General features: G+C 43.7%; 2 protein-coding genes across 20 annotated transcripts; both read right to left on the bottom strand.

The window, feature by feature from the left end:
* Nucleotides 1–15783: 15783 nt before the first annotated feature.
* On the bottom strand, nt 15784–49758 carry LOC109903360 (nuclear transcription factor Y subunit gamma). Of its 17 annotated transcripts, none has more exons than XM_031788934.1 (11): nt 49314–49376; nt 26453–26556; nt 26232–26303; nt 24490–24603; nt 22661–22756; nt 21203–21391; nt 18965–19036; nt 18202–18351; nt 17836–17946; nt 17483–17536; nt 15784–17401 (listed from the first exon to the last, which is right to left on the bottom strand). In XM_031788934.1, the coding sequence occupies exons 2-11, from the start codon at nt 26549–26551 to the stop codon at nt 17279–17281; spliced, it is 1080 nt and encodes a 359-aa protein (XP_031644794.1). In that variant the 5' UTR covers nt 26552–26556; nt 49314–49376; the 3' UTR covers nt 15784–17278. The 17 variants fall into 17 exon arrangements, with proteins under 17 accessions (XP_031644794.1, XP_020355593.1, XP_020355592.1 ...); XM_020500004.2 differs by lacking the exon at nt 49314–49376 and adding an exon at nt 48733–48898 and having other exon boundaries at nt 26232–26300; XM_020500003.2 differs by lacking the exon at nt 49314–49376 and adding an exon at nt 48733–48843.
* An 11660-nt stretch (nt 49759–61418) lies between these two features.
* LOC109903363 (regulation of nuclear pre-mRNA domain-containing protein 1A) lies at nt 61419–71332 on the bottom strand. 3 transcript variants are annotated; one of them, XM_020500012.2, is made up of 7 exons: nt 70916–71326; nt 68403–68532; nt 68187–68293; nt 67825–67919; nt 67388–67514; nt 64452–64627; nt 61419–62022 (listed from the first exon to the last, which is right to left on the bottom strand). In XM_020500012.2, exons 1-7 carry the CDS (start codon nt 71064–71066, stop codon nt 61867–61869), a joined length of 942 nt encoding a protein of 313 aa, XP_020355601.1. In that variant the 5' UTR covers nt 71067–71326; the 3' UTR covers nt 61419–61866. The 3 variants fall into 3 exon arrangements, with proteins under 3 accessions (XP_020355601.1, XP_020355603.1, XP_020355602.1); XM_020500014.2 differs by lacking the exon at nt 61419–62022 and adding an exon at nt 63709–63813 and having other exon boundaries at nt 70916–71332; XM_020500013.2 differs by lacking the exon at nt 61419–62022 and adding an exon at nt 63709–63826 and having other exon boundaries at nt 70916–71329.
* Between the last annotated feature and the right edge of the window lie 757 nt (nt 71333–72089).

The following is a 72089-nucleotide window of genomic DNA, read 5'->3' as shown; positions in this document are numbered from 1 at the left end:
TCCCACCATGTAATGTGTCAAAGGGGACAGGTGACACCATGTAAGGTAAGGTGTCAAAGGGGACCGGTGACACCATGTAAGGTAAGGTGTCAAAGGGGACACCATGTAAGGTGTCAACGGGGACAGGTAAACCATGTAAGGTAAAGTGTCAAAGGGGACAGGTGACACCATGTAAGGTGTCAAAGGGGACAGGTGACTATATAATGCAAGTTGTCAAAGGGGACAGGTAACACCATGTCAGGTAAGGTGTCAAATGAGACAGGTGACACCATGTAAGGTAAGTTGTCAAAGGGGACAGGTGACACCATGTAAGGTAAGTTGTCAAAGGGGACAGGTGACACCATCCAAGGTAAGGTGTCAAAGGGGACAGGTGACACCATGTAATGTGTCAAAGGGGACAGGTTACACCATGTAAGGTATCAAAGGGGAGAGGTGACACCATGTAAGGTATCAAAGGGGACAGGTGACACCATGTAATGTGTCAAAGGGGACAGGTTACACCATGTAAGGTAAGGTATCAAAGGGGACAGGTGCCACCATGTAAGGTAAGGTGCCAAAGGGGACAGGTGTCACCATGTAATGTGTCAACGGGGACAGGTGACTATATAATGTAAGTTGTCAAAGGGGACAGGTGACACCATGTAAGGTATCAAAGGGTACAGGTGTCACCATGTAATGTGTCAAAGGGGACAGGTCCCACCATGTAAGGTAAAGGGGCCAAAAGGGGACAGGTGTCACCATGTAATGTGTCAACGGGGACAGGTGACTCCATGAAATGTATCAAATGGGACAGGTGTCACCATGTAAGATGGTGTCAAAGGGGACAGGTGACACCATGTAAGGTGTCAAAGGGGACTGGTGTCACCATGTAATGTGTCAAAGGGGACAGGTCCCACCATGTAATGTGTCAAAGGGGACAGGTGACACCATGTAATGTAAGGTGTCAAAGGGGACAGGTGACACCATGTAAGGTTTCAAAGGGGACAGGTAACACCATGTAATGTGTCAAAGGGGACCGGTGACACCATGTAAGGTAAGGTGTCAAAGGGGACAGGTGTCACCATGTAAGGTAAGGTGTCAAAGGGGACAGGTGACACCATGTAATGTGTCAAAGGGGACAGGTGGACACCATGTAATGTAAGGTGTCAAAGGGGACAGGTCCCACCATGTAATGTGTCAAAGGGGACAGGTGACACCATGTAAGGTAAGGTGTCAAAGGGGACCGGTGACACCATGTAAGGTAAGGTGTCAAAGGGGACACCATGTAAGGTGTCAAAATGGACAGGTGTCACCATGTAAGGTAAGGTGTCAAAGGGGACAGGTGACACCATGTAATGTGTCAATGGGGACAGGTGACTATATAATGTAAGTTGTCAAAGGGGACAGGTAAACCATGTAAGGTAAAGTGTCAAAGGGGACAGGTGACACCATGTAAGGTGTCAAAGGGGACAGGTGACTATAATGCAAGTTGTCAAAGGGGACATGTGACTATATAATGCAAGTTGTCAAATGGGACAGGTAACACCATGTCAGGTAAGGTGTCAAATGAGACCGGTGACACCATGTAAGGTAAGTTGTCAAAGGGGACAGGTGACACCATGTAAGGTAAGGTGTCAAAGGGGACAGGTGACACCATGTAATGTGTCAAAGGGGACAGGTTACACCATGTAAGGTATCAAAGGGGACAGGTGACACCATGTAATGTGTCAAAGGGGACAGGTTACACCATGTAAGGTAAGGTATCAAAGGGGACAGGTGACACCATGTAACGTAAGGTGTCAAAGGGGACAGGTGTCACCATGTAATGTGTCAATGGGGACAGGTGACTATATAATGTAAGTTGTCAAAGGGGACAGGTGACACCATGTAAGGTATCAAAGGGGACAGGTGTCACCATGTAATGTGTCAAAGGGGACAGGTCCCACCATCTAAGGTAAAGGGGCCAAAAGGGGACAGGTGTCACCATGTAATGTGTCAACGGGGACAGGTGACTCCATGAAATGTATCAAATGGGACAGGTGTCACCATGTAAGATGGTGTCAAAGGGGACAGGTGGCACCATGTAAGGTAAGGTGTCAAAGGGGACAGGTGGAACCATGAAATGTAAGGTGTCAAAGGGGACAGGTAAACCATGTAAGGTAAGGTGTCAAAGGGGACAGGTGACACCATGTAAGGTAAGGTGTCAAAGGGGACAGGTGACACCATGTAATGTAAGGTGTCAAAGGGGACAGGTGAACACCATGTAATGTAAGGTGTCAAAGGGGACAGGTGTCACCATGTAATGTGTCAAAGGGGACAGGTCCCACCATGTAATGTGTCAAAGGGGACAGGTAACACCATGTAATGTAAGGTGTCAAAGTGGACAGGTGACACCATGTAAGGTATCAAAGGGGACAGGTGCACGATGTAATGTAAGGTATCAAAGGGGACAGGTGACACCATGTAAGGTTTCAAAGGGGACAGGTGACACCATGTAATGTGTCAAAGAGGACCGGTGACACCATGTAAGGTAAGGTGTCAAAGGGGACACCATGTAAGGTGTCAAAGGGGATAGGTGTCACCATGTAAGGTAAGGTGTCAAAGGGGACAGGTGTCACCATGTAATGTGTCAAAGGGGACAGGTGACACCATGTAAGGTAAGGTGTCAAAGGGGACCGGTGACACCATGTAAGGTAAGGTGTCAAAGGGGACACCATGTAAGGTGTCAAAGTGGACAGGTGTCACCATGTAAGGTAAGGTGTCAAAGGGGACAGGTGACACCATGTAATGTGTCAACGGGGACAGGTAAACCATGTAAGGTAAAGTGTCAAAGGGGACAGGTGACACCATGTAAGGTGTCAAAGGGGACAGGTGACTATATAATGCAAGTTGTCAAAGGGGACAGGTAACACCATGTCAGGTAAGGTGTCAAATGAGACAGGTGACACCATGTAAGGTAAGTTGTCAAAGGGGACAGGTGACACCATGTAATGTGTCAAAGGGGACAGGTTACACCATGTAAGGTATCAAAGGGGAGAGGTGACACCATGTAATGTAAGGTGTCAAAGTGGACAGGTGACACCATGTAAGGTATCAAAGGGGACAGGTGACACCATGTAATGTAAGGTATCAAAGGGGACAGGTGACACCATGTAATGTGTCAAAGGGGACAGGTGACACCATGTAAGGTAAGGTGTCAAAGGGGACACCATGTAAGGTGTCAAAGGGGACAGGTGACACCATGTAATGTGTCAAAGGGGACAGGTGACACCATGTAATGTGTCAAAGGGGACAGGTGACACCATGTAAGGTAAGGTGTCAAAGGGGACAGGTGTCACCATGTAATGTGTCAAAGGGGACAGGTCCCACCCTGTAATGTGTCAAAGGGGACAGGTGACACCATGTAAGGTAAGGTGTCAAAGGGGACCGGTGACACCATGTAAGGTAAGGTGTCAAAGGGGACACCATGTAAGGTGTCAAAGTGGACAGGTGTCACCTTTGTAAGGTAAGGTGTCAAAGGGGACAGGTGACACCATGTAAGGTGTCAAAGGGGACAGGTTACTATATAATGCAAGTTGTCAAAGGGGACAGGTAACACCATGTCAGGTAAGGTGTCAAATGAGACAGGTGACACCATGTAAGGTAAGTTGTCAAAGGGGACAGGTGACACCATGTAAGGTAAGGTGTCAAAGGGGACAGGTGACACCATGTAATGTGTCAAAGGGGACAGGTTACACCATGTAAGGTATCAAAGGGGAGAGGTGACACCATGTAAGGTATCAAAGGGGACAGGTGACTCCATGAAATGTATCAAATGGGACAGGTGTCACCATGTAAGATGGTGTCAAAGGGGACAGGTCACACCATGTAAGGTGTCAAAAGGGGACAGGTGGCACCATGTAAGGTAAGGTGTCAAATGAGACAGGTGACACCATGTAAGGTAAGGTATCAAAGGGGACAGGTGCCACCATGTAAGGTAAGGTGCCAAAGGGGACAGGTGTCACCATGTAATGTGTCAACGGGGACAGGTGACTATATAATGTAAGTTGTCAAAGGGGACAGGTGACACCATGTAAGGTATCAAAGGGGACAGGTGTCACCATGTAATGTGTCAACGGGGACAGGTGACTATATAATGTAAGTTGTCAAAGGGGACAGGTGACACCATGTAAGGTATCAAAGGGGACAGGTCCCACCATGTAAGGTAAAGGGGCCAAAAGGGCACAGGTGTCACCATGTAATGTGTCAACGGGGACAGGTGACTCCATGAAATTTATCAAATGGGACAGGTGTCACCATGTAAGATGGTGTCAAAGGGGACAGGTGACACCATGTAAGGTGTCAAAGGGGACAGGTGTCACCATGTAATGTGTCAAAGGGGACAGGTCCCACCATGTAATGTGTCAAAGGGGACAGGTGACACCATGTAAGGTTTCAAAGGGGACAGGTAACACTATGTAATGTGTCAAAGGGGACCGGTGACACCATGTAAGGTAAGGTGTCAAAGGGGACAGGTGTCACCATGTAAGGTAAGGTGTCAAAGGGGACAGGTGACACCATGTAATGTGTCAAAGGGGACAGGTGGACACCATGTAATGTAAGGTGTCAAAGGGGACAGGTCCCACCATGTAATGTGTCAAAGGGGACAGGTGACACCATGTAAGGTAAGGTGTCAAAGGGGACCGGTGACACCATGTAAGGTAAGGTGTCAAAGGGGACACCATGTAAGGTGTCAAAATGGACAGGTGTCACCATGTAAGGTGTCAAAGGGGACAGGTGACACCATGTAAGGTGTCAAAGGGGACAGGTGACTATAATGCAAGTTGTCAAAGGGGACATGTGCCTATATAATGCAAGTTGTCAAATGGGACAGGTAACACCATGTCAGGTAAGGTGTCAAATGAGACAGGTGACACCATGTAAGGTAAGTTGTCAAAGGGGACAGGTAAACCATGTAAGGTAAAGTGTCAAAGGGGACAGGTGACACCATGTAAGGTGTCAAAGGGGACAGGTGACTATAATGCAAGTTGTCAAAGGGGACATGTGCCTATATAATGCAAGTTGTCAAATGGGACAGGTAACACCATGTCAGGTAAGGTGTCAAAGGACACAGGTGACACCATGTAAGGTAAGGTGTCAAAGGGGACAGGTGACACCATGTAATGTGTCAAAGGGGACAGGTTACACCATGTAAGGTATCAAAGGGGACAGGTGACACCATGTAATGTGTCAAAGGGGACAGGTTACACCATGTAAGGTAAGGTATCAAAGGGGACAGGTGACACCATGTAACGTAAGGTGTCAAAGGGGACAGGTGTCACCATGTAATGTGTCAATGGGGACAGGTGACTATATAATGTAAGTTGTCAAAGGGGACAGGTGACACCATGTAAGGTAAGGTGTCAAATGAGACAGGTGAACCATGTAAGGTAAGTTGTCAAAGGGGACAGGTGACACCATGTAAGGTATCAAAGGGGACAGGTGTCACCATGTAATGTGTCAAAGGGGACAGGTCCCACCATGTAAGGTAAAGGGGCCAAAAGGGGACAGGTGTCACCATGTAATGTGTCAACGGGGACAGGTGTCACCATGTAATGTGTCAACGGGGACAGGTGACTCCATGAAATGTATCAAATGGGACAGGTGTCACTATGTAAGATGGTGTCAAAGGGGACAGGTCACACCATGTAAGGTGTCAAAAGGGGACAGGTAAACCATGTAAGGTAAGGTGTCAAAGGGGACAGGTGACACCATGTAAGGTAAGGTGTCAAAGGGGACAGGTGACACCATGTAAGGTAAGGTGTCAAAGGGGACAGGTGACACCATGTAATGTAAGGTGTCAAAGGGGACAGGTGACCACCATGTAATGTAAGGTGTCAAAGGGGACAGGTGTCACCATGTAATGTGTCAAAGGGGACAGGTCCCACCATGTAATGTGTCAAAGGGGACAGGTAACACCATGTAATGTAAGGTGTCAAAGTGGACAGGTGACACCATGTAAGGTATCAAAGGGGACAGGTGACACGATGTAATGTAAGGTATCAAAGGGGACAGGTGACACCATGTAAGGTTTCAAAGGGGACAGGTGACACCATGTAATGTGTCAAAGAGGACCGGTGACACCATGTAAGGTAAGGTGTCAAAGGGGACACCATGTAAGGTGTCAAAGGGGATAGGTGTCACCATGTAAGGTAAGGTGTCAAAGGGGACAGGTGACACCATGTAATGTGTCAAAGGGGACAGGTGAACACCATGTAATGTAAGGTGTCAAAGGGGACAGGTGTCACCATGTAATGTGTCAAAGGGGACAGGTGACACCATGTAAGGTAAGGTGTCAAAGGGGACCGGTGACACCATGTAAGGTAAGGTGTCAAAGGGGACACCATGTAAGGTGTCAAAGTGGACAGGTGTCACCATGTAAGGTAAGGTGTCAAAGGGGACAGGTGACACCATGTAATGTGTCAACGGGGACAGGTAAACCATGTAAGGTAAAGTGTCAAAGGGGACAGGTGACACCATGTAAGGTGTCAAAGGGGACAGGTGACTATATAATGCAAGTTGTCAAAGGGGACAGGTAACACCATGTCAGGTAAGGTGTCAAATGAGACAGGTGACACCATGTAAGGTAAGTTGTCAAAGGGGACAGGTGACACCATGTAAGGTAAGGTGTCAAAGGGGACAGGTGACACCATGTAAGGTATCAAAGGGGACAGGTGACACCATGTAATGTAAGGTATCAAAGGGGACAGGTGCCACCATGTAAGGTTTCAAAGGGGACAGGTAACACCATGTAATGTAAGGTATCAAAGGGGACAGGTGACACCATGTAAGGTTTCAAAGGGGACAGGTAACACCATGTAATGTGTCAAAGGGGACAGGTGACACCATGTAAGGTAAGGTGTCAAAGGGGACACCATGTAATGTGTCAAAGGGGACAGGTGACACCATGTAATGTGTCAAAGGGGACAGGTGCACCATGTAATGTGTCAAAGGGGACAGGTGACACCATGTAAGGTAAGGTGTCAAAGGGGACAGGTGTCACCATGTAATGTGTCAAAGGGGACAGGTCCCACCCTGTAATGTGTCAAAGGGGACAGGTGACACCATGTAAGGTAAGGTGTCAAAGGGGACACCATGTAAGGTGTCAAAGTGGACAGGTGTCACCTTTGTAAGGTAAGGTGTCAAAGGGGACACCATGTAAGGTGTCAAAGTGGACAGGTGTCACCTTTGTAAGGTAAGGTGTCAAAGGGGACAGGTGACACCATGTAAGGTGTCAAAGGGGACAGGTGACTATATAATGCAAGTTGTCAAAGGGGACAGGTAACACCATGTCAGGTAAGGTGTCAAATGAGACAGGTGACACCATGTAAGGTAAGTTGTCAAAGGGGACAGGTGACACCATGTAAGGTAAGGTGTCAAAGGGGACAGGTGACACCATGTAATGTGTCAAATGGGACAGGTTACACCATGTAAGGTATCAAAGGGAAGAGGTGACACCATGTAAGGTATCAAAGGGGACAGGTGACACCATGTAATGTGTTAAAGGGGACAGGTTACACCATGTAAGGTAAGGTATCAAAGGGGACAGGTGCCACCATGTAAGGTAAGGTGCCAAAGGGGACAGGTGTCACCATGTAATGTGTCAACGGGGACAGGTGACTATATAATGTAAGTTGTCAAAGGGGACAGGTGACACCATGTAAGGTATCAAAGGGGACAGGTGTCACCATGTAATGTGTCAACGGGGACAGGTGACTATATAATGTAAGTTGTCAAAGGGGACAGGTGACACCATGTAAGGTATCAAAGGGGACAGGTCCCACCATGTAAGGTAAAGGGGCCAAAAGGGCACAGGTGTCACCATGTAATGTGTCAACGGGGACAGGTGACTCCATGAAATTTATCAAATGGGACAGGTGACACCATGTAAGATGGTGTCAAAGGGGACAGGTGACACCATGTAAGGTGTCAAAGGGGACAGGTGTCACCATGTAATGTGTCAAAGGGGACAGGTCCCACCATGTAATGTGTCAAAGGGGACAGGTGACACCATGTAAGGTTTCAAAGGGGACAGGTAACACTATGTAATGTGTCAAAGGGGACCGGTGACACCATGTAAGGTAAGGTGTCAAAGGGGACAGGTGTCACCATGTAAGGTAAGGTGTCAAAGGGGACAGGTGACACCATGTAATGTGTCAAAGGGGACAGGTGGACACCATGTAATGTAAGGTGTCAAAGGGGACAGGTGACACCATGTAAGGTTTCAAAGGGGACAGGTAACACTATGTAATGTGTCAAAGGGGACCGGTGACACCATGTAAGGTAAGGTGTCAAAGGGGACAGGTGTCACCATGTAAGGTAAGGTGTCAAAGGGGACAGGTGTCACCATGTAATGTGTCAAAGGGGACAGGTCCCACCATGTAATGTGTCAAAGGGGACAGGTGACACCATGTAAGGTAAGGTGTCAAAGGGGACCGGTGACACCATGTAAGGTAAGGTGTCAAAGGGGACACCATGTAAGGTGTCAAAGTGGACAGGTGTCACCATGTAAGGTAAGGTGTCAAAGGGGACAGGTGACACCATGTAATGTGTCAATGGGGACAGGTGACTATATAATGTAAGTTGTCAAAGGGGACAGGTAAACCATGTAAGGTAAAGTGTCAAAGGGGACAGGTGACACCATGTAAGGTGTCAAAGGGGACAGGTGACTATATAATGCAAGTTGTTAAAGGGGACAGGTAACACCATGTCAGGTAAGGTGTCAAATGAGACAGGTGACACCATGTAAGGTAAGTTGTCAAAGGGGACAGGTGACACCATGTAAGGTAAGGTGTCAAAGGGGACAGGTGACACCATGTAATGTGTCAAAGGGGACAGGTTACACCATGTAAGGTATCAAAGGGGACAGGTGACACCATGTAATGTGTCAAATGGGACAGGTTACACCATGTAAGGTAAGGTATCAAAGGGGACAGGTGTCAAAGGGGACAGGTGTCACCATGTAATGTGTCAATGGGGACAGGTGACTATATAATGTAAGTTGTCAAAGGGGACAGGTGACACCATGTAAGGTAAGGTGTCAAATGAGACAGGTGAACCATGTACGGTAAGTTGTCAAAGGGGACAGGTGACACCATGTAAGGTATCAAAGGGGACAGGTGTCACCATGTAATGTGTCAACGGGGACAGGTGACTCCATGAAATGTATCAAATGGGACAGGTGTCACCATGTAAGGTGTCAAAAGGGGACAGGTGGCACCATGTAAGGTAAGGTGTCAAAGGGGACAGGCGTCACCATGTAATGTAAGGGGTCAAAGGGGACAGGTACATCATGTAAGGTAAAGTGTCAAAGGGGACAGTGTCACCATGTAAGGTAAGGTGTCAAAGTGGACAGGTGACACCATGTAAGGTAGGTGTCAAAGGGGACAGGTGTCACCATGTAAGGTAAGGTGTCAAAGGGGACATGTGACACCATGTAATGTAAGGGGTCAAAGGGGACAGGTGACACCATGTAATGGGTCAAAGGGGACAGGACACACCATGTAATGGGTCAAAGGGGACAGGACACACCATGTAATGGGTCAAAGGGGACAGGACACACCATGTAATGGGTCAAAGGGGACAGGTGAACACCATGTAATGTAAGGTGTCAAAGGGGACAGGTGTCACCATGTAATGTGTCAAAGGGGACAGGTCCCACCATGTAATGTGTCAAAGGGGACAGGTAACACCATGTAATGTAAGGTGTCAAAGTGGACAGGTGACACCATGTAAGGTATCAAAGGGGACAGGTGACACCATGTAATGTGTCAAAGGGGACCGGTGACACCATGTAAGGTAAGGTGTCAAAGGGGACACCATGTAAAGTTTCAAAGGGGAAAGGTGACACCATGTAAGGTATCAAAGGGGACAGGTGACACCATGTAAGGTATCAAAGGGGACAGGTGACACCATGTAAGGTAAGGGGTCAAAGGGGACAGGTGACAATGTAATGTGTCAACGGGGACAGGACACTATATAATGTAATGTGTCAATGGGGACAGGTGAAACATGTAAGGTAAGTTGTCAAATGGGACAGGTGACACCATGTAATGTAAGGTGTCAAATGGGACAGGGGACACCATGTAATGTAAGGTGTCAAATGGGACAGGTAACACCATGTAAAGTAAGGTGTCAAAGGGAACAGTGTCACCATGTAAGGGAAGTTGTCAAAGGGGACAGGTGACACCATGTAAGGTGTCAAGGGGGACAGGTGACACCATGTAATGTGTCAAAGGGGACAGGTCCCACCATGTAAGGTGTCAAAGGGGACAGGTGACACCATGTAAGGTGTCAAGGGGGGCAGGTGACACCATGTAATGTGTCAAAGGGGACAGGTACCACCATGTAATGTAAGGGGTCAAAGGGGACAGGTGACCCATGTAAGGTAAGGTGTCAAAGGGGACAGGTACCACCATGTAATGTAAGGGATCAAAGGGGACAGGTGACCCATGTAAGGTAAGGTGTCAAAGGGGACAGGTACATCATGTAAGGTAAAGTGTCAAAGGGGACAGTGTCACCATGTAAGGTAAGGTGTCAAAGTGGACAGGTGCCACCATGTAAGGTATCAAAGGGGACAGGTGACACCATGTAATGTGTCAAAGGGGACAGGTGTCACCGTGTAAGGTAAGGTGTCAAATGAGACAGGTGCCACCATGTAAGGTAAGGTGTCAAAAGGGGACAGGTGGCACCATGTAAGGTGTCCAAGGGGACAGGTACCACCATGTAATGTAAGGGGTCAAAGGGGACAGATGACCCATGTAAGGTAAGGTGTCAAAGGGGACAGGTACCACCATGTAATGTAAGGGGTCAAAGGGGACAGGTGACCCATGTAAGGTAAGGTGTCAAAGGGGACAGGTCCCACCATGTAATGTGTCAAAGGGGACAGGTGCCACCATGTAATGTAAGGTGTCAAATGAGACAGGTGAACCATGTAAGGTAAGTTGTCAACGGGGACAGGTGACACCATGTAATGTGTCAAAGGGGACAGGTCCCACCATGTAATGTGTCAAATGGGACAGGTGGAACCATGTAAGGTGAGGTGTCAAATGGGACAGGTCCCACCATGTAAGGTAAAGTGTCAAAGGGGACAGGTCCCACCATGTAAGGTAAAGTGTCAAAGGGGACAGGTAACACCATGTAAGGTATCAAAGGGGACAGGTGACACCATGTAAGGTAAGGTATCAAAGGGGACAGGTAACACCATGTAAGGTATCAAAGGGGACAGGTAACACCATGTAAGGTAAAGTGTCAAAGGGGACAGGTGACTATATAATGTAAGGTGTCAAAGGGGACATGTGACACCATGTAAGGTGTCAAAGGGTACAGGTGAACCCATGTAATGTAAGGTGTCAAAGGGGACAGGCGACACCATGTAATGTAAGGTGTCAAATGGGACAGGTGGAACCATGTAATGTAAGGGGTAAAGGGGGACAGGTGACACCTTGTAATGTAAGGTGTCAAAGGGGACAGGTGACACCATGTAATGTAAGGTGTCAAAGGGGACAGGTGACACCATGCCATGTAAGGGGTCAAAGGGGACAGGTGACACCATGTAATTATATAATTATATAACTAGGCAAGTCAGTTAAATAAGATTTTGTTCTTACAATGACAGCCTAGGAACAGTGGGTTAACTACCTTGTTCAGGTGCAGAATGACACATTTTTACCTTGTCAGCTCGGGGATTCTATCTAGCAACCTTTCGGTTACTAGTCCAACGCTCTAACCACTAGGCTACCTGCCGCTCCATGTAAGGTGTTGAAGAGGACAGATGTCGGGCTGGCACGGTTGTGCTCTCACACCCGCTCTCCTCCATTGCATACTACTCTGCTCTCGAACCGGCATTCACTCACGCCCCACAGAGCCTAGCTGAGCTCTAGGAGTAGACATCCGTACTGGGATTTCATGGGAACTTAAAAATCCCCCCACATCAGCAGCACGTAGTGCAGAACTCGCTCTCACTCCGACGGACCCCAACAACCTTTTATATCCGCTGAACAACTTGGAGCTTTACATACGCGTTACACCACTTAATGGCTTTCCCAGACCACATTGTTTGGCTTTATTTAATCTTTATTTTTTTCTCCTTCCGTTAATCTGCATGTGTTTCCTCTTTTCCCCAGATTTCACTTAATGGAAAACATCAGAGAAAAAAATGGGGGGGAAAACAGATCCATTTGTTGATACAGTGTGTTGTTGTTTGTTGCTTCATGTTATGATAGGCTTGGTAGTAGTCTTTGGAGAGATGCTGCTATCATTTAGACTACGGCTGAACTGGGGATGACATTTCTTTTTAACCCACTAAGATTCATGTAGACACACTAGCCAGACACACTATTGTAACATTAACAGAAAACACTGTTATACTACACTATTGAAACATGAACAGAAAATGCTTTCAAATAGTTTAAAGAACAAACTAACTTAACGGTCAGTCTGTCTGAATCTCGAGAACACAGTCAAATGGGTGGAGGCCTCACCCACCACCAGCACATTCATTACCCGGGGAAATTGCTTTTGAACCTTGCTGCTGCTGCCCCCTGCCCCGGTCCCCAGGCAGCCCTCCGCTCCCCTAGCATATCTGCCCCGGTCCACAGATGGCCCTGTCAGGCCAAACAACACATGAGCTAGCGGTGTGTGTGTGTGTGTGTGTGACCGTCACAGCTCAAACTCTGCCTCTGGACTCCCAACAACCTTATTTTACTTCCTTTGTTATTAAGACTAGATTAGCAACATTTTATTTTTCTTTATTGTAAAGTGACAAGATAGTTACTTGCATCGTGTCTTTTTGCTCCTGATTTGACCAGAGCCCTGCAGCTTTGTCCAGGTGGAAACAGGCCATGTAGTCTTCCAAAAACAGTTAAAGCACTTAAATACAATCTCCCTGTTATCACATTATTCAATTGATGTACATCATGTATGTACATTGTGTCCATACTAGACACAATGTCTGCTACATGCAGAATGAATCACTGGTTAGTTAATCATGGATTGACCCCTGACCTTCTGCCTTGTAACTGTGATGCCTGAATAACCACAGAATGACAAAATCTCCCACACCTCAAAGATAAAGATCATCAAACATATGGTCAAGATGGTTTCTGGTCTAACTAACTCAAAGTCAACTCGTCTTAATAAGGTCTGATGTGGTTAACTTGTTGGGACAAGCTGGTGTGGTGGCCGCATCACAAGGTCACAATGTGTGTCCCAAATGGCTCCCTATTCCCAAAGGGCTCTGGTCAAAAGTAGTGCCCTATATACGGAATAGAGTGCCACTTGGGACCTACCCCAACGTGGAGCCAGAGCAGTCGGTCATAATTAATCTCTCCAAAGTTACCTTGATCTAAGCGGTGGGGGCCGTTGGACAATCCTATTCACGCTCCACTTAGGCTACATAAATTTCTCCCAATCCTCATTGCCCCTTATTAGACGGAGGCGAGCATGAGTCTATTCATTAATGCAGTTATTGTTCAGTGATTTAAGTCGATTAGAACAGGAATGGGTCCCAATCTACCAGTAGGCTTATGGACCGGAATAGCATCACTGTTTACCTGTTACATAACACAAACGGTTTCCAGCACTTAAACCCTGACTGACCCAACCAAAGACCTAGCACTATTATCAGACAGACGGGTTTTAAATGTGGACAGCACTCAAAGCTAAAGGTAGGGCTAATCTTCTCATTAGGTAGATGTTAGACTCACTGGGCCAGATGGGGAGGTTAGCAATAAGTAGAACCAGGAGTTATTCCAAGGTCAGTCTTGCAGACAGGAATAACTCCTGGCCCTACTCATACATTATAGACATTGCCCAAGTAATAATAAATCATTCTTATTGGGAAATATGAGATATTTAAACATTAATTGTTGACAAATTGCGGTTTATGTGACCAATTCCTCGGGGTAGGTGAGGCATCATTCTCGCTATATTTCTGTCCCAGCCTAATTACCCATTTTCCTTTTAAGATTTAGGTCGGATAAGGAATGATGTCTGATCTCCAAAGTGCTGAGCCGTCTCCAGCCAACTACCTCGTGATTCCATTGTTACCCGCTTTCCCTTTCACAACGAACAGCCCTTTCCAGAAGTAGAGAAATGAGAAGAAGAAAACAGTAGGACCTACAGTACGAACATTGCTCTGCTGTTGGAAGTGTGGTCCTCTAGGGGTGGACATTGTATGGATAAATTAACCCACAGTCGCCCCCTTGTGGCCATAGTGCTTACGTTCTTAGGTACGTCACCAGGGCGCATAGGCCATCTACTACTCTTCTCCATCGCACTCTTCTGGGCTGATCTCTCAATCTCGTACCATCACATGCCGGATTTTTGGCATCTGCTTCAAGCTCCCGCCTCCGGGTGTTTCGTGGGCGCTCTAATTTCCATTTCCATTGTGGGTTTCAGGATAGTTTGTCAGTCGATGTTGGAGGCCATAGAGTGATCGTTTTTATTCAGACAGTTGTAGAGCGCATAGACCCATATCTTCAAGTGATATTTGTCAAGAAATTCCTACTCAACAACTTGTACATCATTTATCACCATCAAGTCTAACCTATACCGACTGATAAATTACTTCACTAAAGGATAACTATAGCTAGGTTTACATCAAAATAAAGACTGATTTTCATGCAAATATTCTAAAATCTGCATTGAGAAAATATGCAAATTTTTCCACCCGTGGCGTTTACACCAAACGGACTTGTTGCAGAAACAAAATCAGTGCGCGATGACGTAGGGCAAACAATTGACTTTTATTTTACCTTTATTTAACTAGGCAAGTCAGTTAAGAACAAAGTCATATTTTCAATGACGGCCTAGGAACAGTGGGTTAACTGCCTGTTTAGGGGCAGAACGACAGACTAGTACCTTGTCAGCTCGGGGGTTTGAACTTGCCGGTTACAAGTCCACCGCTCTAACCACTAGGCTACCCTGCCGCCCCAATGTACTTTTTCGCTTTAGTTTTCATGTACAAAATAAACATCGAATGTTCAAAGAGTTTCCATTGCATTTTAGACTCTACAGAGCAAAAATAGTTGTATTTTTCCAACTGCTGTCAACCATCGATCATCATGTCACCAGAAAATGACCCTCGAAATGTATTGGAAAGGCGCATCCAACTCATCACTGTGCACTTTCACCACCCTGTGAAGTGCATAAACGCCAGATACCAACAAAATACATGTTTTGTTTTTCCGTATGTTTTGCTCGCATTTTAGGTATTTGACATACATGTGCTTTGCAACTAGGTAGTTTGAGTCTGTGTGTACTTCCGTTTGTACCACCGAACAGAAAGCATAAAAAATGTAATGCACACGGTACACCGAACTCACCGCGGCCTAGTGCGGCAACCCCAATGTAGTCAATGAATGACTTCCGCCGGAACGCATGTTCCATCTGGTGCACATAAGGCGTAATTATTTCATCTGTAGCCTAATAAACCACATCGTTTCCTGAGTCTTAGTGGGAGACCACCCAACATTACATTTGTCGCATAACGAATTTTACCGACACAAAAAGATCCCATCATGTTAAACTAATACATTCTGTCTGCATTTATAAAATTGTACCGAAACGCCGTTTCCATCACATCTGTCTTGATTTTTGTTTGTATGGTATTGCTCGCATTAAAACCTGTGGATGGAAACGTGGTTTATGTTGTACTATGTGGTAGTTACCAATAGGCTATGAATAGATTTCAATCACCTCAAACACAAATGCACATTTGCAACAAAAACTGTTGGGTGAAAAACTGTTAACTTTTCTGTTGAAAAGATTGCATGTATTGTTTTTTTATTTAGTTTTTTTTCTTTTTCTCACAAACCCAAAGTTTGCTTACAAAAAAAGAACAAAAATAAAATGTGTACCTATCCATTGCATATCATGCTGGCAGTTTAAACTACATGCAAAACAACAATAAGAAGAACAGCTATGATAATGGTCATCACTAAATAAGAAAGGGAAGGAAAAGGGAGGGATGGTCATTTCAAAAGAAACCTTGACAAGTTACAACCGGTTTAAGAAAAGACTATAAAAAGGGTCCTTGCTCCAGTGAAGTCTTTCTCTACGAGCAAGGAAGGAGAACCAAAAACCTCTCTGGATAGGGGAGAGACTGCATATAAGGCAGAGAAAGGCCTAACCACTCCCTGCTCTAAGAATGATAGTGATCAGTGTGGTGATTCATGAAGAGATGGAGGGGGAAGGAAGAGGAAAGAGAGATGGAAGAGGGCCACTGAAGAGGTGAGTATGATCACTGGGCCATGGGAAAGAGATACTGCACCATATTGGACGGACACACACGCACAAGGGTCATACATACTAAATACAAACTCCATCATACAGTTAGAAGCCCTTTCATTGATGGCATGTCTCGTCAATGTGAACAAAACGAAGAGGAACTAACAACAAACTATGAATTGATCCATCACGGCTGGTGTGAGTCTTTCATACAATTTACAATGAATTATTGTGCGCGAGCTTAGAGTATGGCTTTATAGTTTTTTCTTTTAAAGTCTACACATTAAGACATTACAACAAAAGGGCATGATTCATGTTCTCTTGTAGACCAAACAAGGACCAAGCCTTCCATAGGATTCATCCCAAATTGCACTATTCCCTATATAGTGAACTACTTTTGATCAGGGCCATATAGACCGTGGTCAAAAAGAGTACATTATATAGGGAACAGTGCCATTTGGGATGCAGACAGAACATAAGACACCCCTATACGGTGTACTTCACAGAGAGACAGAAGACATACAGATTATACAGCAAGGGTTGACAGACACTGAGGAAGAACAGAGAGTTGGTCACTAAAAAGGAGGAAAGTTGGGTCCTGGAGGATTCAGCATTTGGATACCCTGTGTGTGGCTGTCGTGAATGGGCATTAGGTGAGGCCTTTCTGGGGAACGTATCAGGTGAGTGTGGGTGCCAGGAGGAACTAACGGAGGCAGAGAGAGATGATATGACATGGGAATGAGGGAGAGTTGTCGGGCAGTCCCTTTGGTATCTGACCCAGTATACTGAATAAAGAACTGTTGTTGTCAGAGAGTCCCTTGTAATTATCATGTCATATGTATTGAATGAGCGTGAGGGCACATCCCAAATTGCACCCGATTCCCTATATAGTGTGTAGGTAATAGGGTGCCATTTGGGACATATCCTAGGAGGTCCCTTGGCTGTTTGAGCCAGTTGCCCTTATGGATGGTAACAGGTGGTGGGATCAATGGTTGGGTGGTCTGGTGGTCAGGCGGATGCTTCCGGAGCCTCAGTCTCCGCTGACCTGCGTGGTGACCTGTCCGTCGGCCGTCTGGTTGGTGGACTGGATGAACATTGGCTGGCTCAGGTCCTGACCCGCCGGCATCGTCACCTGCTGAATCTGATACAACTGCTGTAAGGACACAGAGGGAAAGGGTGAGAGAGAGGAGGGTGTGTGCATGTGTGTGACAGGAGTGGGAGATGTTCGTCTTACCTGTCCGTCGGTAAACTGGTTGAATTGTTGCTGGCCTTGCTCCGTTTGTGTAATCTGAGAACAAACCAGAGAGAGAGGAGTCAGTCATTCACACAGTGGTTCTCACAGCCACTATGAAAACCTACACCTCTGTTCAAATGCAACTGAAGGCAATGGACAATATAGAAGTCAATTCATGAAACAATATAGAAATACACAATCGTATAATATTTGTATCGGTTACTACCCTAACGACGTTAATGTTATTGTATAAACTAGTATAGTGATACCAGACCAGAGACTACATTATAGAGATGAAGTGTCCACACACATATGATGCGATACTATACATTGAAAAGGTTCTTGTTCAGTACCTGTACCTGCTGAGTGTTACCCAGCGTCTGGATCTGTCCCTGAACCACCTGTGTGCCAGAGACGGGCTGTGCCAGCCGGATGTACTGCAACTGACCAGTGTTCAGCTGCACCTGCACACAACCACCACACGGGGGAGACAAACACCCACTTTAGGCAGGGGAGGTCATAGAAACACAACACAAACGTCATTATGATCATTGAGCTAGTTAGTTAGTGTCAAAATGGGGGAGAGGAAGGTTCAACCAGCTCTCTACAATGTGTTTGAAATGTGTTGTATTTATTTCATTAGAACATTTGAAATGATTCAACTTTCCAGTTAGGTCACTCAAGGAGAGAATCTCCCCCCCTCCCTCCCTCTCTCTTACTGGTATCTGCTGGATCTCGGCAGAGTTGGTGAGGATCTGCTGCATGACCTGCATGGTCTGTCCTGACTGCACCGTCTGGGTCTGGCCCTGGGACGACGCCTGTACTATCTGGACCTGCTGGTCCCCAACTTGCATGGTCATTGGAGCACTCTGGTGGTGGGGGTGGGAGAGGGAGAATGTTAATTCTTAAACAACTGGTGAGAGTGTGGTGACTGTGACCATGTAATGATTGACATTGGGCTGGAAAACCTGGGCCTAATAAGTAGATTACAGTTAGAGTGGGACCACAGAGAGCGATGACAAGGCAGGGTTGAAACCCCCCCCTCATCCCACAAGCTGACAGACGATGATATGGTCGTGTCAGGCAACCCAGTCTCTCCAGGATTGGCTGATCGGATCTGATGAACGTCCCTAGTATGCAACCATAAAAAAAATCTAACGGCAGTTTTAATGAGCCGGCTGCTGCTGAGAGACAGCAGGGCTCTCGGGGTGGGGGGGTGGGGGTAAACTCGGTGAACTAGTGATGCAGCCAAACACAAGCTTCCTCCTAATCTTCCTGATTCAATGTGGAGGGGTGCCCCCCGGGGTGAAATTTCCACTAGGATCAGATCTAGGATCAGCGTTCCCTCCCCCAATGCTAACCATTTAGTGGGAGAAATGCAAAATCGATCAGCGTCCAGGGGCAACTTCACCCTACACTGAGGTGTGCTGGGCTGGGAGGGGGTTTCAGATGGGGACGGGGCGGCTGAGGAGCGGTGTTTACCGTGATGGGTGTGCCCTGTGACTGGGCTACCTGCACCTGCTGTAACTGTTGCATTGTGGCCCCCTGCAGCACCTGAAGAGGGGAGGGAGGAGGGAGGAGAGAGAGAGGAAGCTTTACAAAGATGACTACGAGCACATGCAGAGCGCACAGGAACACACACACATACAGTAGACAGGTGTCGTCAGATCACACACACAACGAGCATGTGAGCACAATGAAATGCTGCATAGAACAGAAGTGATGTGCAGAATTAATGAAGGAATAGCAGCTGTGAAATCCAGGTATAGTGAAGTTAATGAATATAAAGATGTATCCGACAGTAGGAAATGGTAGTTATATTAATATAAAGACGTATCCGACAGTAGGAAATGGTAGTTATATTAATATAAAGATGTATCCGACAGTAGGAAATGGTAGTTATATTAATATAAAGACGTATCCGACAGTAGGAAATGGTAGTTATATTAATATAAAGATGTATCCGACAGTAGGAAATGGTAGTTATATTAATATAAAGATGTATCCGACAGTAGGAAATGGTAGTTATATTAATATAAAGACGTATCCGACAGTAGGAAATGGTAGTTATATTAATATAAAGACGTATCCGACAGTAGGAAATGGTAGTTATATTAATATAAAGATGTATCCGACAGTAGGAAATGGTAGTTATATTAATATAAAGATGTATCCGACAGTAGGAAATGGTAGTTATATTAATATAAAGATGTATCCGACAGTAGGAAATGGTAGTTATATTAATATAAAGACGTATCCGACAGTAGGAAATGGTAGTTATATTAATATAAAGACGTATCCGACAGTAGGAAATGGTAGTTATATTAATATAAAGATGTATCCGACAGTAGGAAATGGTAGTTATATTAATATAAAGACGTATCCGACAGTAGGAAATGGAGGTTTGGTTATCTAACAGATCAGTCCATTAGGGACTTTGTGACCTGAGAGGGCATTTGACAGAACTGGTACGACAGTGACGACTAGTGACAAAGCTCTTTGCAGTAAAGTCTGGAGACACACACGATTTAAGATCTCTCTTCACCCTCCTCCCTCGCTCTCAATCTCCAGATAACTCTCACTTTTAAAAATGACACTTTATCCCCCTGTTCTTCTGCTCCCTCCAACCCCCTGGCCTCTTGACTGTTACCCAATAGTGATGCACCCTGGACTAGTCATCTCTTCTAAGGTGCCAGTAATTTGGTGACCTTCCCTGCTCTGCGACTAAGTGGACTGCAGCAGCAACAGTAGTAGCAGTAACATTAACAGTAACATTAACAGCAGCCGATATTAACAGTAGCAACAGTTCTGGTCCGACTGTGGAACGGCGAAAGCTCAATGAACTTAAGGCAGCATGAAATAAAATACATTCAAAAAAAGAGCGAGAGAACAAAAAGAGAAAAGATAAAGAAGACAGACTAGGGGTGGTGGGGACCAGAGAAGACGACAAACTAGGGATGAGGGGGTGGGGGTTCCTCCTCTTCAGAGAGAAGTACAGTGGAGGGGTGGAGAGCAGTCTCACAGTAACACACTAGGGCTGTGTCTCAAATGGCACCCTACTCCCTACATAGTGAACTACTTTTGACCAGTGTGTTACTGTTTAATGTGTTACGGACCTACAGTGGAGAGGGGAGTGACTGAAGTGTGCAGATCAAATGGCTCTGGACTACTGCTTGTATAGCTGGGAGTGTGTGTGTGTTGGGTGTGTACGGGTCAATCATCCCTGCTGGTGGGAAAGAGTTGAAGCCAAAGTGGGGATCGGCTGTGCTTGCCAACGATAATATCAATAAAATCCACTGTTAATGCCGTTATTCCCCCATTCACACTGGACTTCACAGGGTTGTTGACTGGGTATGTTAGGAGAGCTTGTGTTCTGCCAGGCTGTGTGGTGTGTTATACTTAAGCAACAAGGCCCAAGGGGGTGTGGTATATTAAGCATGACAACGTGGAGTGCCTGGATACAGCCCGTACCTTTATTGCTATTATAAACTGGTTACCAACATAATTAGAGCAGTAAAAATACATGTTTTGTCATGCCCGTGGTATACGGTCTGATACACCATGGTTGTCAGCCAATCAGCATTCAGGGCTGTCACCACCCAGTTTATAATATGCCTTTGTCTATGCTGTATGTCGGTACCTTACTGGTTATTTGCAGTCTGTGTGGTGCGTTGTGTGTGCAGCGCGTATGAGTGTGTGTGTGTCTATTCTCCAGCGTACCTGTCCTTGCTGTGGCTGTGCGATAATGATCTGTCCAGGCTGGATGGTGGTAGTCTGTTGTCCCGTGGCCTGCTGGCCCTGCTGCTGGCCCTGCTGCTGACCCTGCACTTGGACCTGACCTGGCTGCTGAGCCAGGGTGAAGTAGTACTGAACTGGCTCTGCTGGAGCCACTGACTGACGCACCTCCTCCTGTACACACACACAGGAAGAGAGAGAGACAGGGGGAGAGGGTGAGAATGGAAGACAGAGAGAGCGAGAGAGAGGAGGATAACAGAGTGAAGGGCAGAAAGAGAAGCATATCAGTCCATTACATCTCCATTAATTATTTTGCCAGCGTAATACAATAAGCGAGAGGCCCGATAAATAACTAATAAGCTCTGGATGGATGAGTAATGTGATTCTGAATGGAGGTTCTGTCACAAATGGCACCATAATACCTAGGTAGTGCACTGCTTCTGAACAGGGCCCTATGGGTCTGCCCTACAGGCCCTGGTCAAAACAAGTGCACTTTATAGGGTACAAGGTGACATTTGGGACACTAACCAGAGGATCCATTACTTTCACGTTTTATTAGTCTTATGTACGGGATATACATGGCATACATCGTCCAACTAAACACTTACTAGCAGCTTCTCAACAATAAGAAATAAAAAATAATAGGAACAGAAAATAAATGCATTAGTAAATCCATTATCACTGTGATGATCAACAACATTTTTCACAAGAACACTTCAGACTGAAAGGGATCATTTCTATTCATAAAAAAAAAAGCCTTGATACATTATTGAGAATGTTCTAAATCAAAGTGTGAAAGGAAAGCTAATTTAGTGACACATTGGACATGATCAACCATTAACAAGTCTGTACCCTCCTTGTGCCTAGTTATCATAATATACAGCCCAAAATCAGTTTGAGCAATGCCACGGCAAGGCCTCATCACAAGCACAGTTCCCTAAAAGCTACTGGTTGGTTGATCTTCCATGGGGTAGCCGATTTGCCCGTCACCAGAAGTGTAAACACCCCTCTCCCAGCTCGATGATGACACAGCTGAGAGTGTAGGATGTTTACACCCCTGGTCACAGATCAGGTCAACTATATTGATTTATGGATCTACTGATAGAATACCATCATTTTAGGTAGGTCACAACTTACAAATGCTTGGGAGGCACTGCCTAGTCTAAAACATGTACCACCATCAAACTGTAATGTGGCAGAGGGCATCAGTTAACACAGTGGTGATTATGTTGACAGTGATTACAAGCTATGGGGTATTGGTGGTACTGTTGAGGGATGTTGGAGGTAAGGGTCAGCCAGACGCTGCAAACATCCGACTGAAAGCCCTCGCTGACCGAACACCAGCTTCCAGTCAAGGATGTTTACAGTGCCTCCAGGCTGCCAGGAGTGGTACTACACCCTGCCGGGGTCCTGAAATGAAATGCAGATGGACTCACACACTACCTGTCGTTTAGGGGGCTTGAGCTCATCCCGGGGCACGATGTCGATGAGGAAGTCAAACTGGTCGAATTTTGTTATCGCCATGGCAATGTCGTTCCTCTGAAACACAGGATAAGAGTTGAGGGTGAACATTAGGCTCCTCATTCAGTATATGCAGAAACTAGACTAAATATAAAACCGGCTTTCTACTTCTGCTGCTCTCTCCAAATATAGCCTTTTTGAAAACGATTGAAGAAAAGACCGTTTATATAATCTTCTAGGTCATACCCGAACATTCTGCAGCTTTGTAAACAATACTAAAAGGAGTTAGCTCACAGTGGAACTGTAAAAGCCTACTTCAATCACACACACACACACACACACACACAGTTACATATCGTAATATTATTTTGGACAATATATCGATACTTTGACTCCCAAGTATTGATCAGTAAAAAGTAAAATATATATATATATATAATATTTTTTATTATTATAATTTTTTTAAATATTGTTTTTGCCTAGGTAGCGTTAGCTAGCACTAGTCGGCTGTACCTGCGCCAAAACTTCCTGTATTTTCATCCTACATCATTTTAACTAGTGAGAAGCATCTAAGTATCGTAACAATATCGTATTGTGAGGTTCCTGGCAATTCCCAGCCTGAACATTCACCATGTAAAAAACAGCAGGAATGGGCCCATTGTAAGAAACACCAGATGAACAACAATCGGGAGTTGTGACGTATTCTTAGCATCACTGTCCTACTGGGCTCCCCCTTCTAGAGTGTGTGTGTGTGTGTGTGCGCGTGATTTTCCATTGGATATTAAGTCCCCACCATCAGTCTATTTATAGTGCTGTGATTAATATCTGGTAACACCGGGTCACATCCACAATTGTTATATTGATGAGTGTCACCATGGTGACCCTAATCGGCGTGCTGTCAGCACAATGGAACTCTGGCGAGAGCCAGAGTGTGTGTGAGAGAGAGAGAGATCGAGTGTGATTGAAAGCAGAGTTGTCTTATTAACAACACACACAGACTAGGAGCATACGCCAGACACATATCACCATCTGTGGTGTAGAAATGTAATTAACATGCCAAATTGGCATTCTATTTCAAGGTTAACAAAGCTCAACTGAATGACGTTTTCACTCTGAATTTATAGGAGTGAGATTTGACTTTGTAATTCAGCCCCACTGTTATGAAGCCATGTTGAAGGACAGAATTTGCCAAGATATCGTGCAAAGCAGTATCCCACACACACAGGTATGTGAATAGATGGAGATGAAAGAAGTGGGGTATTCTGTTTAATGTTTCAGTGTGTGGCTGACTGTCTGGTCGACCCTTAACACCCAGGTGTGACTGGTCCTGGCTTTCCAAACCACTCTGATCAACACTCTCTTCAACGTCTCTCTCTCACACACGCTTTCACAATCTTTCACTTTGTGTCTCTCCTCCTTCTCTCTTGCCCATTCCCTCACTCATTCTCTCACTTTGGCTCTCCCTCTTTCCCACTCTCGCCATCCCTTTCATCACACTAGGATCCATGTAATTCCCCTGGCTCTGGGATCAGAGAGCAGGCAAAATGGCATTCGAAGTAAAAGTGGGTCACGGGAGCCGAGCTCTGCTTTCACAGTCGACACAGAGAGAGAAGGAATTTAACAGAGCAGGTCCTCAGGGGATGGCCGTGTGAGGCCTCTATATACACACACACACACACACACACACACACACACTGGGACCAGTGCACTACGTGAGGTATTTACACGTGAACTTGGGCCAGCAGTCTGCATGTGTTGTCTGTGTGAATGTGTGTGTGACCTCTATACAGACTAGGGAGGGTGTGACTGACCTGTAGGGTGCGTCTCTTGTTGTCTTCAGTGTGGATCCAAGCCCTCAGTGTGAGCTCTGTGATGAAGATCTGAGCTGCCTTGGCAAACAGCACCGGGGCCTCTGCACTGATCATCTATGGAGACATTGAGATGACATGTTAAAAACTAATATAGTATAGATAGACCGCCCGTATCCCTTGCTGCTAAAGGGGGGAGACCTAACCTTTAGAAAACCTTTCCACAGAGTGACATTTAGAAGTTGGCCTGGGCAGGAGGTGGTCGGTGAAGCAGGCTGCAGGAGCTGCTGGGTCATGGCTAGCATCACGCCCCTCTCTGTCACACTCTGGGTCATGGCTAGCATCATACCCCTCTCTGTCACACTCTGGGTCATGGCTAGCATCATACCCCTCTCTCTGTCACACTCTGGGTCAAGGCTAGCATCACACCCCTCTCTGTCACACTCTGGGTCAAGGCTAGCATCACGCCCCTCTCTGTCACACTCTGGGTCATGGCTAGCATCACGCCCCTCTCTGTCACACTCTGGGTCATGGCTAGCATCACACCCTCTCTGTAAAACTCTGGTTCATGGCTAGCATCACGTCACACTCTGGGTCATGGCTAGCATCACACCCCTCTCTGTCACACTATGGGTCATGACTAGCATCACGCCCCTCTCTGTCACACTCTGGGTCATGACTAGCATCACACCCCTCTCTGTCACACTCTGGGTCATGGCTAGCATCACGCCCCTCTCTGTCACACTCTGGGTCATGGCTAGCATCACGTCACACTCTGGGTCATGGCTAGCATCACGTCACGCGCTGGGTCATGGCTAGCATCACATCACACTCTGGGTCATGGCTAGCATCACACCCCTCTCTGTCACACTCTGGGTCATGGCTAGCATCACACCCCTCTCTGTCACACTCTGGGTCATGGCTAGCATCACGTCACACTCTGGGTCATGGCTAGCATCATACCCCTCTCTGTCACACTCTGGGTCATGGCTAGCATCATACCCCTCTCTGTCACACTCTGGGTCATGGCTAGCATCATACCCCTATCTGTCACACTCTGGGTCATGGCTAGCATCATACCCCTCTCTGTCACACTCTGGGTCATGGCTAGCATCACACCCCTCTCTGTCACACTCTGGGTCATGGCTAGCATCACGTCACACTCTGGGTCATGGCTAGCATCACACCCCTCTCTGTCACACTCTGGGTCATGGCTAGCATCACGTCACATTCTGGGTCATGGCTAGCATCATACCCCTCTCTGTCACACTCTGGGTCATGGCTAGCATCACACCCCTCTCTGTCACACTCTGGGTCATGGCTATCAGAAGGGTTCCTGCTAGATGTCCAGTATGTTAGTGATCTGCTGACCTTCCTCCTCACACTTAAGCTGCTACTGCTCATCTCTCTCGGGAGGAGCCCTACTTGGACACGGATACGGACACACACTCCCCATGCCTGTCCTCTCAGAGCATAGCAGGAATAGCCCTGTAGGGTGATAAGCTGATGATGGTCTAATGGGATCAGGGTGTATATTTCAACATAGAATGTGACGTGGGACTCAAGATTCCAAATAACGTGCCAAGTCTAAATGTTTCCTACACAATGAGCTAATGGATGCTGTGTTCATTTCAGCCAGCCGTGTAGCCACACCTCAGCTCCAAAATACTATATATTGTTATCTGAGTGGGGTGTTGATGAAGACTTCATAGAGCAATCACAGAAGGTGGGGACCTGCCTCATACCTTCACATCTTCGTCCAGCTTCATGATTTTCTTGATTCGGGCGAGAGGCAACTCCTGCACGCGGAAATCCTTCTGAAACAGAGCCAAGGGGTGTTAGGGGCAGGTCAAGTGGAAACCACTTGTGAGGTGTGATGTGTGTGCCTTTGTATGTGTGTGTGTGTGTGTGTGTGTGTGTGTGTGTGCACGAGTGTGCATTCAATCAGAGGGAGGCCGTGACATACCACCGTGAGGTTCCTGATCTCTTCCATGACGCGGGGCCAGAAGGACTGTAGGCTCTGCTGGGCATCGCTGCCCCCGGCGCCAAACGAATCTGCAGACATGCTCACTGTACAGGGGAGAAGCGAGAGGATCAGACAAAAACACAACATCTACCCCAGGAACCAACTAAACCGACAAGTTGACTGACAATGGCACCCAAAGGCTGCACTGGCCAGAGCTCTAGGAACTCTGTAGGTTAACTTACAGTTAGAATACATAGAATTATAAATATAGCGGGTCGATTCTATTTCTGTAGCAGCCCATTAATCCTGTGTGTTGACGTGCCTAATGACAGATCGCTGCATGAATCTGAATGGCTCAATCACATTAGTCGCCTACAGCTCCTGGTCTGTCATGTCACTGTGTGGGGTATTACAGCTCCTGGTCTGTCATGTCACTGTGTGGGGTATTACAGCTCCTGGTCTGTCATGTCACGGTGTGGGGTATTACAGCAGACTAAACTCCACTCTATGGTCATGGAAGTTTACACCAATGGAGTGGAACAGAGACCAGTCTGTCATGTGTTGGTTATTAGTGACCCCAAGTCTGACGACAGGCCTGAGTGCCCGATGTGTGTGTGTGTGTGTCACTCCAGGAGCTCAGAGTATCCTAAATAGAGCTATATTCCAATCCCTCGAATAACAACTCCCCACCGCACTCAAACACCAAAAAACACACACACACACACACACGTCATTGTGTAACGTGAGGCCGGAGTCTGGCTCCAAGGGGACACGCCAGGTTACTATGGCATGCCAGGAATTCTGCTGTGAATATTGGCCTGCTTGTCTGAGCCTGCAGTGCTGGAGAGTCTACACAGCTATCTCCCTCCCTTTCTCTTCTTCCCCGGGAAGAATGGGCAGGCGACGAGGGTAAAAGGAAACACTAATAGCTGGGTGTGGTGTGTGTGTCCGTTGGATTAATGCTGGTCAACTGTACATGATGAGACAAAGTGCCAGAGGCTGGAAGAGGGGGAGGTAAGAGACAGGGTAGGGCAGGCTGTAGCAGTGCGACAGCTATGCCAACCAGCTATGTGGGTCAGACATGATGATGAGAGGGGTCTCTCAGCCATTGGCCACAGCTGAGCTCACGTCCTCCAGCAGCTCAAAACACAGACAGCATGAGAAAAAAAAGAGAAAAAAGAGCATTCCGTTCCATTATTTTAAAATGGAATCAATCAGAATGGAGTCAGGGGCCTCGATGAATCAATCAGAATGGAGTCAGGGGCCTCGATGAATCAATCAGAATGGAGTCAGGGGCCTCGATGAATCAATCAGAATGGAGTCAGGGGCCTCGATGAATCAATCAGAATGGAGTCAGGGGCCTCGATGAATCAATCAGAATGGAGTCAGGGGCCTCGATGAATCAATCAGAATGGAGTCAGGGGCCTCGATGAATCAATCAGAATGGAGTCAGGGGCCTCGATGAATCAATCAGAATGGAGTCAGGGGCCTCGATGAATCAATCAGAATGGAGTCAGGGGCCTCGATGAATCAATCAGAATGGAGTCAGGGGCCTCGATGAATCAATCAGAATGGAGTCAGGGGCCTCGATGAATCAATCAGAATGGAGTCAGGGGCCTCGATGAATCAATCAGAATGGAGTCAGGGGCCTCGATGAATCAATCAGAATGGAGTCAGGGGCCTCGATGAATCAATCAGAATGGAGTCAGGGGCCTCGATGAATCAATCAGAATGGAGTCAGGGGCCTCGATGAATCAATCAGAATGGAGTCAGGGGCCTCGATGAATCAATCAGAATGGAGTCAGGGGCCTCGATGAATCAATCAGAATGGAGTCAGGGGCCTCGATGAATCAATCAGAATGGAGTCAGGGGCCTCGATGAATCAATCAGAATGGAGTCAGGGGCCTCGATGAATCAATCAGAATGGAGTCAGGGGCCTCGATGAATCAATCAGAATGGAGTCAGGGGCCTCGATGAATCAATCAGAATGGAGTCAGGGGCCTCGATGAATCAATCAGAATGGAGTCAGGGGCCTCGATGAATCAATCAGAATGGAGTCAGGGGCCTCGATGAATCAATCAGAATGGAGTCAGGGGCTTTGGTGAATCAATCAGAATGGAGTCAGGGGCTTTGGTGAATCAATCAGAATGGAGTCAGGGGCTTTGGTGAATCAATCAGAATGGAGTCAGGGGCTTTGGTGAATCAATCAGAATGGAGTCAGGGGCTTTGGTGAATCAATCAGAATGGAGTCAGGGGCTTTGGTGAATCAATCAGAATGGAGTCAGGGGCTTTGGTGAATCAATCAGAATGGAGTCAGGGGCTTTGATGAATCAATCAGAATGGAGTCAGGGGCTTTGGTGAATCAATCAGAATGGAGTCAGGGGCTTTGGTGAATCAATCAGAATGGAGTCAGGGGCTTTGATGAATCAATCAGAATGGAGTCAGGGGGTGGAGGGGATGATAAATCAACAAGGGCTGATGCTGTGGCGGGCTTAGACAGCAACTGACCTCTAAAAGTGGCTGTGATGAGTTGGGCTGCCCAGTGTCCAGTTTCATTTCAAGGTTGATTAAAGTCCTGTTGCAAATCCCTAACCAGCTTCCTCTTCACCTACAAAACAATCCCAGCACTCCAGAGGGCACAGATGAAAGTAACGGTGATGGGATTTTTAATCTTATGGTGGAGTCAGGCTAAGCCTACGATGACAAACCGAATGCCCTCTATGTCCTTGTCTAGTTGACTGTTCCTTTACTTGTACCTGAAACCTGTTCTGGTCTGAGTGACAAAGCAAAGAAACACTTTGCCTGAATAAATAACAGTATAAGGACACGTCTCCTTCCAGGAACACTGTTTTGTTTGTCTCTTTTTACAGTTCCAAGGCGGCCCAGAGTTTTGTGATGGATGCAGCAGGAGAGGAAGACATCTCTCTGTGTGTGTGTGTGTGTGTGTGTGTGTGTACCTGCACTTTCTCCAACTGGTATCCAGATAAGAAATTATGATTAGATGATTCACTTAACACCATTACAATTGACTATCAGGCAAATTACCACAGCAACAGTGCAATTTCCGTTGTGTGTGTGTGGGGGGGGGGGGGGGGGGGGGGGGGCCTAACCACCCCAGCTGTCTCCGCTTACACCCACCCAACCTCAGCTGACTGAACTGCCTACCTCAGGAGTGGGACTTTGCTCTCTCAGATGTGACTAAATGATCCGGCTCTCTGAGTGACCCTACGACATTCAATATAAACACAGCAGACCAAAAATCCCACGAAATGGGGTGAGGGGGGAGTGAAAGAGGGAAACACACAACAATTTCAAAGATTTTTGTGAGTTACAGTTCATATCAAGAAGTCAGTCAATTAAAATACATTCATTGGGCCTTAATCTATGGATTTCACATGACTGGGAATACAGATATGCATCTGTTGGTCACAGATACCTTAAAAAAGGCAGTTGCGTGGATCAGAAAACCAGTAAATATCTGGTAATCACTATTTGCCTCCTGCAGTGTGACTCTTTCACATAGAGTTGTTCAGGCTGTTGATTGTAGCCTGTGGAATGTTGTCCCACTCATCTTTAATGACTGTGCAGAGTTATTGGATATTGGAGGGAACTGGAACACGCGGTCGTAGATGTCATGGAAGAATTGGGACATCAATTTTCAGCTTCCAGAAATTTTGTACAGACCCTTGCGATATGGGGCTGTGCATTATCGCGCTGAAACCTGAGGTGATGGTGTCGAATGAATGGCACAACAATGGCCTCAGTATCTCGTCATGGTATCTCTGTGCATTAAAATTGCCATCGATAAAATGCAATTGTGTTTGTTGTCTGTAGCTTATGCATGCCGATAACAAAACCCCACCACGGGGCACTCTGTTCACAACGTTGACATCAGCAAACCGCTCACCCACATGACACCACACACGCTGTCTGCCATCTGCCCGGTAGAGTTCAAACCAGGATTCATCTATGAAGAGCACATTTCTCCAGCAGGTCAGTGGCCATCAAAGGTGACTATCTGCACACTGAAGTCGGTTACAAAGCCGAACTGCAATCAGATCAAGACCCTGGCTAAAAGCATGCAGATGAGCTTCCTCAGACAGTTTGAAAGTTTGTGCAGAAATTCTTAATTGTGGAAGTTGTGGAAACAGTTTCATCAGCTTTCTAGATAACTGGTCTTAGACGATCCCGTAGGTGAAGAAGCCGGATGTGGAGGTCATGGTCTGTCGTGGTTACATGTAGTCTGTGGTTATGAGGACGGTGAAGACTTACTGCCTAATTCTCTAAAACGACGTTGGCGTTGGCTAAACATTCAATTCTCTGGCAACAGCTCTGGTGGACATTCCTACAGTCAGCATGCCAATTACATGGTCCCTCAAAACTTGAGAAATTTGTGGCATTGTGTGCCAAAACTACACATTTTAGAGGGGTGCTCCCCTGTGCTGTTTCCTTCTCTGCAGTTCCGTTGCCCTTCAGTGGTGTGAGTGAGTGAGTGAGTGAGTGAGTGAGTGAGTGAGTGAGTGAGTGAGTGAGTGAGTGAGTGAGTGAGTGAGGTGGCAGTATTGGGTTACTCCTGACCTGCGCTATGTGCCTGTGCTTCGTCGGCAGACCATCCCAACGCCTCTCTCAAGTCAATGGTTTTCAGCAGGAGTAAGCAGCAGGATCTGCTGAATCAGCAGCATTGTTTCCTGCCAGCACCAGCCTCTCTGCTGCTCGCCCCTGGCAGGTCGGCCCCCGACACGCTCACAACAGCTTCAGGGCTCAGGTCCAAACTGTCAATGACATTCCCTTACCTGGGCACTTGTGGACTGAACTAGCACTACATCGGAAAGAACTGGATAGGTGCAAGGAAAATGGTGGAAACTTTCCATCTAGTCCTCTCAAATCTCTTGACTAGAGGTGATATAATTTGACTGACATCGGTTCAACTGAATTCCATATGTTTTTTTAATGAGCTCAATGCGCACATTGTTCAATTTCTCTAGAGATAAATTAGATCACGCCTGAACTGTGCGATGTAGTTGGGCGTTGTAGTTTCCAATAGGCCAATTTTCAACATAGTTGAGCGCAGAAAAATACTATAATCCATTGTACGCCTGCTACATACAGTGCCTTCGGGAAGTATTCAGTCCCCTTGACTTTTTCCACATTTTGTTACATCATAGCCTTAATCTAAAATGTATCAAATAATTTTTGCACCTCAATCTACACACAATAATGACAAAGCAAAAACAGGTTTTTAGAAATGTTTGCAAATGTGTATTTAAATTTAAATAAATAAATGTATTTACAAAAGGATTCAGACTCTTGGCTATGAGAGTTGAAATTGTGCTCAGGTGCATCCTGTTTCCATTGATCGTCCTTGAGATGCTTCTACAACTTGATTGGAGTCCACCTGTGGTAAATTCAATTTATTGGACATGATTTGGAGAGGCACACAACCTGTCTACAGAAGGTCCCACAGTTGACAGTGCACGTCAGATCAAAAACCAAGATATGACCAAGGACCCGATGGTCACTCTGACAGAGCTCCAGAATTCTTCTGTGGAGATGGGAGAAACTTCCAGAAGGACAACCATCTCTGCAGCACTCCACCAATCAGGCCTTTTATGGTAGAGTGGCCAGACGGAAGCTGCCACTCAGTAAAAAAAGGCACGACAGCCTGCTTGGAGTTTGCCAAAAGGCACCTAAAAACTCAAAGCAAGATTGAACTCTTTGGCCTCAATGCCAAGCGTCACGTCTGGAGGAAACCTGGCACCATCCCTACGGTGAAGCATGGTGGTGGCAGCATCATGCTGTGGGGATATTTTTCAGCGGCAGGGACTGGGAGACTAGTCAGGATCAGGGGAAAGATGAACGGAGCAAAGTAGAGAGAGAACCTTGATGAAAACCTGCTCCAGAGTGCTCAGGACCTCAGACTGGGGCCAAGGTTCACCTTCCAACAGGACAATGACCCTAAGCACACAGCCAAGACAACGCACGAGTGGCTTCGGGACAAGTCTCTGAATGTCCTTGAGTGGACCAGCCAGAGCCCGGACTTGAACCCGATTGATCATCTCTGGAGAGAGCTGAAAATAGCTGTGCAGCAGCGCTCCCCATCCAACCTGACAGAGCTTGAGAGGCTCTGGAGAGAAGAATGGGAGAAACTCTCCAAATACAGGTGCGCCAAGCTTGTAGCGTCTACCCAAGAAGACTTATTTACTTTGAAGAACTAATAGTGATTGTCAGACAGCATAAGCAGAATCTATATAGAGATGTCTTGGAATTAAATAATGAAATCATCAAAAACAAATGAGGTAATATACCCAACTGAAATATTTTATTAAAGTAATGTGAATAATTGATGGTTAATAAGTAGTAATGGGTAGTCACTACCATCGTGGGACTTTTATTAATTGTTTTATTCTGTGTTACATCATTCAACCCACATAATGCATAGCGCATTGAATGTTAAAAAAAGAATCAACATTTTATAGTTATCTAAACCAAACCGGCCTCAAAAAGCACTAGTCGCTAAGTACTACCATACTGCTTGAAACTGTACTGTCCTTTCAGAATCCCCAAGGTGGAAGCCAAAGGCACAAAAGAGGGTGAGTTTTCAGATTGGAGTCCTGTACTGAAAGTAGCTAGCTAGCTAACAGAAATACACTCTCAATAGAGAGGTGTTCACTGCTCTAGCAAAAGCATGGCTGATGGACAGAAAATTAGTGAGTGAAACACTAATTCTGAGCAGTAAGTTAATAGCTTCCTTAAATGACCTGGCTGGTGGATCTGAATGGAGGTCACAGTAGTGCGGACTGAGGAGAGCAGAGTATGACAGTTAATGGGCCTAGGAGGAGGAGGAGAAAACCTGGAGGCAGTCAGAGGAACAACTGCCCTCTGAGATGACCTGGACTGAAGCAGGATAAAGAATAGCCTAAGGATTTAGGCCTCTAGCCATGGATCCATGACTGGTTACAAGATGTTGGCGGAAGAAGTTCTGGCTAACTCATTAATCCAGACTTGTGAGACTCCCCTACGAAAGTCTGCACTAACTAACTTTGAAACGTTGATGAAAACCAGAATACTCTGGATGACTGCAGTTATTCAATCAAAGGCTATGGCTAGGCTATATAAGCTAGCTAGGCTATCAGTAAATTATGTATGATAGGCCTACAGTGCAAAAAAGTAAGAGGGTACATATTGCACAAGCTGCATGCAATGTCCTTAGCGGGGGTCACTTTGTAGAAGCATGACTGCTTTGAAATTTGCAACAATGCAAAAAGGTCAACTCAAGGAAAGTCGCTAAAAGCAAGCCCTGTAGGATTCTGTTTAGCAGAAAAACAGGCCCAATCACGAAATCAGCCAATTGGGAGAGAAATGATATGCAGGTACCACGATAATATCACGGTGCCAGAACATCATGCCAATTATGATACCAAGATTTTAGAATACTGTAGTATCGTTTCATATGATCCTATTATATGAATCCTACCATATGATCCTACTTTTTTTGCCCTATAGGATCTAAAGAACCTGCTGGCGCCAGTCAGTTTTGTTTGTAAATTCAGGTGAATTTAAGCAACAGCCACTAGTCTCTTGTATGCGCAGGTTCAATAATATCCACTTCACTTTCATGCGCATATCATGTGTGGCAAATGTAATATATATATTTTTTTAACAGCAATTGGGGTTAAGTGCCTTGCTCAAGGGTACATTGACAGATTTTTCATCTAGTCAGCTCAGGGATTCGAACCAGCGACCTTTCAGATACTGGCCCAGTGCTCTTAACCACTAAGCTACCTGCCCCCCCTCTACCTGCTCTCAATCAAATGCTTCTCTCTGTCCGATACTTCAACGTCTATTCCTTCATCGGTTTTCTTAATAAATCGTTTAGCTGTGATGGCGAGCGGGATGCAGACCCTCATGAGTCTACTGTTGTTAGATTTGTACATTTATTACATTGGAGCAGCGCACAAAGAAAGCTATGTTGATACATTGTATAATTCCATCAAGCACAGACCAGTCTGATTTGAATTTGCAAGTTCACTGTCATGCAGCATAAGACCGTCAGAGGGAGAAAATGGAAAGAAAAAGTATTTTCCCTAGCCTAAACAGTTAAAAAATGACCCATATTACCGGAGGTCTTGTCTCTAGCCTAAACAGTTAAAAGATGACCCATATTACCAGAGGTCGTGTCTCTAGCCTAAACGGTTAAAAAATGGCCCATATTACCCGAGGTCTTGTCGCTAGCCTAAACTAGAGGTCGACCGATTAATCGGAATGGCCGATTAATTAGGGCCGATTTCAAGTTTTCATAACAATCGGAAATCTGTATTTTTGGATGGCAAATTTAAAAAAAAAAAAAATAATCTTTCTCCCACACCTTTATTTAAACTTTATTTAACTAGGCAAGTCAGTTAAGAACATATTCTTATTTTCAATGACAGCCTAGGAACGGTGGGTTAACTGCCTTGTTCAGGGGAAGAACGACAGATTCTTACCTTGTCAGCTCAGGGATTCAATCTTGCAACCTTACAGTTAACTAGTCCAACGCTCTAACCACGTGTCTCTCATTGCACTCCACGAGGAGCCTGCCTGTTACGCGAATGCAGTAAGCCAAGGTAAGTTGCTAGCTAGCATTAAACTTATCTTATAAAAAAAACAATCAATCAAAATCACTAGTTAAACTAGTATCAACCATGTGTAGTTATCTAGCGTGTCCTGCGTTGCATATAATCGATGCAGTGCGTATCGTTGCTCCAATGTGTACTTAACCATGAACATCAATGCCTTTCTTAAAATCAATACACAGAAGTATATATTTTTAAACCTGCATATTTAGCTAAAAGAAATCCAGGTTAGCAGGAAATATTAACCAGGTGAAATTGTGTCACTTCTCTTGCGTTCATTGCACGCAGAATCGGTGTATATGCAACAGTTTGGGCAGCCTAATTTGCCAGAATTTTACATAATTATGACATAACATTGAAGGTTGTGCAATGTAACAGGAATATTTAGACTAATGGATGCCACCCCTTAGACAAAATACGGAACGGTTCCGTATTTCACTGAAAGAATAAACGTCTTGTTTTCGAGATGATAGTTTCCGTATTCGACCACATTAATGACCTAAGGCTCGTATTTCTGTGTGTTATTATTTTATAACTAAGTCTTTGATAGAGCAGTCTGACTGAGCGGTGGTAGGCAGCAGCAGGCTCGTAAGCATTCATTCAAACAGGACTTTCGTGCGTTTTGCCAGCAGCTCTTCGCTGTGTGTCAAGCATTGCGCTGTTTATGACTCCATGACTATCAACTCCCGAGATTAGGCTTGTGTAACTGATGTGAAATGGCTAGCTAGTTAGCGGGGTGCGCGCTAATAGCGTTTCAAACGTCACTCACTCAGACTTGGAGTGGTTGTTGCACTTGCTCTGCATGGGTAACGCTGCTTCGAGGGTGGCTGTTGTTGTTGTGTTCCTGGTTCGAGCCCAGGGAAGAGCGAGGAGAGGGACGGAAGCTATACTGTTACACTGGCAATACTAAAGTGCCTATAAGAACATCCAATAGTCAAAGGTTAATGAAATACAAATGGTATAGAGAGAAATAGTCCTATAATTCCTATAATAACTACAACCTAAAACATCTTACCTGGGAATATTGAAGACTCATGTTAAAAGGAACCACCAGCTTTCATATGTTCTCATGTTCTGAGCAAGGAACTTAAACGTTAGCTTTCTTACATGGCACATATTGCACTTTTACTTTCTTCTCCAACACTTTGTTTTTGCATTATTTAAACCATATTGAACATGTTTCATTATTTATTTGAGGCTAAATGGATTTTATTGATGTATTATATTAAGTTAAATTAAGTGTTCATTCAGTATTGTTATAATTATCATTATTACAAATAAATAAAAATAAATAATAATAAAAACGATCGATTAATCAGTATCAGCTTTTTTGGTCCCCCAATAATCAGTATCGGCGCTGAAAAATCATAAATCGGTCGACCTCTAGCCTAAACGGTTAAAAAATGACCCATATTATTTATTTTTTTACCTTTATTTTACTAGGCAAGTCAGTTAAGAACAAATTCTTATTTTCAATGACTGCCTAGGAACAGTGGGTTAACTGCCTGTTCAGGGGCAGAACGACAGATTTGTACCTTGTCAGCTCGGGGATTTGATATTACCGGGGGTTTTGTCTCTAGCCTAAACGGTTAACAAATGACCCATATTACCGGATATGCCTTTTTAAATTTTCTATTTGAGCGCATTTTATATAATTTTACAAACCATGTTACGGGCCATTTTAAACTAATCTTGGGTCACTACTTATTGGTTTGATAAGACAACGTTTGTTAATCATGTTACCTAACTAGCTAAAGACATGGTAACTTCACAGTTGGTTTAGGCAAATGTTATTGGCACAAGTAGGATTCACAGAGACCTAAACTATATCAAATATCCATTTATTTCTGGTGCTCCTTAAATTCTGTCTGGTGCCTAACGTTTTAAAAGTTGGGAGCAGTGTGTTGTGGGAGAGCGAGAGCGGTGTGTGTGTTTATCAGGGTGAGGGGGGTTGAGGGAGGGAGCAAGTGTGTGAGGAAGGGAGAGTGTGTTAACTGGAAAGTAAAGAAGGTTCCATGCAGTGTTTTCCTCTTACTGACTATGACATGCCGATCATTACGCATGTATATCACAGGAGGTTGGTGGCACCTTAATTTGGGAGGACTGGCTCGTGGTAATGGCTGTTACGGAATGAGTGGAATGGTATCATGCCATTTCATTTGCGCCATTCTTATGAGCCGTCCTCCCTTCAGCAGCCTCCACTGATGTATGTTCCTTCCTCCCATTCCTCAAGCCAAATCACAGGTAGGTCTTTGCAAATATGAGCAAATCAGCCATTCTATGCCGTATTCTATTAAACAGTGAACAGTTAAATTAAAATGTGTTGTATTGAGTAGAAGTGTGATGCTGGGATGCTCAAACAGGATGCTGGGTCACAGTTTTTTCTGGTATCGTTTGTAAAATGGTGGTATCGTGACAAGCCAAAGTCAAATTCTGTGTTTTTAGGGTGTAATTGAACCAAAACAGGTACTTTGTCAGAATTTAAATCCCGAAAAAACACAAAATGTCATGCTTTTTTTATTTTTTATCTCGAAATAAAGCAATGGAAAAAATTGTAACTGAGTGAAGAGAAACTGAAAAGAAAAAAACAATCATTGTTGAATCCTAGGGGACCTATTATGGGCATAGCGGCAGCGGCATACCAAACTCAAAACAACTAGATATATTCATTCGGGGCAGAAGTAAAAACCCAATAGGCTGGGGGTAATATGCTGTTTATACCATATAAAGACAAAATGCCACCCCCCAGGGGCTTGCAGGGTTGTGTGCTATTATGCCACTGCTTAGAACTATAAGTTAAGCAGAACTACAAGAAATCTAACATGTGTCAAATAGTTATATCCAGCTCAGGACTCCAGCTATGCATTTGGTTTGCTATCTTGTTAGCTAAGTGGCTAGATATCAAGACCAAGCTTCTTGGTCACAGAAGAGACATTCAATTCCCTCCTGGATCAACTTCCCTGGTGTCTAAATTGTTTTGTGCGTCAACATTTTTATAAAGAATAATCAAAAGGGTTTTATTTGAGTTTTTAGAAACAACGCTCCTTGTATGCACATTCAGTAATACCGTATACCTGGTATGGTACAGAAACAGTATGAAAATCCCCCCCCAAAAAAAATAGGGAACAGAAATTGGCAGTGTTGCAATGTGCTGGGTAAACAATCTACTCAAGCACAACAAAAACAAGGAGATGGTTCTCCTTCTCAGCCAGTCAGTGAATTACAGATTAACCCAGAATACACAGCTATAATTGCATGCATATGTTTGATCCGTCGATGGTCGATTTTGTACTTGAAATTTGTGCTTGCCCTGACCCGTGTCAAAGCAGTCTGTCCACCTGGCCCTGTTAACGTTGCCCTTGGTTCTGCTTCAAACCAGCTATAGGAAGCACTCGCTCAGCTCTGATCTCCCAAGGTCATTCAACAGAGGATAGAGAGAAACCAGAGAGGGAGGAGGGAAGAGAGAGAGCGGGAGGGAGGGAAGAGAGAGCAGGAGGGAGGGAAGAGAGAGAGTGAGAGGGGAAAGAGAGGACAGGTTTTTCAACTTTCACTGCAGCACTTGCACGCGCGACACAATGTTTCTATTTTCTTCACTTCTTCCCGAGGGGGGTCTTCCTTTGAGCACAAAGACATCTCTGTTAGCAAAGTCCCTTATTCCTCTGTCCCTTGTCCCTCACTGTCCTTTCATCCTCTCTCTCTCTCTCTCTGCCGGTCTCCCTCTCTATGCTGACTAAAAGACTGCAGGAGCCAGTCGCACATTCCTGTGACAGCTTCATCCAACACTAGGCCCAGCCGCTAGCTGCATATCAGCCTCAATAACAGAACACCAAACTTTATCTGGTAGTTTGGCTCATGTGTTGACAACACACACCGTGACTTACACACTCAAAACAAGGCTGCCTGCAAGGGCAAAGGAATAAGGCACACAATAGCTGTGTGGTCACTGGAGTTATTTTTAGTCATCTCTCTCCCCAACGGAACTTTGTCAGAGAGAGAGAAAGGTAGCACCGATGGAGACTTTCAATTAGGGAGAAGGGGAGGCAGAACAGAGCTAGAGATGATATATAGATTGCATCTAAAAAGATCACACATCAAAAACCTGTCAAACCTGTCAATTGCCATTCGTCATTGCAGCGGCCCCGACACAACCCAACTACAAGGTCTCAAATTCGTCCCCTAAACATGCTGTAGCGAGCTCAGCGCCATCTTGCCCTCTGCATCACTGTCAGGCGAGTGTAAACAACACTCCAAGGACCAGGCTTTGGGACGGGCCATGGACCGCAATCACAGCAGTACAATCGTGACCATCCCGAATGACTTTGAAGTCTGTCTGTCTGCGAGCACAGCGCTGGGCAGTCCAACCACAGCGCTACAGAGTCAATAACCAACACAGCCCAGAGAGACAAACTAACAGCTGCTAACGTCCTGCTTAAAAGTCCAAAGTCAAAACACAGCAGAAGCAGGGTCGCAAATAAACACCAGCCAGTGCTGGTCAACAGAACAACCAGTCTAATTCAATAGAACTTGTCATCAATATTAACAGCCTACATTGTAGTTTTCATAGAAAAACATTAACATGACTCAAGGAGAGACATTCTGCAAAATGCAAACTAAAGATGTCAACAACACAGATCCTGTCCTGGAGTGACAATTGAAGGACATGAGGGTGACTGCTGTTAGTTGCAAAAATAGTTTTTTTTTTTTTAAATGACGCACACATTCAGATTTCTCCCAAGGAGAAAAGTGGAGACGACAGAGAAGAGGAGTAGTGAGGGCAGAGAGCGCATCCCATCTCTGCAGAGAGACAGAGAAGAAACAGAGCGAAAGAGAAAGAGCGAGAGAACGCAAAAGAGCGAGAGAAAGAAGAGAAGAGAAAGCACACATGAGTAGAGGAATCCAGCAGCGATCTACAACACAGACAGGTCTAGTGTGTGTGTGTGAGGTTGGTCACACTTACCCTGTGCCCATCATTCTGTGTAGTTGGCTGAAGGAGAGCAGGAAAGGGAGAGAGGCTGTACTCTCTACTCTGTACTGTAGAAGTCTCGTTGAGAGGCAAGAGGGGGGGCTGGCTAACACAGAAAATCTCTGTAGCACTTCACTTCCTCAGGCGCCGGTCCCAGGAACAGACAAAACACAGTCCGCCCATCCTCCGCCTTTAAAAACCTTACAGCCTGCCCAACAGACAGAGAAGAGCGTTCACCACCCCCCTTTCTTCTACCCCTCCCCCCTCAACTCATTCTCCTCCGGCCCCCCTCCCACCCCCCTTTCTCCTATTTCTCCTCTGACCTACCCCCCCCCCGAGCATCTCCCTCCCGCTCTCTCACCCTCTCCTTATCACTTGTTCCATCTCTTTCTCCAGCCAGCGACCCACACGTTTGTCTTTCAGTTGACCCCTGCCTCAGCACAGTGAAGGACAAAAAGAAAAAAAAGATAGCCGAAAGAGATCAAAGTGGCAGCGGTACAGCAGCACTCGACTCCCAGACAAATCTCCTCCTTGCCTCCTTTCCTTTTAACATTCAAAAGTAATCAATCTAGCCTGCTACATGATACTCAGACCCTGGCCAGGCTTCTTCCCCGCTCTCAGCCGTTCCCGAATGAAAGTAGAGAGCCCTCCTGCACTATTGGCCGAGCCACCCGCTCGTCGGCTCTGACACTTCCCCCGCCCTACCCCCCTCCTTCCTACACCCAACCCCCTTTCACCGACAGCCAACTTCCTGTTTTAAGTTACCTTGAGCTGCAGGATAGGGGTCAGGGAAAGAAAAGAGGAAGAGAGAGAAAGAAGAACCAGACTAAAGACAAAGAAAGTTCTAACAAAGCAAGTCAGGAACTGATTGAGGAAGTGGTGGAGGTAGCTTGCCTCTGCATTCCGTGTCCTCCGGCTGATCTTGCGTTTCTCATGGCTGTACGGAGAAGAAAGGAACCACTGGCTGCTCTCTGACAACTGTTCCCTGCTTATTTACAATGTCAAACTAAATGTCTCCCCGAGTCCCGCCTCCCTGCGGCCATGACTGGTTGAATGGCCAGTGATGCAAGCAACCCTGATGCCCCTGATTGGCTGAGGGGAGTGTCAGAATGGATGCCGCATGTTGCAGCCACATGATTTAAAGAGCAAAGGCATATTGAGCAGACGCGCTGTGATCTACGTGTTCACAGGCATGCGTGCAAGTCCACAAGCACACGCTTGTCCTTCCTCTGTCACACATCCTTCCTCTGTCACACATCCTTCCTCTGTCACAGTAGGTAGAAAGATAACATCCAGACAATCTACTAAATATTGTAGTCTGTGTTAGTGCTAATAAAACACCTTCACTGAAGTACACATTTCATTCACTAGAATAATAACACAATTAAATACATGAGAATGAATTAGTTTCTGATAGTAAGATCCAGATTTAGAAATAGATAAATGAAATACCTAACCTACTAATGAACAAAAGGTATTTAGGAAAACTTTTTTTTTTCCAAGACCAAAAAAAAAAGGGTCTGCATTTCCAATTCTAAAGGTAGCTGATCAAATCAGGCCAATAAAGGCACCTCAACAAATTGAGTTCATGTTTGTGGGTGGACAAGACATAGGACAATGTCAATAAACAACTATTGTTGTCTTGGCCCTAAAACTATGCTCCCAGACAGTTCTCGTTCTACAATTAAAATGTCATCATAAAACCATTTCAGCAATGTCATATAAATGCCCTGCTGTTATCTCGCCATGAGTTAAACGGACATTCAGCCATGCTGTTCTACGCACTAACGTTTACATTAGGATGAGCACACGCATGCATGGGTTGCTCTTGTCAAAAGTAAGGCACTACAGGAATAGGGTGCCATTTGGGATCCATAACGGTGTTTGGAGAACTGCATGTCTAAAGATCTGTCTAGCAACAGATTAAGGAAACGTAATGTCCTGGCAATGAAGTGTACTGAAGTGAGAGATTTAGGTGAGAGGAGGGGACAAATCAATTTACTGAGAGTTGCTTTTAGCTGGCAGTCTGCATAGATGATGGTGGAATGACCTGAGGCTTATCCTGCATATTACTGCTGCAAATCCCCCACTGTACCGAGAAACAACAAGCCAGAGAGATAGAACACAAACCTGCTCCGTCACTGAACAAACCGGGGGGAGGGAGAGCCAAAAGGATGGAGAAGGACAGAAAGGAGAGAGCTGTTACAGGATGAGAGAGAGGGACAGAGAGTGAGGAGGGAGAGAGAGTGTGAAAGAGGAGGGACAGAGAGCAAGGAGGGACAGAGAGAGGATGACAGAGAGCGAGTGGGGGGGGACAAAGAGGATGGACAGAGAGCGAGGAGGGACAGAGAGAGGATGACAGAGAGTGAGTGAGGGGGGACAAAGAGGACGGACAGAGAGCGAGGAGGGACAGAGAGCGAGAAAGAGGGACAGAGAGCGAGGAGGGACAGAGAGGATGACAGAGAGCGAGTGAAGGGGGACAAAGAGGACAGACAGAGAGCGAAAGAGAATATGGACAGAGTGAGAGAGGAGGGACAGACACCATAAAACAACACTAGACACTATGGAAAACAAAGTCTTTATTATCTAATACTGGAATATACAAGGTCTGAGGCCATCTGCCTTTGGCCTAAAGAGCAGGAATCCAGACTTCATCAAAGCAATTGGAAATACAGACATTGTCATCCTACAAGAAACATGGTATAAAGGAGACAGACCCACTGGTTGCCCTCTAGGTTACAGAGAGCTTGGTAGTCCCATCCATCAAACTACCAGGTGTGAAACGGGGAAGGGACTCAGGGGGTATGCTAATCTGGTATAGAACACACCTAACCCATTATATTAAAATTGGTCAAAACAGGAACATTTTACATCTGGCTAGAACTAAATAAGGAAATAATTTCCACAGAGAAAAATGTCTGTGTGCTACCTATATACCACCAGTAGAATCCCCATAGGGGGAGATCAACAATTTCCAGGCCCAGGGACATGTACTAGTCTGTGGCGACCTTCATGCCAGAACTGGACAACAGCATTCCCTCCCCCATATGCACCCCTATACAAAACTACGACAACATAACCAACATAAACAGGTCACAACACCTGCAGCTCTGTCGGAATCTGGGTATGTACATTGTCAATGGTAGGCTTCGGAGGGGACTACTATGGTAGGTACACCTATAGCTGATCTCTTGGCAGTAGTACTGTAGAGTACTTTATCACTGACCTCAACCCAGAGTCTCTTAGAGCATTCAGTCAGTCCAATGACAACACTATCAGATCACTTTAAAATCACACTCTACTATGCTCAATCACAAGGCATCAAAGCCAAAGGAACTGAATAATATTAAGAAATGCTATAGATCAAATACACATGGTTAGCAGATGTTAATGCGAGTGTAGCAAAATGCTTGTGCTTCTAGTTCTGACGGTGCAGTAATATCTAACAAGTAATCTAACAGTTCCACAATAACTATCTTATACACACAAATGTAAAGGGATGGATAGGGAATATGTACATATAAATTAGAGGTTGGCCGATTAATTAGGGCCGATTTCAAGTTTTCATAACAATCGGAAATCGGTATTTTTGGGTGTCAATTTGCCGTTTTTTTATTTATTTTTTACGCCTAGTTAAATAAAGATTAAATAAAGGCAAGTCAGTTAAGAACACATTCTTATTTTCAATGACGGCCTAGGAACGGTGGGTTAACTGCCTTGTTCAGGGGCAGAAAGACAGATGTTCACCTTGTCAGCTTGTTGGCGACCTTACAGTTAACTAGTACAGTTAACTAGTCCAACGCAATAACGACCTGCCTCTCTCTCGTTGCACTCCACAATGAGAGTGCCTGTTACACAAATGCAGTAAGCCAAGGTAAGTTTAATGCTAGCTAGCAACTTATCTTATAAAAAACAATCAATCATAATCACTAGTTAACTACACATGGTTGATAATATTACTAGATATTATCTAGAGTGTCCTGCGTTGCATATAATCTGACTGAGCATACTAGTATCTAAGTATCTGATTTAGCGGTGGTAGGCAGAAGCAGGCGCGTGCGTTTTGCCAGAAGCTCTTCGTTGTGCAGCAAGCATTGCGCTGTTTATGACTTCAAACCTATCAACTCCCGAGATGAGGCTGGTGTGACCGAAGTGAAATGGCTGGCTAGTTAGCGCGCGCTAATAGCGTTTCAAACTTCACTGAGCTTCATCTGAACTTCACTTGCTCTGAGCCTTGGGGTGGTTGTTTCACTTGCTCTGCATGGGTAACGCTTCTTCGATGTAGTGGCTGTTGTCTTTGTGTTCTTGGTTCGAGCCCAGGAAGGAGCGAGGAGAGGGACGGAAGCTATACTGTTACACTGGCAATACTAAAGTGCCTATAAGAACATCCAATAGTCAAAGGTTAATGAAATACAAATGGTATAGAGGGAAATATTCCTATAATAACTACAACCTAAAACTTCTTACCTGGGAATATTGAAGACTCATGTTAAAAGGAACCACCAGCTTTCATATGTTCTCATGTTCTGAGAAAGGACCTTAAACGTTAGCTTTCTTACATAGCACATATTGCACTTTTACGTTCTTCTCCAACACTTTGTTTTTGCATTATTTAAACCAAATTGAACATGTTTAATTATTTACTTGAAGCTAAATAGATTTTATTGATGTATTATATTAAGTTAAGTGTTCATTCAGTATTGCTGTAATTGTCATTATTACAAATACATTTATTTATTAAAATCGGCCGATTAATCGGTATCGGCTTTTTTGGTCCTTCAATAATTGGTATCGGTGTTGAAAAATCATAAAATCGGTCGACCTCTAATTGTCGACACACGTTTTCCTCAGATTACATACAGACCCAAAGTTTATCAAATCCAATTTTGATAAACTTCCATACCACAGTGTGCCATCTCAGCAGCAAGATGTGACAAACACCACTGTACATACAACCTATATTTATGTTTATTTTCCCTTTCGTAACTATTTGCACATCATTACAACACTGTATATAGACATACTTATTCTTTTGGGACTTGTGAGTGTAATGTTTACTGTTAATTTTATTTCACTTTTTTTTATTACCTATTTCACTTGCTTTGGCAATGTAAACATATGTTTCCCATGCCTATAAAGCCCCTTAAATTTAAATGGAATTGAGAGAGACTCAATGTTCCCTTTTCTATTTTGGTACAGCGAGAGCAGGGGAACAGAGTAGAGCTGGGAACAGAGTAGAGCTGGTAGCAGGCTGGTTAATGATTATAGAGCAGCTAGACTGCACATAGATTATTCCATTCCAGCGATAGCCATCTATGGCGGTGCAGGCAGGCTCTTCTACACCCAAACCTCCTCCACGAGGACACCTGACAAGGTCACTCTGCAGCAGAGACCTTCCCATTACTTGTGCTGCTGGTGCCTGGGACATGTTTGCTTACAGTCGCTGTTTAGAGCCAAACACGCACAAGCCGGGGTATCACTTTCACAAACAAACAGCAGAGAAGAGCCCTCAGGGCTGCCGGGCTAAGTCATGCACGCACACACCTGCATAAACTAGGCTTACCTACACAAAAACATGCACACACACAGGCTACACACAGTTTGTCCATCCTAAATTTGGATGATAAACAGTCTCACTGGCTTCAATCCTGTCTGCACTCAAAAGGAAAAACTGATTCTAGATGTTGATAATTTAGTAATGGGGCATAAATTAACAATATGCATGTTCATTTTCTGATTACATTGTAATGGTGCATTTACACTGGATATCAAGGTCAAGTTGAAAGTTATGAAGCTAACAGCTGCTGTGATAGTTGGGGGCCTACCTGCAGCAACGCAGGAAAAAGCAGGGCAGAACTTAGCTCTCGAAAACCTTTTTTAGCGGTTAGCTGCATGTGAAGTACAATTGCAACCCTGTGTTTCAACGTTTAGAAATGTCAATAATCCTTGCTTGCAAAACAGTTATTGAAAAACATTTGCTGATATCTCCCTTATTGTTCATAACAAAGATAAATAATCTTTGAAATTAAAAAGATACACCTACTCTAGCAGTTTTGAACAGATCCATAGTGTGTGTGCCTCCAGTTGAAGAACTACACTTCCTCCCCAGTTAGCTTACACACAGGTGTTCAAAGCACACATAGATAACTAATTAGCACAGGTGGAGGCCTGTCTTCCATCTGTCTTCCGTAAACAAGCACTGTAACATGGAGATATGGCCGTGTGCGAACACTAACCCTATAAAAAAGGTTTGTAGTAATTCAAGTTTGATTTTTGATAATTATTTATAGCTGATATGAAAGATACGTACGTTCCTTATGTTTCCAAAACCGCACCGCAAGTGATGCATTTTAAAGTTCAGAACAAGCGTAGAGGGCCTTAACAAAACTCCCCGGCCAGAAGATACTATCGTCAAAAGGCACTAAAGGTAGTTAGCATCCATGAATGGGTTAGGCAGAACTGTACCGTCAGCAAATTACTGCATGATTTTCTTAGACCCGTTTCAGGCACCACCTTAATGTATGCTCCTGTTTGCATTTAGAGAACAGATCCTTCCTGTATAGAGCTGTGCTTGGTGTGATAGCCATGAAATGACTTTGACACCACCTGCTCTAGATTGAGAATTTAGGCTAGTTGGTGGATGGTGAGAACATGAACTAATCATGTAAAATAGCCCAACAAATATTGTACCCTTAATAGTGAACCAGGGAATTTCCTTAGACACTGAACAAAAATGTAAAAAGCAACAAGTGTTGGTCCCATGTTTCACAAGCTGAGATAAAAGATCCCAGAAATAATACATACGCACACAGCTTATCCCACTCAAATTTGTTTACATTCCTGTTAATGAGCATTTCTCATTTGCCAAGATAATCCAGCCACCTGACAAGTGTGGCATATAAAGAAGCTGATCATTACACAGGTGCACCTTGTGCTGGGACAATAAAAGGCCACTCTAAAATGTGCAGTTTTGGCACAACACAATGCCACAGATGTCTCAAGTTGAGGGTGCGAGCAATTGGCATGTCCACCAGAGCTATTGCATAATAATTGAATGTTTATTTCTCTACCATAAGCCATCTCCAACATCGTTTTAGAGAATTAGGCAGTACGTCCAACCGACCTCATAACCGCAAACCACGTGTAGCCACGCCAGCCCAGGACCTGCACATCTAGGTCCTTCACCTGTGGGATTGTCTGAGACCAGCCACCCAGACAGCTGATGAAACTGAGGAGAATCTGTTTGTGGAGAAAAACTAATTCTGACTGGCTGGGCCTGGCTCATCCATGGCTGCGCCCCTGCCTACTTATGTGAAATCTGTAGAATAGGGCCTAATGAATTTATTTAAATTGACTGATTTCCTTATATGAACTGTAACTCAGTAAAATCGTTTTAAAAGTTACATGTTGCATTTATATTTGTGCTCAGTAGTTAGTTTTGGATTGTACAATACATAGGCTGCTACAGTACTCTCCAAATTGCATATTGAAACAGGTATTGCATGGAATGATTTTCTTTCCATCACATAGTTTGAAGCAATTATACATTGGCAAGATAGCAGAAAATGCTGTTTATCATGCTGCTCAAGGGACAAGGCACAGACTTCAAGTCCTCAAGTATTTTTAGAGTCAGTGTGCACATAGTGTGATTCACAATAACTGTCAGTCAACACACTGGAATGTAAACAATGAACATGATACATATCTCGGTGTAATGGGCATTAGCCAAATGTGAGAAAGATGTCTGTTGTAATTTGAGATTTTAGTGAGTTCTTTGATGCCTTCAGCCTCCTGCCTGTATTCAGACAAACTACGTTAGCTAATAAACGGTAGATGGCCCAAATGGGTCTTCTTGTACATAGCTAGCTAATTGTTTGTTCAAGCCAACAACATGCAACACTGACGATAAACATTTAACGTTAGCTACCTATTATTAACCAACTAAATCATTTTTGGAATGAGCAAAAACTATCCTAACCAGTGATAGACAGCAGACCCGACCGCTTGCTTACAGTTGAAGCAAGCGGGTCGGATCTGCTGGCTAAACCAGCAGCTGTTTAGTTTAGCTAGTTAACTTAGACAGTAACACGGTGTGATCATTTATTGTTAGTCAAACGTGGGGAGACACCGGTAGCTAACAGTTACCTAGCATATAACAAGCAACCTGGTCAAGGGAAGAGAGACATGGAAGACGATGATACGCTCTACAGTGACCTGTGATACTGTTTATTCGCCACTGAACAAAAGGAAGCGATAAATCGAAGGAAAGTTTACAAAGCTTTGCAAAGTTGGGGAAAGGCTCTCTAACCAATAAAGACTACGTTTGGATCTGTCCTTCAGACCAATCAAACCTCGGACTAGATTCCACCAATCAAGGTTTCTAAGGGTTCAGTTCGTTGTGAAACTGACGCCATTCGGGATCTACCAAAAATCGCCAGTCGTACGAGACAGAGTTTAGACAAGAGCCAAAATGGCGGACTCAGTGCGGTAGTTTCTTAAACGCCTCTGTTACTTTCAGCTGGCCACCAATAAGCTGCTCAGAGAGCGGGGAGGGAAATGGCGCCTATGTTCATCTTCCAAAACAATCGTCTATTGGACAAGACGAGCAACTGGAAATTAGCAAAGTTATAGACCCAATTCCATAGCGACACAGTATGCTTTCACATATTGACATTAACCATGTATATCAATTGATTTTTACTCACTTTGTTTTACGGGTTCGCAGTGAAGTTCAGCTCAGCGTATTATTTATTTTATTTCAGTAGCAACGGGAAACAAGATGGCTGCCACGTACTTCTGCTCGAACCGGAAACTGTGCTACGTTGGCAACATTGCGCACTGACGTCAATGAACATCAAATCCTGAGCCTGGGAAGTAAGAAGTGCAGTGGGGGAGAGCAAGTATTTGATACACTGACGATTTTGCAGGTTTTCCTACCTACAAAGCATGTAGAGGTCGGTATTTTTTTTAATCATAGGTACACTTCAACTCTGAGAGACGGAATCTCAAACAAAAATCTAGAAAATAACATTGTATGATTTTTAAATTGGCCCTTATTTGAAGTGTTTCTAAAATCCCCTATGGGAAAGACCTATGCTAGTATTTGTTGCATGATGATCCATTGCTGGTGAGCTTGCAAAGCGAACAGTTAATATTCTTGATCACACATGTTTTTTGGAGCTGCATATTTATTTATTATGGCAATCCTATCTCCCTACAATTTAATGTTTACGCTGCCCCGATCTAAAAGCTGTACAGAAAATCAACAATCTGTTTGCTAACTCACCCGACCTGTGTTGATTGACAGTTTGCTGGTCCAATCAGAAGGAGATGTTGCCGCTACTGTCTCTGACTGGGTGGAGAATAATTCATGGACTCTGTGCCACAAAATGAGTTACATAATGTTACAAAACATGTGCAGATAATTTCAAGTCATCAGTCTAAAGTCAATATCGAGTCCCGAGCCTTGAGGCTCCAAGTCGAAGTCAAGTCTAAAGATATTTTATTTTCTATCAACTTGAGTCTGAAGTCATCAAATTTGTCGCCGTGTTCGAGAGCATCAAAGCCGTGATGTGTCATGGGTAAATTGTGACTGACTGATAAACAGATAATAATGAGTCGTTATTTATGATGCAAGGTGATTTGTAGATTAATCAAAATCAAATATAACTTGATTTGATCAGTCATTTGGCATTCGCCTGCACTGTCGGCTGCAATGTCGAACATGCCCTGTGACACTCAAGTCCACACCTCTGCATATCAGTGTTAATTTCGTCAACAAAAATAATGACTCAAATATTCATCAAACAGCTATTTTTCAGTGGCAATTGACAAGACTATAACTGACTAAATAGACGCAGAAACATCTATAACTAAGTAAAGGGTCTGAATACTTATGTAAATGTGATATTTAAGTATATATATATTTTGCTTTGTCATGATGGGATGTTGTGTATAGATTGATTAGGGGGGGAAACAATTTAATCAATTTTAGAATAAGGATGTAACGTAACAAAATGTGGGAAAAGTCAAGTGGTCTGAATACCTTCCGAATGCTCTCTATGTTTGTCATATTTCTGCTGTTGAGAGGACAATAGGATTTTATGCAGAAAAATATGCTGGTAAGAGCCTGCCCCCTGATAGTCTAAAAAAATCAGCAGGGGAACAACTTCGGTTTTAGGAGAGCAACTTCATTGCAGGGGAGCAACTTCATTCTGTGCAACTTCCAGTGCGTGTTTACTGTGGACACTGATGCTCTACCCGCTTTAAGTTATAGTTTTAACAGTGGCCATGTAGGTTACTGTGGCTATTTGATCATTATGTAGACTTACCAGAGTGGCCTACCATAAAAAACAATGGTGAAAATGCATCGAATAACATTTAAACATGTAAATGGCTGTTATATCATTCAGCCTACAGTAGCAGCCAATGTGTGATGTTCAATGTAGGCCTACAATCCAGTCTTTTGAAAAAAAGCCTGTTCATCCACTTGTCCTTCAGACAAGGAGGTGACTGAAAATGTTGTTTGATGCAAGAAACCACTTTACAAATAAAATGCATTATTATTCCCATACCATTATTACAGAGAATAAGGCAAATTAAGCTACCCTCTGCCTATAGAGTATTACAGTATGAGTCATTAATACCCATATAACCTAGCCATCAAACAAGGAAATGGTTCCAATTGTTTTCCACCATACATTCTTCCCCTATGGGATTTTAGAAACACTTAACATAAGGTCTGTGTTTAGTGTAGGCTTACCCTGGCACTACATTTTGACAACCGTGTAAATCCCTCTAGAGAGCAATATTGGGCCAATTTCCAGAACAAATTCCAGAGTTGAAGTCAGAAGTTTACAGGTTGGAGTCATTAAAACTTGTTTTCAACCACTCCACAAATTCTTGTTGCAAAACTATAGTTTTGGCAAGTCGGTTAGGACATCTACTATGTGCATGACACAAGTCATTTTTCCAACAATTGTTTATAGACATTATTTAACTTATAATCCACTCTATCACAATTCCAGTGGGTCAGAAGTTTACATACACTAAGCTGACCGTGCCTTTAAACAGCTTGGAAAATTCCAGAAAATTAAGTCATGGCTTTAGAATCTTCTGATAGACTAATTGACGTTATTTGAGTCAATTGGAGGTGTACCTGTGGATGTATTTCAAGGCTTACCATCAAACTCAGTGCCTCTTTGCTTGACGTCATGGGAAAATCAAAAGAAATCAGCCAAGACCTCAGAAAAAAAATTGTAGACCTCCACAAGTCTGGTTCATCCTTGGGAGCAATATCCAAACGCCTGAAGGTACCACGTTCATCTGTACATACAATAGTACGCAAGTATAAACACCATGGGACCATGCAGCCGTCATATCGCTCAGGAAGGAGACGTGTTCTGTGTCCTAGAGATGAACGTATTTTGGTGCGAAATATGCAAATCAATCCCAGAACAACAGTAAAGGACCTTGTGAAGTTGCTGGAGGAAACAGGTACAAAAGTATCTATATCCACAGTAAAACGAGTCCTATAACGACATAACCTGAAAGGCCGCTCAGCAAGGAAAAAGCCACTGCTCCAAAACCGCCATTAAAAAAATCCAGACTACGGTTTGCAACAGCACATGGGGACAAAGATTGTACTTTTTGGAGAAATGTCCTCTGGTCTGATGAAACAAAAATAGAACTGTTTGGCCATAATGGCCATTGTTATGTTTGGAGGAAAAATGGAGAGGATTGCAAGCTGAAGAACACCATCCCAACCGTGAAGCACAGGGGTGGCAGCATCATGTTGTGGGGGTGCTTTGCTGCAGGAGGGACTGGTGCACTTCACAAAATAGATGACATCATGAGGTAGGAAAATTATGTGGATATATTGAGGCAACATCTCAAGACATCAGTCAGAGAGTTAAAGCTTTGTCGCAAATGGGTCTTCCAAATGGACAATGACCCCAAGCATACTTCTAAAGTTGTGGCAAAATGTCTTAAGGACAACAAAGTCAAGGTATTGGAGTGGCCATCACAAAGCCCTGACCTCATCCTATTGAAACATTTGTGGGCAGAACTGAAAAAGTGTGTGCGAGCAAGGAGGCCTGCAAACCTGACTCAGTTACACCAGCTCTGTCAGGAGGAATGGGCAATTGTGGAAAGGTTGTGGAAGGCTACGTTTGACCCAAGTTCAACCATTTAAAGGCAATGCTACCAAATACTAATTGAGTGTATGTAAACTTCTGACCCACTGGGAATGTGATGAAAGAAATAAAAGCTGAAATAAATCATTCTCTCTTCTATTATTCTGACACTTCACATTCTTAAAATTAAGTGGTGATCCTAACTGACCTAAGACAGGGCATTTTTACTAGGATTACATGTCAGGAATTGTGAAAACCTGAGTTTAAATGTATTTGGCTAAGGTGTATGTAAACTTCTGACTTCAACTGTATGAGCATTGAGTCCCGTAACTATAACGTGTAGCTATTAAAGGGCGACTACACATCCTGATTTGACCTCGTTTTAGATTTGGTTCATTAAGAAATGCTAGCGGCCATGACTGAATTAAAACGTGAGTTGCTTTAGGGGTGTGGCTTGATGTGAGTGTCTCTTGTGTCTGTTCACCTGTGGGAAGAGTTAGCCAAATACTTTTTTGCCAATTAGCTTCCGCTAGCTGGTTTGCAAACGTGGAAAAATTTATTTAACTTTGGATAACCCATCTCTGGAGATAGTTAGGGACTGTCAATAAATTACACAATGTAAATGGGACAATATTTTTTATATTTACATCTTTTAGTTTTTTTTCTATCATCTTGCAAATATCCGCTTTAGAGAAGACTGAATTGATCCTATTTACACTTTGTTCAGACACTAGAATAAATTGTTCTGTCTCATATCGATGCCAAAGGCCCTTTTTAGGATCAGTCACTCGTATTGTGTGTAGATTGCTGAAGATTTTTATTTATTTAATCAGTTTTAGAATAAGGCTGTACGGTAACAAAATGTGTAAAAAGTCAAGGGGTTTGAATACTTTCCGAAGGCACTGTAAATTAATGTATTATATGTAGCATTGTACAGATAAGCCAGAGTCATTATCTTCAGACCTAGCTAACATTTTAATATCGGTCTGTGTCATTATGACTTTGGGGAATTATTTATGACACATTGAACTTATTTAATTTGATCAATTCTAGGTGGCAAAGCTAAAAGGGGAGAAGATAGGGATACAAAATATGGATTGGATCCTGAAAAAGTGGCCAAAATAACTGGTGAGTAGGTTTTTGTTCGTTGAGTGCAATTTAGCATTTGAGAGTGTGCGGGTATTGTCATGATATTTTCAAAAGAATATGATTTATGACTCATGGCATGCTACTGTAACTTCAATCATCTCCAAACTGCACACAGAGACATAAATGGTATTCATGAGTTCATCCAATTCTGGGGAAGTAGAAAAACGACCAATAATCTCCAAATCGCCCAGTGTCCCTTTAAAAATGAATACCCCATAACAGGGTTAGGGTCAATTTCAATGTAATAAATTGAAGATGTTAAAGGGATAGTTCACTTTTTTTTTACACCAATGTTGAATGTTTGTGGCCAAATCCCCTCAAGTTAATAGTGGCTAACAACTCGATTACAGTTGGATTACAGTTTCTTCTGGCCCTTAGACTACGTTCAGTGTAAGAAATAATCTGACTGGATATAAACTGTAAAAAAGTTATTGATCCCTTAATTGAATTATAAGGCATTAATGGTCAAGGATTTTTTATTAAACTGAATTTGATATGCTTTTCACATAAACATTTTCAATTGAAAAAACAAATGTGTATTGGGCTTCCCGAGTGCATCGCAGTGCTAGAGGCGTCACTACAGACCCGGGTTCAATCCTGGGCTGTGTCACAACCGGCTGTGATTGGGAGTCCCATAGGATGGAGCACAATTGGCCCAGCGTCGTCCGGGTTAGGGAAGGGTTTGGCCAGGTGGGGCTCATCACGATCATTACTTGGCTCATCGCGCTCTAGCGACACCTTGTGGCTCATTTTTTACTAATATCTTTATAGGATTTTTTTTCTTCAGCTGTGTAGTCAACCAATTGAATCAATTTTGTAAATATGTCACTTTACAAAACAAAGCATTCTCATAGATCATCATATAATGATAACATCCTAGAATGTGGAAAGGGGAAGGAAGGGGTGATGGAGTGCATTTCTTAAAATTGACATCAATGTCCTTTCATCAACAGGAGTACCTACACATACATGTACATAAATAGCCATATAAATATATTTAAACATCCAGGCCCAGCCTCCCTGGACCCAAGCCAGGCCCAGCCTCCCTGGACACAAGCCAGGCCCAGCCTCCCTGGACACAAGCCAGGCCCAGCCTCCCTGGACCCAAGCCAGGCCCAGCCTCCCTGGACACAAGCCAGGCCCAGCCTCCCTGGACACAAGCCAGGCCCAGCCTCCCTGAACACAAGCCTGGCCCAGCCTCCCTGGACACAGGCCTCTGCAAAGTGCACTAACACTATTGGCACAGATGGTAGTGTGGTTGCCTTGTGAGCCTGGTAGTGTGCTTGCATTGTGAGCCTGGTTTGAAACTCTGAACTTCCTTTATCCCTGCCTGAAGGAAGGTGCAGCAAAAAGACACTTACAGAGGTCCCAAGCTCATTGACAATCAGTGAGTCAAAGGAACATGAAATCACTTAGCATTAGCAACCAGGGTGTCCTCTTTCTGTCAGGAAGGAAGGGAGACTCAACCGAGAAAAACAGGTTCAGCTGTCTATCAGCAATGGATCAGTGTGACCAGCAACCTTGCTATCAGCATTACAGATAAAGATGGGGTTAGGATCCGAGACGTTATCACATACTGTAGTTAGGTCCATAATTATTGGCATCCTTGATAAAGATGAGCAGAAAATACTATATAAAATCAATAATATGAGATATGTTGTATGCTAAAAAAGGGGGGGAATTACATTATGCTATACAATTGCTCAGAGAAAGACATTTTGTTCCTTTGTTACTTTCCGGCTACCCGGATAAAGCACTAAATAAACTTCAGTCAGTGCTAAATACAGCTGCTAGAATCCTGACTAGAACCAAAAAAATTGATCATATTACTCCAGTGCTAGCCTCCCTAAACTGGCTTCCTGTCAAGGAAGACTCATCTCTTCAGTGGGTCATATGATTGAGTGTAGTCTGGCCCAGGAGTGTGAAGGTGAACAGAAAGGCTCTGGAGCAACGAACCGCCCTTGCTGTCTCTGCCTGGCCGGTTCCCCTCTTTCCACTGGGATTCTCTGCCTCTAACCCTATTACAGGGACTGAGTCACTGGCTTACTGGTGCTCTTTCATGCCGTCCCTGGGAGGGGTGCATCACTTGAGTGGGTTGAGTCACTGATATGATCTTCCTGTCTGGGTTGTCTGTGTCTCCTGACCCAGCCTCCAGTATTTATGCTGCAGTAGTTTATGTGTCGTGGGGCTAGGGTCAGTTTGTTATATCTGGAGTACTTCTCCTGTCCTATCCGGTGTCCTGTGTGAATTTAAGTATGCTCTCTCTAATTCTCTCTTTCTCTCTTTCTTTCTCTCTCTCGGAGGACCTGAGCCCTAGGACCATGCCTCAGGACTACCTGGCATGATGACTCCTTGCTGTTCCCAGTCCACCTGGCTGTGCTGCTGCTCCAGTTTCAACTGTTCTACCTGTGATTATTATTATTTGACCATGCTGGTCATTTATGAACATTTGAACATCTTGGCCATGTTCTGTTATAATCTCCACCCGGCACAGCCAGAAGAGGACTGGCCACCCCACATAGCCTGGTTCCTCTCTAGGTTTCTTCCTAGGTTTTGGCCTTTCTAGGGAGTTTTTCCTAGCCACCGTGCTTCTACACCTGCATTGCTTGCTGTTTGGGGTTTTAGGCTGGGTTTCTGTACAGCACTTTGAGATATCAGCTGATGTATGAAGGTCTATATAAATACATTTTAAATTATGAAAAAGATATGTGTCAAAATTATTGGCACCTCTGTTTTCAATATTCCTTTTTATGAAATGTTTTAGAGATTGAAGAACACATTGGGAGGTATTTTAGACCATTCCTCCATACATAATATTTCCTGATTTTGTGGTCAATTATCCATTTCTTTGTGAATTTGTTTTGTGCTTGGGGTTATTGTCTTGCTGGAAATCCACTTGCGGCAAAGTGTCCACTTGCAAGATCCACTTTTTGGGCTAAAATGTCCTGCTACTTGGTAAAGTTCATGATGCCGTTGACCTTGAGGGGCAGGACCAGCCCGACAGTAATTGATTTGGGCCGGGCTCGGACTTGCCGCGCTGTGTTAAAAAAATGACGTTGAGTGCCTGTTGGCGCAAGTTGTCTCTCACTCTTCCCTGCTGCAGCGACCAGGGACCATAGCACAGCAGCAATATTTATCGCGCTGCCCGTGGTGATGAAGCTGCAACAAAATTACAGGTATTTCTTACTTCTTTTGTCTGTGAAAAGATCTGTTACCAAAATCCCAAATTCCCTCAAAACTTGCTCTCTTTGCGTGACACATGTATGCATCGTATGTATGTGACCAATGGGGCATGACCTGTAGCATATCATAATCAGGTCAATAAATTGGTTATAATAAACTCCAACACCATAACACATGGCAGCATAAACGATGTGGAGGACGGGAAAAATAAACTTGAAACAGAAGAATGTTTACCGGTTGCTCAGGATAGAAAGGGGAAATCCAATGTGTGGAAGAAATTTGACTTAGTTGTGGAAGCTACTGGAGATCAAGAAAAAGGAGGCTATATGAGCAAGCGCTGCCTGCATATGATGTGTACCAAACAGGTGTTGTCAGATTACAATATTTAAACAGAACGGTGTAAACTACTCTAAATAAAATATAACTGTACCGGAGAGTCTATTCTAACGAAAAAAAAGGTAAAGCCTTTATTAATGTAAAGACTAAAACAGTTGCATGCATTCGTGAATGGAATTGCCAACATGTTGCAGTTTAGTTGCAGTTTATTTATTGTTTAGGTTAATTATTCAAGGCTCCCCTTGTTATGTCATTTTACAACCTAAAATGCTTGATTGCATTTCAAAGTATGAATGACATTAACGAATTATTGATTGATGCAGTAGCCTATAGGCTTTCTTGAAATATAGGCCTAAGTAAGGATCGGGAAGTAAGACAGCTAAACAAGATGCACTCTTAGGCCTACAGCTCGAAGGCTGTTATACAAGGCTGCTATACTAAGCCTACTAATGATAATGACATTACTTATTATTATAATGATGATTCTAATAATAATAATTATAAGAATATCAAGAAAAGGAGGTATAGGAGCAAGAGCTGTGTGTGTAGCCTATTATGTGTGACTAACAGGTGCTGTTATATTACAATATTTCTGACCATTTGGAACAGTGTAAACAACACTGAATATATTATAAGTAATACCAGAGAGTATGTTATAACGATATATTTTTTAAAGATAAAAAACAGCCGAAATAGTTTTATCTGAGTGAGGCTTGAAGCTTACATAATCAGTAGGCTATTAAACAAACCCTCAAACATATATATTTATGGATGATTTATAAAGCCAGGCACATTTAACAGTTAGGCTATTGATTATAGACCTAATTAAGTTGGGGTTTCCTCTCTCCTCTATTTTCTTAGATAATTAGGGCAAGGGATTTTCTCTTCTTACTCCTCTGCTGACGGCACCGCATTGTTCTCAACACCAATATGCTGGGTAGCTTTGCTATTATGCACATAGCAACATGGTCCAGGAAAAGACGCCAGTTCAACGGCGCTCTGAAGATTATGTTTCAGAACCGCAGATACGACCACTATCCAACGCAGGAGAAAGCGCATTTGTTATAAAATAATATGTTTTATTATTAGTGTTGCACAACCATATACAATTTCGGTAGCACGTCGTAGAGTAATGGGGATGCGTGGCCTCAGCAATGGATTAGTCCTCTGAGACATGCGTGAATCAGACGAGTGTCTTGTGTCCATTTGCTACTGCTCAACTAACGAAATTTCAGTCGACCCAGATCTTATCGACCCAAAAATCAAGCCGTCGATTAAATCGGGTAACGCTAAGCTACTCCTGGGCTAGGATAAAAATACTTCCTGTTTTTACTGATTGACCAACTTCCTCCCCATGTTTCTGTTCCAAATGCTATACCACCACATGCTGCACTGGTGGTCATATTGCTTTGACGTTGAAATCAAATTGTATTTGTCACATGCTTCGTAAAACAACTGGTCTAGACTAACTGTAAAATGCTAACAGGTCCTTTTCCAACAATACACAAAGATAAAACAGAAATAGTGACACGAGGAATAAATACATGGTGAATAACAATGAGTAAAAATACCATTGGCTATATACAGGGAGTACCAGTACAGAGTCAAAAGCACAGTATTTCTAGAGGGCATTATTTGTCACTATAAGTATATTGTGTTAATGTGTACCACATACACATTTTAAAACTACAAATAATAATCACCCAAAAAATAAATAATGCTGGATTGATGCAGACAAAATAACAAATCTTGATAAATTCTCCTATGTTTGGCTGTTTATTGGGTTCTGAGAACAACACATTACAACAATTTGTGTTTCAATGAAGACTTACAAATCATTGACATAAGTTATACGGAGTAGTTTAGCAAAGTGTGCCCCTTCAAGTTCTTCAAAGAGCATAGCTGTCACAGGCGGCTGAAGAACCTTCAGTAGAGGTTATAACCAGGGGGCAGTAGGGAATACGGTAAAAGAGCATACAACACTGATGTCTCCACTTGCTTGTTCCAATATGGGAAAGGCTTCAACTATTACAGAGACATCTAACTTCTATAGAGATGCATCTGCAATGAGACACAGGCATTTTTTTGGAATGACTACCATGCACTCTTAGAAAAAAAGGTTCTGGATAGAACCGAAAAGGGTTCTATTTCTTGCTTCATACTGTATATGGCACTCCATATATATGGGGTTCTTCACTGAACCAAAATGGGTTCCATATAGGGAACCAATTTCAGTTCTATATGGAACATTAAGGGGTGCCATATTGGAAGCAAGCATAGTACCCTTTTTGGTTGTATCCAGAACCATTTTTTTAAAGAGTGTGTCTTGGCCAGTCCATAATGACGATACAAGACTGACAGATAAAAAAACGATTAGTTCCTAGGATTTACATGCAACTTTGTCTATGTGCTAAAACAAAGAAAGAAATTGGTTACTGCTTTAAGAACAATGTTTACAATGAACGTTTTTGTTTCCCTAAGAGCTTTCTCAAAAAAAGTCAAACATATTCAAACGTGTTACTTTTACATTTTCCAACTTGTCCATTTCCTTTTCAACCTGATTTCACAATTAAATCTGGAAAAAATAACTTTTCTGAACAGGCTTAATTATTTTAAGGCCATTTATATAGAACTTGAACAGTAACAGTCCCTGCTATTAGTGAAGCCCCGGAGAACAAGATCTAAAACCTAGTGAGCTGTGTCCACATAATGGGAATACGACTTAGAGCAGTTATAAAAGAACGCATAAAGATGATAATTGTTCGTTATCAAAATACTGCAGCTGATTATAATGATACCAAACTGAGGGGATGTATGCATTGGGACTACTGCAATATACCATTTCCGGTGCTATCTAAATTCACTATAAATACAAAAATAATATCACAACAATATCTTTCCGGACATTTTGAGGAGTTTGGGGTTAGGCGGATAGGGGAAACAGAAGAGGAAATCATGAAAACAGAGGAGGCTGGTGGGAAGAGCTATAGGAGGATGGGCTCATTTTAATGGCTGGAATGGAATAAATGGAACAGCACTCCGTTCCAAATATTCCATTCCAGCCATTACAATGAGCCTGTCTTCCTATAGCTCCTCCCACCACCATCCTCTGCATGGGAACACCAAACCAGTATATGTATTCAGAGGAAGAGCAGGTGGGAAGAAAGAGAGTGCATTAGGTATGGAAAACATTGGTCATACCCTTCATTTAATAGCATTAGATGTGGACGCAAATGATACAGTGCATTCGGAAAGTATTCAGACCCATTGATTTTTTCCCCACATTTTGTTACGTTACAGCCTTATTTTAAAATGGATTAAATATTTTTTTCCCTCAGCAATCTACACATAATACCCCACAATGACAAAGCGAAAACAGGTTTTTCTACATTTTTGCAAATGTATCTATATATAAAAATATATATAAAACGTATTTACATAAGTAATCAGACCCTTTGCTATGAGACTCCAAATTGAGCTGAGGTGCATCCTGTTTCCATTGATCATCCTTGAGATGATTCTACAACTTGGAGTCCACCTGTGGTAAATTCAATTGATTGGACATGATTTGGAAAGGCACACAACTGTCTATATAAGGTCCCACAGTGCATGTCAGAGCAAAAACCAAGCCATGAGATCGAAGGAATTGTCCATAGAGCTCCGAGACATGATTGTGTCGAGGCACAGATCTGGGGAAGGGAACCAAACATTTATGAAGCATTCAAGGTCCCCAAGAACACAGTGGCCTCAATCATTCTTGAATAGGAGTTTGGAACCACCCGGCCAAACTGAGCAATCGGGGGAGAAGGGCCTTGGTCAGGGAGGTGACCATGAATCCTATGGTCACTCTGACAGAGCTGCAAAGTTCCTCTGTGGAAATGAAAGAATCTTCCAGAAGGACAACCATCTTTGCAGCGCTCCACCAATCAGGCCTTTATGGAGAGTGGCCAGATGGAAGCCACCCCTCAGTAAAAGGCACGTTACAGCCCGCTTGGAGTTTGTCAGAAGGCACCTAAAGGACTCTCAGACCATGAGAAACCAGATTCTCTGGTCTGATGAAAGCAAGATTGATCTCTTTGGCCTGAATGCCGACCGTCACGTCTGGAGGAAACCTGGCGCCATCCCAACGGTGAAGCATGGTGGTGGCAGCATCATGCTGTGGGGATGTCAGGATCAAGGGAAAGATGAACGAGAGAGATCCTTGATGAAAACTTGCTCCAGTGTACTCAGGACTTCAGACTGCGGGCGAAGGTTCACCTTCCAACAGAACAATGACCCTAAGCACACAGCCAAGACAACGCAAGAGTGGCTTTGGGACAAGTCTCTGAATGTCCTTGAGTGGCCCAGCCAGAGCCCGGACTTGAACCCGATGTAAAATGCTCCCCATCCAACCTGACAGAGCTTGAGAGGATCTGCAGAGAATGGGAGAAACTCCCCAAATACAGGTGTGCCAAGCTCGTAGCATCATACCAAAAGTCTCAAGGCTGTAATCGCCAAAGGTTCTTCATAAAAGTACTGAGTAAAGGGTCTGAATACTTATGTAAATGTCATATTTCAATTTAATTTGTCAACATTTCTAAAAACCTGTTTTTGCTTTGTCATTATGGGCTATTGTGTGTAGATTGATGAGGGTAAAAAACAATTTTATCAATTTTAGAATGTCAAGTGGTCTGAATACTTTCCGAATACTGTACCAATAAGAGTGATCTATTGTGAAGAGAATACGAGGGGAGGGATCCTTGGCGAATAGGAGGGAGATATACTGTTACAAAGGGAGGGTTACATGATGATGGGTAAGAGAGAAATTTGATAAATAGGACTACATGTGGAAAGATTGGATGAGAGAGCAGTCAAACAGTAGCACAATGGCAAGATGCATATGGCCAATGATAGGTTGGGAGATACGTCAGTCAAAGGTTACTAAGTGACTCTGATGTCCACGAAGTGAAGTGATGTCCACAAGTTAAATGATAGGGCGAGAGATGTGTCAATCAGAGGGTGGATGGTCGGTCAGAGATGGGAAACACAAGTGAGCTGTCAGGCTGTGGGGTCATAAAGCTCGACGCCAGACGAGGGCAGGTGCAAATGTCCACCGGTCACACTGGGGAGCACAGAGAGGTCTGGTAGGTTGCTGAGATGAGAACGCAGATCCTTCCGTACCTGGGTCACCCGCGCCAGCTTGCGCTTGTACTCCTGAAACAACAAGAATAGGTGTGAGGAATAATGTGACATTTTTTTGTACAACATTAGAATTGGAGTTGGATATGCTGTTCAATTGTTAGACATAATTTTGGAGTTCACTGTAAACCTTGTAGCTCATTGTGAACCTTGTAGCACAATGGTTCAGAAAGGGAGGATTTACAAAGGAACTTGGACACATCAGAGTAAACTGATGACATTCAATCATTTCCGTTTCATTGTGAACCCCTATTTACATTTTGAATGAAAAAGTGAGTTGTAAGTGGTTTTATATTATTAGTGTGCGTGTTAGTATTTTGTTTATTTTTTACTAAAAATCATCATCATCCTACATCAACCTCTCACATCAGGATCACAGAGGGATGGCAAGGTAAATATTTCTGAAGGACCTTTACTATAACCATTCCGTCTTTAAAGTTGTGAGCTATGAAATCCTTTCATTACATTTCAAGTCACAGAAATAGTAGTGTTCGATCCATTCATTTATTTACTACAGAGAAAAACAGAGGCGTTTCCTTATCTCCTATTTTTAGGGCAGTGTGACTAATCTAGATATTCAAATAAGCATTAAAGACAAATCAATAGTACAGTATGGGAGAAATGCAACCTTATAGGCAAGTCAAGGATATGCTAAGGCCTGTAACCAAGACCCAGTTTGACAAACAACCCCTTAGCAATTGAAGTGTCAGACTCCCCTTTGCTAGCATTGACCCAGTCATGTCGTTAACCCATAGCCTCAATGTGGGGGAGTAAAACCACCCTGAACCCAGAGTACAAGGTGGGCCAGAAAATATTCAAAGCCAAAAGACCCATCACTTGAAGGCATGTGTTTAGAACTTGTGGTGGACAACTCTAGTCCTGGGGAGCTGCAGAGTTCCGCTTTTTATTCCACCTGATTAAACTCATTGTGGTCCAAATTAATATGGATTACTTTTATTATTACAAGGGATGATTTGGTGTGTTAGTGCTGAGCGGGATCAAAATACGTCCCATACTGCAGCCCTCCAGGACCAGAGTTGCCCACCCCTGGTTCAGGGGCTTGACAATTCAAATTGAGAAGAAACCAAAATCATATTTGCAGAACAGTAAAAAAAAGATCAAACTATGAATATAATTTACACTTGTTGAAAATACTTTCAATGGCATTTTAAGTACCCCAGTATGAGTACGAATATTATTTAGAACTTTAGATTCAGTTTATAACACTCTAGCCATCTGTGAATGCACTTAATTTCAAATAAATGGACAAATGTCACATGGGCCTGTCTGTGTGCGTTGTGTGCGTTGAGTTTCCAAATGTTTAAGAGGCATAAGACATTTGACTCATATTGTACATTTGAGGCTACTGTTAGAGTACACATTTTAATAGCTTTCAAGTACATTTTTCTGCTGTAGTTTTTGTTATTTTGTTGAAGTCATGACCTCACTGACTATTTGCAATGTGAAGTATCTGTTCATGAATGACTACCAAAGCTGGGTTTTAAAAATGTGTTTTAGTTATCGAAAAAAAACATATGTCTTATGTAATAACATAGCAGGTGAAGTTTGATTGTTTTTATGCTAAATATGTATTTAATATAATGACACTCAAAAGTAAAGTCAATCAAATTGGACTGGAGTAATGCAATGCAACCCCCACCAGTACAAACACAAGTAGCATCAAATAACAGCACTCACAGATTCAGTTTTAATTTCTCATTTATTTTTCTTTATTACAAGAGAGATTTGTTGAATTGCAGATACACTGCAGATACAGAGACCAGGAGACGTGATCTTGCTCAGTTCCTGTGGGTAAAGGCTGGACAGTTAAGCATTCAGCAATTACAAAACAGTCAATTGTTCTCCACAGTGTATTAGAAACCAACGGAAATAGTGTGTTGTTGTTTTGCAAGCAATTGGGTGAGATGTCATCTTTGCTAAAGCCTTCAGGGCCTGAACTAACCATGGGTGAGGAAGACACCACTGATAAGTGGAGAGAGGCATAATGACTTGAATCCTATCTTGAGGTAAACATGTAACTCAAACCATGGTGCAAATCTCCCATTGACAATGTGGGATTTGCATGAAAGGTCCAGTTAAGCATGTCTATGTCAAGTTTAGGAAAGGCCAATTGAGTTTAAACTGAACAACTATTTTGCCCCATGGATGTTTTCTTTGGCAGGGCACAGAATATTAATATTCTTCAGAAGAGTTGCTTTTTGCCAAGCACTATTTTGAGCATTCTTTGTTCAATTCCATTGGTGAGATGCAAAACATACCATTTGAAAGGGTGAAATGATACAGGGCTACAAGAGGAAAATACATGCTACAAAAACAGAAACACACAAAGAGTGAATGAAACAACATGCGAGACAGACAGACACAATAAAGATGGAGAATGATAGAAAAGGGTGTGTAGTGAAAAAAGAAAGGTGATTATTTACTTCTAGTTTCTGCTCGTTCTGCACCAGGCCGTCCCTCTGGCTGTGTAGAAACAGGGTGAGCGTCCGCGTAAGCTGCCGCCGGTCGTCGATCTCCGCCGCCAAACGGCCGCTGAAGTCCGCCAGCAGCATGCATGCCTCCTCCACCAGCCTGGACAGGCGCTCACCCTGCTCTTTATCTGAAACACACAGAGGAGGGGGACAGAATGGTTGAATGGTTCATTGGGGCACATCTCATCCAACATTTAAGTGTCTTCAATGATGACAAATGATATCAAGCACTGGTGTGTGGGTGTGTGTGTGTGTGTGTATACACACACGTTTTATTATACTTGTGAGTACCAAAAGTCCTCACAAAAATAGCAAACCAACTAAAATTCAGAAGTGGGCACATTTTGCCGGTCCTCACTTGTAAAAAGGCTATTTTAGCCTTAGGATTTAGGGTTAAGGTTTAGAATTAGGGTTATGGGTCCAATCAAGTATAGTAAGACATACTTGTGTGCATGTGTGGGTCCAATGAGCATTGTTGGGTAAATTACATCCCCAACCTAACAGCCCTTCATCAGTTGTGGTTGACTGAGGTGGGACTTAACATGTGATTGAGAGATTTATTAATTGTATGGCCAACTAATGTACAATGGGCTCTATTTTCGGCTGGCGTTAAGGTGGAGCTAGTGTTAAAACGCACGTTAGTTTGCAATTTCGTCATTTAAAATTGCCGCACTGGCATTTTCCATCCCTAACGCCAGGTACAGCAATTCACCTGTCTTATATCAGCTCACTTAACGCTCAAATGGGAGGGGTGGAAATATTTAAGGTGTGTCCTTAAAAACATGATCCAAGTTTCTATTTTCAAGCTAGGATAGGATACTTAAGATCAACCAAAAGCTGGTTTTAATGGTAACACAGTTGGTTATGATACAGCATATCCAGCTGTGACACACACTGTCCATTTGAACAAGAGTAGCCTAATGTGATTTTAGTGCCATTATACTTTGTAATTAGAACCATTAAAAAAAGTCCCCCCCCATTTCATTTCGTTAAAAACCAAGCATAGCCTCCTCTCCTCTCAATTAAGTTTTTTGTTTTGTTATCCTGCCCAACGCAACCGTGAAGTAGACAAGACCGTTGATAAAGAGTTTGGCCCCTGAGACCCCTGGGAAATAAATCTTAATCACCAAAGCTTTATTCAAATATAATGTTTGAGAGGAGTAGAACAGTGATCTGACATTCCCTTTCTATATATGCATTGTAGGCAGGCCCACATTATTTTAGTCATGCAGGTCCCGTTTTGGAAGTGCCCCCCGCCCACCCTACGTGTCCATGCCATCATTAAAAGAGAACCTTGGTGAATACCGGTGAACCTCGTATTAAGAAGTTATCTGTAACAATGGCTTGTTTTCTGTTTAATATGTTCAAAACCCAAGCCTGCCCATAGGCCTACTATAACTAAGGCTGGTTCAACAGTAATGCGTGTCTTTTTTATCATTAGAGTTTACATTCATTCATTGTTGTTGTAAAGAAAAAGAAAAATATGTAACTTTTATTACAATCAAAAAACAAAACAAGCAGTCTTATTACAATGATTCACCTGGTTTTATGGTAACAACGTCCGTAGTGCACATGCAACTTCTGGGGATGTGAAAATGTGATATGATCTGTAAGATGTTTCCGATTATGTTCATAGAACATAGGCCTTTTTTGGGAGCAGTATAACGTGAGTGGACATCCTCCCTTTCTCTTTATAGTGGATCTTTGTCCAGCCACTGTGAAAAAGTTTGGATGTGTGTTAAACTCTCCATAGTCTGCGTTGTTTTAATATTATATACCCACGGGGAGAAATTATGGTGCCTGTTGTTTTGTTTAGAACGTGATTATAATTACTTGTTCTCTTTGTAGGCCTTATCAATAATGCATTTAACCTTGTTTTTTTACTATGTTTAGTATGTCCATGCTCAGCCATAATGCAATTTACAGTAGGCCTAGCCCCTATTTCAGTGTCTCAGCTATTGTAGCCACTTAGAACAATGTGGACTGCAAATATCTTCATGTTAACTATTTAGCCAAGATTGGCCTACATTTTGTTATTTCGTTTCTGTGAAGCCATTTAACAAACTATAAAACGGACTAACATTGGAATTGATTCCAAGGCAATACATAAAAGACCATAAATACACAACTTGAAGCAAACCACATATTTCGCCATGGCGCACATTTTGATTGGCCAGTGAGGCCTCGACACACTCACACCGCGTTTATTCATCAAAACCCAGCCCTTTCACTCCAACGCCAATTGTACGTGAAAATAACATCAATATTTCTGACGCAACCCTGAACATATAGCGCTACCGGCGGCACTTAGATTTACAATTGCGTTAGGTTTGTTCAAATAAAGCCCAGTATGTTTAACAACATATATTTAACCTTTATTTAACTAGGCAAGTTAGTTAAGAATAAATTCGTATTTTACATTGACTGCCTACCCCGGCCAAACCCTCCTCTAACCCGGACGACACTGGGCCAATTGTGCGCCGCACTATGGGACTCCCGATCACGGCCATTTGTGATACAGCCCGGGATCAAACCAGGGTCTGTAGTGACACCTCTAGCACTGAGATGCAGTGCCTTAGACCACTGTGCCACTCGGGAGCCTTACATGTAAAACAAAACATTTCACTGCACCTATATGGTGTATGTGACAAAACATTTTGGGTTTGTTTAACTGACTGTAAGTAGTATTTATATGTAGCATGGTGTCTGTCTTTGTTTTTCCCCAGAGGACAGCACTAACACGGTCCATTCCCTTCCAAAAACTAGGCTATACACACAGCTGGGTCAACTGCACCCTGTACGCCACCCCTTCCTACAACAGCATTCTCTGGAGCATGGCTGACTGTAGCGAATGGGAGTGTGGGATAGAGGTGTGTGCCAGGGCCTACCTGTGATCCTGTGCAGCAGTGACGTGTCCTGCACCTCAGCAGGCAAGGAGGAGATTCGCTGTCGCAGTGCTGAGTCCCCAGAGGCTGCATTCTCAAGCTCCTGCAGGGCCCGGATTAACTCTGCCGTCTGACGGGGAAGGGAGGGGCAGGCAGAGGAGAGGAGAGGTAGGAGGTCAGGAAAATGGAGAGGAAAGGAGAAGGAAGAAATGACAGCGATGGGGGATAAAGGAGAATAGTCCCACATTGCAGTTAGAAAGTAGGTCAAACATTTAAAACAAAGAACTAACAAGGCAACTTGTCTTAACAAAGTAATGTGACTACCAAAACTATTAAGTTACGTGCGATACTAAGAGGTAAATGCAATGAAAAATAACCTCTGTTTGGTTAAATTAATCTAGCCATTACACCCCCCTGTGAGGGGTTGGGTTGGCCTGTACCTGTGGGGGCTCCGCGGGGGAGCTTTGGGAGGCCAAGTCCTGGTCGTCCAGTTGAATCTCCTCATACGGCCTCTTCTTGGCCTTCTTCTCTCCCACTGTGGAACATGTATACAGGGTGAGAGATCATGGGAACAGAGAGAGATGGAAAGAAGATGGCATGATACTATTTCACATCCTTTATTGACGCTCACTTATGTGAAGTAATGACTATGGAATGCCAATATCTCCTGTCAAGCATACTATGTTTTCAGATCAGAGTAGATGGAGAACGGGACAGGGGAGAAAGCACCCCGTTTTCAGACGAGGAAGCCACTGAGCGTGTTGAGACAAACCGGAGGGGTCTTGGTTAGGAGGCTACTTACACAGGACGTGTGAGAGCTGGTCCAGCAGGTTGTTCTCATACACAGCCCTCTCCTGCCAGATGGACAGAACCCGGCCCAGCTGTTTCTTACAGGGGTCCTCTCCTTCCCTGCACGCACACATACACACGTCTAATTTCCATCAACAGGCTCATGCCCCAACTACTACTGTAGGGAAAACAGTGGGAGACAGATTTAATTGTGCATCTCACCCCTCACCTGGACACATGTTTGAAGGCATCAACAATGACAGGAGCAAAGTCCTGAGTGAACTCAGGTCCTTTCTTCTTGCTGTTCTGGATGACGTCGTTGGCGAGGTAGAGGAAGGTGAGCTTCCTGGATACCTTGGCTGCAGACACAGATCAGTCAACTGTGGGAAACTGATTTAGAGCAGAGTTAAACTATACAAAGCCTAGCAACACAGGCAAGTGTCAACAAATGCATCTGCTAGGCTTCAACTCAGTATACCTTTCTTAACACTCAGGCATACTACACAACATTAATTTAGAGCCCACTTAGGCCTTAACACGTAAACACAGGCTGACTATAAGAGCAGAAAAGTATGACGCTGCATAATATAGCCTAATTTACATAGCCCACACATAATGCAGTTGACAAACAGTTGTTGTTATATAGCTCTATTGTATGAGGAAGATCTGTCTCTAGGCGGATAGGGGGTTTTCTTTCTCCAAGGCTAAGCAAAGAAACACATGCTTCTCCCTGGTTCATGTATTGAGAGAGCAAATCAACCCCAAGTGACACGACTCCCCCCCCTGTACACACACACACCATGGTGACAAGGAGCCCTTATGAAAAAGAGGACCTTTTAGGAACTGCACACCACTTCTAATTTAAATCCCAGCTCCATTAATGCGCAAGAGTCTATAAAGAGGGCCTAGATGTATCCTTCGCAATGGCTCACAGCTTTGATGTACCGACACTGAACTGTGAATTGGAGGTTTAGACAATCACTGACTGTACACAGCACAAAATCAGACTTCGTAGCTGTTCGTAAGGACTTGAAGCCAGAGATAGCCCTTTTTGTGATTTGTGGTTAGTGAGCATCAAACACCAAGCACAGCGATGACAACAGGAAATAAGAAACCTAGAAAATGTGACCACAACTCTGTCCACGAGTCGGCTACAGAGAACCCTCCAAGGCAGAGAAATGAGATGACATCCGATGCTATTCCCAGTCCAGAGAAGAGTCAGCAGCTCCCAAAATACAGAGGGCCAACTGGGATATCATTAGGCCAAAGGAAAATATAATTTACCCAAAGGAAAACCGAGAGCATGCATCAAAATACCACTTCCTACCAACTAGCTAGCACACAAGCTCAGACCTCATACATTTATATCTATGCAGTAGGCAGGTACCGGTAAGTTAATGTCATACACAACAGATGGGTTTTTTAAAGCTTTATTTGACCAGGTATATTGATTTTACTAGGTAAGATATATGCCAATGCAGATTGTCCTATTCCCTGGTACATTTTATGCACATTCAACATCTCTGATCTGATCACCAATTTCACATGGCAAAACACTACAAATGACCTGAGCTCAATCAACAACAAAAACATTAAAGCCACCCTGCATCTTTCTACACGTCAATTTGGAAGATATAACAGTTTCCCAAAGGTATTCACACATTGAGACCTTGTGGCAGTGTAGTGTGAGAAATCCTTAGATACAAAGGTCATATATGTGTTTCTAGGTCTTTTACTGTGAACTTTTATTGGCAAAGCAGGGAATGTAGGCCTAGATGAGTAAAATAGGTAGACTAATGTCACTGTCACCCTATTTCACAGATATAGCCCATGGCTCATGTGCAGTGATGCAGAGAAGTTCGTGGATCAGCACTTTATGAGCAGGTGCATGCAGCACACACAAGCTAACTACATGTGTAAACGATGATGGGTAGCAATGCTGACCCTTGGTCACATGTGGATTAGCTACCTTACCCTGCTTTTAAATTGAACATACTAGGAAATGTCTGACAGTGAAGTAGGGTCCCAATGCGAAGGGCTCTTTAGCTGTAACAAGACTGCCTGGTTTTAGGACTCAAATGACTAACTAGTAGCTACTGCCTTCTCGTTCACTGTCTGAGCAATCACTCCAATGACGTAACTTTGATATACAAAATAGCTAGGCAGTCCAACTAAATTTCAACTTTACAAAAGATTAGACTTGTGAGCTAACGTAGCTAGGTGGCAGCTGAGTGGCCTGAATGGGGCCTCGCATCAGTCTAGTTATCCATACAAGCAAAGACCTTGCTTAGCAGGGTGATCGTTAACCTCTACACTTGAATGTAGACATGCCTCCACCGTGTGACGACGACTACCCCACCCCTGGCACTGTAGGAGAGGAGCGAGCTAGCTAGCTAAACAACTAAAGTTAAGCTAACTAGCTAGTTAGTAAGCATTAATAACTACACTTTAATAACTACACTATGAGCAAAAAAAGTATCTAGCTACAGTAGCTAGACGTAATTTAAATTAGAGAAAAGTTAATGGCATATTGTTAGCTAACTAGTAGCTGACGTTAGTTGGGATGTGGTGTGAAAGAGCTGGCTAGCTACACTACAGTAACCTTTGCAAGTAAACAAACATAAAATGTTATCTAACGTTAGCTACACTTAATAGACGGTTTACGTTCATTCCTAACTAACTGAACTAAACTTGGAGATAAATGTTATTATTGATTAATATAGTTTAGCTAGCTAACATTACCTTTTTTCAATTCGTTGAACCAAACGTTGACGATGGTCTTCGAGTGTTTTCTATGATGGATAAGCCACAGTGACAGAGTCTGGACACTTTGTTGGGAATTGCTAAGCTCCGATAGTTTCTTTTCCAAAGCTGCCTCTGAAAAGGCCGACATGTCAACGATAATGTCAAATAATGAGAAAATAGTTTTCTACCAGATGTTGGATGCTAGCTAGGTCATACAGCTAAGGTTAGCAATCTACCTACCTACCTAGCTAGCTAGCTAGCTAGCACTCAATGTGTTGTGCAAAAGCTACCGCCCTGTGACTACCGACGGACGCAGGGTCATTTGTGTCTGTTTAGAGTAAAATGTATCTAAAGTATACACCACGGTTGCCAGGTCTAGCTAAAACGTATATATACTAATGACCCCTGAATACCCTCCCACAAAATTGTTATTTCGCAGCAAGAGAGGAGTTGCCACATTTGTCCATTTAACCATTTTTCTATAAGCAAATTAAAAAGGAATATCGAAGTAATTTTTATCAACCTAGGCTAAGAAGCAAACTTCGGTTTACAATTAAAATAATAATTATTGCAAGTTTAAGAATATGTCGCAAGAGAAAAGATAAATCACACTTACTAAACTCTCCAGATCATTTTCCATCAATGGATGTTGATTTAATTTGTTTTGACAGTTATGATTAAGCAATAAGGCCCGAGGAGGTGTGGTATATGGCCAATATACCACAGCGAAGGGTTGTTCTTAAGACATAGCCCTTAGCTGTGGTATATTGGCCATATACAGTGCATTCGGAAAGTATTCAGACCCCTTGACTTTTACAGTTACAGTAAAAGTTAGTTACAGCCTTATTAAAAAATGTATGAAAGTTTTTTCCTTCATCAATTAAAAAAACCACACCCCATAATGACAAAGAAAAAACAGGTTTTTAGACATTTTATAAAATAAAAAAAACTGAAATATCACATTTACATAACAATTCAGACCCTTTACTCAGCACTTTGTTGAAGCACCTTTGGCAGCGATTACAGCCTCAAGTCTTCTTGGGTATGAAGCTAAAAGCTTGGCACACCTGTATTTGGGGAGTTTCTCCCATTCTTCTCTGCAGGTCCTCTCAAGTTCTGTCAAGTTGGATGGAGAGCCTCTCTCCACAGCTATTTTCAGGTCTCTCCAGGA

This window comes from Oncorhynchus kisutch, linkage group LG14 (genome assembly GCF_002021735.2).
Source record: "Oncorhynchus kisutch isolate 150728-3 linkage group LG14, Okis_V2, whole genome shotgun sequence".
Taxonomy (NCBI): Eukaryota; Metazoa; Chordata; class Actinopteri; order Salmoniformes; family Salmonidae; genus Oncorhynchus; species Oncorhynchus kisutch.
The sequence above is the reverse complement of the archived record's forward strand: the minus strand, read 5'-3'. Positions and strand labels throughout refer to the sequence as shown.

What these genes read in the sequence shown, in the direction of transcription:
- LOC109903360 (XM_020500003.2), bottom strand. An exon ending in GTAACACTCAGCAGGTACAG is followed by an intron (nt 17,537 to 17,835) that starts GTACTGAACAAG and finishes GTTTGTTCTCAG; the next exon opens with ATTACACAAACGGAGCAAGG. An exon ending in ACCAGTTTACCGACGGACAG is followed by an intron (nt 17,402 to 17,482) that starts GTAAGACGAACA and finishes GTGTCCTTACAG; the next exon opens with CAGTTGTATCAGATTCAGCA.
- LOC109903363 (XM_020500012.2), bottom strand. Translation starts at nt 71,066, where the DNA reads ATGTCGGCCTTTTCAGAGGCAGCTTTGGAAAAGAAACTATCGGAGCTT. An exon ending in GTTCAACGAATTGAAAAAAG is followed by an intron (nt 68,533 to 70,915) that starts GTAATGTTAGCT and finishes CTGTGTCTGCAG; the next exon opens with CCAAGGTATCCAGGAAGCTC. An exon ending in AGAACGAGCAGAAACTAGAA is followed by an intron (nt 62,023 to 64,451) that starts GTAAATAATCAC and finishes TTGTTGTTTCAG; the next exon opens with GAGTACAAGCGCAAGCTGGC.